Source organism: Desmodus rotundus, chromosome 12 (genome assembly GCF_022682495.2).
Source record: "Desmodus rotundus isolate HL8 chromosome 12, HLdesRot8A.1, whole genome shotgun sequence".
In the NCBI taxonomy this organism is placed as follows: Eukaryota; Metazoa; Chordata; class Mammalia; order Chiroptera; family Phyllostomidae; genus Desmodus; species Desmodus rotundus.
The window spans coordinates 57,325,460-57,397,548 of record NC_071398.1 but is presented as its reverse complement, the minus strand read 5'-3'; the positions used below and the strand labels follow the sequence as shown (position 1 = coordinate 57,397,548).

Sequence of the window (72,089 nt, the reverse complement as noted above, 5' to 3'; positions counted from 1 at the left end):
CGCTCTACCACACCAGGTTGCAGGTGGCGGTGTGAGAAACTAGGCTGAATCTTTGCCCTTGACACTCCCTGAGAGTCTGTTTAACACAAAAGTCTACCGTTAGCTTGTTATCTTTTATCTGAGTTTTGGTGAAATGCAGAAAGCTCCAGGTGACTGAGCATTCTTGTTGGCGTGGTTATCAAGTAATGAGAAATAGAAGCACTTAAAAATATCCTCTCCAAACACCCACCTCTGTAAAGGATCTAGACTTGCTTTTGTTTTTACAAGCTTTTTAAGGGTATTTCCCCGAAAGCTTTTAGATGTGAAAATTCCAACTAAGTATGCAAATATTTCAAGACATATTTAAAATGTCTTTAAAAGGCCCTACACTTGACATTTAAAGGAGTAGTGGCTTTTATTTTGCATAATTGAATATTTACAAGGAAAAAAACATATCACCTCCTCAGGTCGTTCAACAGTGCACACTGATGCAGAAATACACGGCATCATCAAGATACCCATTTGAAAGTTGTTTAAATGCCAATTTTTACAGAAATGTCAGTTCAGGTATTACTTTGTGATCTATGCGATTATTTGTGGTTTTCCATTTGTGTGTAGACCTGGGTCTGACAGATAAAGAGAGCATTTCAAAAGATTTAGATTACTTCCTCTTGGATATAAGCTCGATGCCCTAAAATAAACACAGACAAAGGGCAGTTGGTTCGGAAAACAAATCGCCATGGCTGTTAGCCTGGACTCGCCCAAGGACTGCCCGGCACTGAGTGGCCATAAAAAAGATGATGAGACCCAACGTGGAGGGAAGCTGTAAATTAGAAATGGTTATTGCGGGCGTGCTGTTGAGCTATGTTTCCTCCTTCGGAATTAGGTGGAACTTGGTATTAGGTGATGGAAAAGTGAAAAATAAATTGTGAGAGTAGCTTTCTAATACCTATTACGGGAACTTCTGGAAACTAAAGCAAAAATAGTAGTTTCATCGGAAAATATATTTCATAGTAAGTTTTTTCTTCCTTTAACCATATGAAATACCTAATATACAATTACCTGTTTATTCTAACATATCTCTATGCTGCATAGATTACTCCAGGCTGGGCAGGCAGACCAGCAGAACAAGAAGTGGGTTTGGGCTATCCCCTCTGAAGCCTCGAGATCCAGGAGGGAAGGTACAATCACAGAGTATCACAGCACAGGACAGAAGGGACAGCTACCAGCAAGTTGTAGCTAACAGTCCTTGAAAGGGAGTTGATGTCTTCCATAGCTGCTTCAGGTTCAAAGGCATGTCCTCTGCCTCCTCTCCCTTACTGAACCACAGCCTTGCTTAATCACTGAACTTTGGTAATGCGCTATGTATCTTTTTCGGCTTGTGTATTTACACATAAATAGAATAGTATATTATTAAATGCTAGGATGGTCCTCACATGCAAAACAATCTCTTACCATTTCAGCATTCTTAAATATACATACCTATTTTTTTCCCAGAAGTCTATTTCCATGATAAACCCTCCCTTGTTCCCAAGCCTAAACTCACGTACTGTTGCTGCCTCTAGTTCTAATTGTGTTGCAGGGCTCGGCGTAGGCCTGGCACCTTCTGGGAGCTCTGTGCTGCCTCCTGGAGAGTGGGCTAAGTTCCCGCCTCGCTCACATGAAACCGCGTATTGCTCCACATAATGACACTTGCTGTCTGCCATAGCTGCTTATTTATTTGTCTGTGAACTACCCCTGGATTCTTCTAGGCAGAGACTGATTTCCGTTCATTAAAGAATCCCGAGTGCATAGCACAGTTCTTGACACATAATAAGTTCTCAATAAATAATTGCTGATTGAAAGAACCTTTTAATATTTTCTATAAGGACATGCATGCAATGCACAGAAATGCTTGACTCCTCAAATATTTGCATAAACTATATTATAATGTATATTAAAATAAAGATAATGCCCATGTTCAGAGACTCGAGGGTAACAGAAAGAGATGTACTCGTGATTGTCAATATAATAAAATCGATGATATTGTGAGACGGTTTTACTATAATGCTTTACTCTTTTAAAAAGTTTAGGAAACTTAAAAATTATTTAAAATATTTTAGGTGAGGATTTTAGGAACAGAAACATAATTCTGAAATTACATAATCTATAGGTTATAAACGAATGGTTTTTGCCTGAGTCAGTGAATGTGCACCAGAAAACCAGCCACGTGGCAGCAAGTGAGAAAAATTGGAAACGGAAAGATCTCTGATGTGCAGGTGCCAGGCAGTCGGGGTTTTGCACACACATTTGGTGGGCCGCGTGAGGCGGGAGCCTGGCTTTGCCCCAAAGAAAAGAAACCGTCTCTATAGACAGTTCACCAATGCCTTAGAGCTTGCACTAGTTACGAAAAAACTAGTTTACTTTCTGAAAAAAGTAAAGTCAAGATTTTGACTGAAGGGTATTGGAAAATCAGACGGCTGTCGAATGATTGTCTTTTTCATTTTCCTTCCTACTCCAAGAAATCTTTGGGGTGGCTGTTTGAAGGGTATTTTTCCCCACTGCCTGCTTTAGGCGTTCATAAAAATACTTGACAATACTATGTCCACGTCCGCTATCAGCCAATCAAAGGGCCGAGGTCACTTAGGCCACATTAAACTGAGAACGCAGGCTCTCTGCTGTCACTTGGGCCCTTTTGCAGTGAGTTTGGGCGAGTGCCAGCTGTAAATGTCGCCCGTGCCAGTCCCTGCCAGCCTGCCAGATTCCTGCGCAGCAGGCCGCAGGGCCTCGCACCCTCACGGGAAGCCGTCTTCCCAACGCCACTTTCTTTCATGCCCTAGGAATCCTGTAAGGCGGTGCATCAGACCCATTTTAGGTCACAGTGTAATTAGTGACGCTCTTGGGTTACACAGTCGCTCGAAATAGACCCCCACCCCGACTGTGACATTTGCTGGAGGGGAAGCTCTGGCCAAATGACAGGGGAGCAGTTGGTTGACAGCATATGCAAATGAGGAGGACATCGATGGGTCTAAACGTCCACAGATGCAGGAATCGACAGCTGTGGGAGCGACTGCTCGGCACAGAAATTACTGCGAGCGGCAGCGGAGTCACAGAGAGGCCTGGCCGTGGTCCACAAGGCTGTCTTCTCTTCCAGATAAGAGAAGAGAGCAGGGGGCAGTAATGGGGTGGGGGCAATGGGACAACTGTAATTGAACAACAATAAAAAAACACCAACAAAACATTAAAAAAAGAATCATGACAAATCTAAACAGAAAAGAGGACAAGTTTTCTAGTTTGGAATTAGGCACTGATGATAGGTTATTCATTTTTGAATTTAATGATGTTTTGGTTTTCCCTTCCTTGCTTTCTTTCCCATATCCTTCTGGGGATCAGATACAGCAATGACACCAGAAAACAGAAACACTATAGGATATAATGAGAGGTGAAATGACTTCGATAATCTACAACCAAGATCAGCAATTTTCAACCCGTGTGCTCAGGGATTTTTAACACATGCAGCACCCGACTGTTGAGTCAGGGGCACTGACCTCTTTTTCCTCGAATTGCCGACCAAAAGAATACAAAGATAAAAACAGTCGACACAGCAATAACTGTCTAGTGTGAATGAATCAAAATGATACCTAATTTTTTTGTCAGATCGGCAAAATATACAATACCTGTTTGGGGTCACAGAATTTGGGTGATGAGTTTATCTGTGCTATGAGATGAAAAAGGTTGAAAATCACTGACCTAGAGGAACTGAGGTTTCTGTAAGGTGTTTTCTCAATTGGGAAATGCTCTTTGCAAAACTTAAAGCCCCTTTCATGGAACCAGTTACCCAAATAAATGAAAGTAACCTTTCCTTTGTAATCACATGCAGTCTCGGTTTTGAAAAGCATTAAATGTTCCGTTAAGTAATAAATAGAGTATCTCATCAAATGAATCACAGCTGCAGTCCAGAACTAATGGGATTCTTCTTTACCTGTCCTATTTTTATAAACCGCTTCTTGGGACCCGACCAAAACACCACCGTGGATTACATAACCAGGTTCTCTGTTCTATTTCTTGCTGTTTTCTTCTTATTTTAGGGAGGGAAAACTCCTGGGCTCAGCTTCTATTCTCAGATTGGCCTTCTCTGCTTTCCAGGGCATGCCTGTCTGCTATGTGGAAGGATTTCTTTTCTCAGGCTGAACACACTGCAGCCTATTGCTTCTTCCATCCTTCCACGTATACACAATATCATGGAGCCTTGTGGCTGTTGAAGTCTATCCGTGTCTTACAGTTGGGGCTTTGTGGGACACCTTGTTACTTAGTTTAGTTATCAAGGCGGCCCCTGGTTCTGTGTTTGGTTTGGTTTGGTTTTCCACTTTTCTGCTCAGTTTTCTGTGGGGATTTGGAGAGGCTGTCCCTACTGCCACACAATCCTCTCATTTACACACCTGCGTAATATAGATACGTTTATCCTTCTTCTTGGGCATGGAAAACTTCTTGAGTTCAATGCCATATAACTATTCAGTTGTGCTATTATAAAATTATTGCTCTTTAAGACATAAGACCGACTCCCTCTTTCATTCCTGCAAACGGTGGGAACGCGAGTTTGGCATTTTCGGTCAGAGCCGGGTGCCTAGGTCACTGCAAATCCAGGAGCTTTGCCCTGGGCATTTGGACAGTGGCCTTTTTTCTTTCCTAAATCAGAGGTCCCTCCACGTAGTGTTATATCCCAAAACTCAGTGAAAATGTAAGAACAAGCACCTTAGCCAAACTACAATAATGCCTACTTTAGCCCTTATTACTGAATTTAACCAACTATCTGGAAGAATACACATACCAGAAGTACCCCAAACCTCAAGTTAATCCTTGTATGCACATCATATTCCCTTTGTGACCTCATTCTCTGTCTGTCGTGTGTACTTGTCTCAAATATTTCCAGAGACACCTCTGCGGGTGGACTGAGTTAACCAAAATGATACTTAAGTTTTGTTTACATGTAGACCTTTTCATTATAACGTCGTTGCCTCTGTAAGAAAGCATTATTGCTGGGTCAGGAGAGTGGAGTATTTAGCGTTGGACATTCTGTGTTTTGACTACCTTCACGCTTGAGGTTTATACAGTTCAAACAAATGCACAGTTAGGCTTGATTTTGTTGGTTTTTTCATTCCATCCAAAGGACCTTCCTCTTACTGCTCCACGGTTTCTCCTAAATTTGCTAATTGTACTCTCCTATTTCTCTCAGACTTTAGCCATTTACCCTTTCCCTAAACCGTGTGTTTTTCTCTTCGATCAATACAACCCACTCAGAATATGCCACGCCTAAGTCACAATAGCATCCTGGATTGGAGGAAGCAGGCCTTGCATTACTGGGGCTTGTTTCAGGGCTCCTCAGGCAAGTAGCGAAACTCGGGGAAAAGGAGGTCCGATTCTTCAAAAGAAGGTCGAGGACATTTTAAATAATTCCCCAGTCTTAGGGAAATTTCTGGTCTCTGCAGCTTTACCTAAACTCCATTTATTGTAGAATAAAGTGTTTCAAAATTAGAAACAGTTTCTCCCCTTCCCAAAGGGAAGGTAACAGCAAGCTTTAGGAATTGATTAGAGCACATTATGCTTTGTAAACACCACATCGTGGCCTCATATAATAAAAGGTGGCCCACCAGTGATATGAAAATGTCCTCTGCAACATTTCTAGAAATAAGCTATGGTGTTTCTGTTTGCTCAGTCTACCGTCATTCATGTTCCATGTTTCATTCAAAGCTATGTGAAGCAAAGCAGATTGCCAGGGCTTTTTAGAAATATGCATAAAATGCATATGAACTACTATATTTGTTTTGTATTTCACAAAACAAACCCTATGTCTTCAAAGTCCGAAAAAATGTGTATTTCTTTCTGAAATAAAAAAAAAATAACTTTTGACCCACTTAAGCCTAAGTACGTTTAATGCATGCACTAGCTCTCAATTTCGTTAGAGCTGTAGTTTGCTTATTCCTTTAAGAATCTGATGAAGCTGTAATCAGTTCAGCATCTCTGAAAACCTGCATTTCAGCTGCATCTCTGCAGGAAATTACTTAGGGATTGTTCGAAATTGCCTGAAGACTCTCATCACACTGCTGATTTCCTCTGCCCTGCTATTTATAACCACATGCTTCAAAAAAAGTAACTCTGGAACCCCCGCAGGACTTCCCATTCCCCAACGCGTCTCTGAGGAGCAGTAAAATATTATGCGTCGGATACGAAATCCATTACGAGGCATACTAACAGACTCCTGCAGAGAAACAAAATTCTGCTCCTCCAGGGCACAAGCTCAGGCAAGACAATGGGACAAAATAAGCACATGCAAAATTTCTCTGGGAAAACCTTGTTTCGGGTCTGTAAGGCGGTTGTCCATTGCTGAGAGACAAAGCAAACTTCCCTGCTCGGGATGGGGAGGGTGGTTATTTCTCCCCCGGTGGGGCCGATCAGGCTCAGCTGGGAGGGTTTTCTGCTCCGTTATGAAACAGCATGACCTAGTCTAATGTACATATTTGGTTTCTTTAAATAATGTTTATCAGAGTGGGAAAAAAGCATACAATTTTTTAGAAAGTATAGATTATGTTGTTTACAAACTATTTCGCAATCTAGAGACTAGTGATACTGCCAATGACTAGGTCTAATGCCCTCCGTTTTTAGTTACATGAAAATGTTGAAATAAAATTAACTTGTATGTGTCTCTATTTCTAAAACCATTGAAGTACACTCCCTGAAATAAATATCTATACATATTTTACTTTAAATCAGAATTACTAACAGGGTACTATTACTTTAAAACACTAGAACTGGAACATAATAAATAGAAAAAAAAGGAAACAAAATATAACCAGAGACATTGAAGTTAAGAACAATCTAACAATGGACAGGGGGCAGTGGGGAGGGGACAGTGAGGAGAGGGGATTACAGGAACTACTATAAAGGACACATGGGCAAAATCAAGGGGGAGGGTGGATGTGGGGGAGGGACGGGGATTTGGCTGGGGTGGGGTGGAGGGATGGGGAGAAAAGCCACACAACTGTAATTGAATAACAATAAAAAATTAAAATTAAAAAAAAAATAAAACACTAGAATAATATCTTCTTCTGAAACTTAGGGGTATAGAAATATACTTCAATATACTTTCTAGAAGACAATCAAATTTTGAATGTACAGAAACAAAGTTATTCTAGAAAGAAATTATTCATCAGATCTTGTTGCTTACCTGGCAATACCAAATCATTCAACGTATTATTTTCCAGGATTGATATAAAAATTATTCACAACTCCTGGTTTCCAAGTTCATGGCCATTTTACATCCTACTACGTCATATAATTCATTAACAATTTAACAATGTCATTGTTACAGTATACTGAAATTTGAAAATGAACATTTGCATATGAGAAAGTTATTTATGTCACGTAGGATATATTGAAGAGAACATGATTCAGCATTAACATTTGGGTAACTTATTCAGAGATTTTTGTCCAAATATAATCAAATACCTGAATGTGTCTAAATATTAAGACCAAGCATTCCGGTAATCGAATACATTTCTTGAATTTAATGTCAAAGGTTTTGTTCGTGTTCAAGTAAAGTCTGCATGCAAAATACTTTCCTCAACATTTTTTCCGAAACAATTTCCTACACCGCCATTTTTCCAATGACATCTGAGTGCTTTGTGCACATTTATGTCATCGTTTTGGAGGTAATCGGCCCCTTTTTGTGACGACCGATTATCTGAACTCCTGTACTGTGTCTGAGGAATTCCCACTTTCAAAATCTCAGTGGAGGATAAAGCCACTCTAATAGCTGACGTCCACAGACACTCACTTTCTCCCCCTCATGTGCAACAGTACAGATGTGCAGGACCTAGAATCCCCCTAGGCCAGACTTTGAATCAGAAATCTGTGGTACGAAGAACCTCGGAAAGCAAGCCAGGCCCTGGCAGGAAGAGGGCTGGGCACAGCCGCTGCGCTGCTATGTAGGGTTTAGATAAAACCGGGGGCGGCATTCAGAGTTGAGAACTCTTAGTGGAAAGTCGCAGAATGCGCCACCCAAATGTGCCTGTTTAGTACAAGGTTCTTTTGAGCCGAAGGCAATGATTCCTTTGTGTTTTTGCTATGTTCTACAGGATCTCAACAAAGCATGTGTTATTATATTGCATGTATTTATCTATACGACTTTTTCGTTATTGGACCGTATGACCTTAGAAAGGCGGCATTTTCTGATTTCTCTTTGCATCTTTGGTGGTTGGCATATAGTAGATGCACAGTGAGTTGTTAATGTAACTGTGTTTCCAGCTTGGGCCCATGTGACACTTTCTATAGGATTAAGATATTTCTAGGCCCGTCTCAAGAAGTGGAGCAGGCCGTCCACGAATCTTCTAATATAGAAGAAAATCATTCCTGGCTTAGTCCTTACTGCGAGGCATGAAGGAGTTGAAAAAGGAAAAATGAGATTTATCTAAAAACTAAGCTCCATTCCCTAGAGTCAGTGTTGAATTTGCAGCGAACAATTCAGGTGTCTGGCCGGCCGCAGGTACTGGTGTGCCGGCAAGGAAAGTGAGCTATCAGTCCTCGTGAAATAGTCTCTGTGTGATACATACGCAAGGATATAAAACAGGATGGGGTACACGGATCGTCTCCACGTGACCAGAGAAGAGCGTGTGACAACACATTGTCAGTACTACCAAGGAGAGCAGCTCCGCTCAGTGAAACTTTGATCTCAGTGCAGAGGACCTGGTGCCAGAGGCTCTACCATTATCTGTAGCAACAACAAAACACCTTTACAGGGGTTCCTGGCAGCCAAGGGTATCGGTGACAAGCCTCACTAGAGACATGCAGACTTGGAGCAGGAGGAAGAGGGACAGTAAATGTCACCTTGTGGTAACCTCGAGCTGAATTACAGGGTGCTACTGAGCACACACCTAGCTTTTATTTATGTTTCTGTTCACGTGATGCTTATACTTCTGCTCTGCCAGTTGGCCCGGTGTTAGGCTTTGTCGATGTAGGGTGACGGGTGACACTGAAGGCCATACCAAGAAGGGACTTGACTTCCTGGTCCCAGTGTGCCTTTGCACTTTATTTCTTTGGCACAGCTGCCCATGAATCAGCCATCCTCTGTGAGTGTGTTGTTTGCTCGGTGGGACATTCCTGCCTGCTGTTGGTGGGTCCGGCCTTGGTGAAGTTTCTTGGCTACCGGCTGCTGTCTGTGTGCACCTGTGCCCTTGTCCACGGTGTCTGATTCCCAGCCTCAGGGGAAAACTCCTTCTCCAGGTTCCTACTCTGTCTGCATGCCCTTCTCCTCCTCAGCCGGATTTCTGTGTTTGGAATCTCTGTGTGGACCGTAGAGTTCTCTCTCACCCCTTTTCGTACTTAGCCACATGCACTGGTTCACAAGTCTTCATATCAAATTTTTTCAGTTCAAGTTACTGATGTGACTTCTCTTTCTAGATTGGGCCCTGATGGATGTATACATAGGCTTTTCTTCTCTTTAACTTCAGTGTTTGAAAAGTCTACCTATAAAGGATGAAATATTTATCCATCAAAAGCAATTCTTAATATCATAGACAGTATTAAGTCATCTTACTCCAATAACTAAGTCAAACTTACTCCAACAGAAGTTAACACACAGAAAATGTCAAGCATATAATGGCAAAGGAAGGATATAAATGTGACCGATTCATACAGGCTGTTTTGAAACATGTGAAACTTAGGAGATGCTGGGCGCTGCCCACATTTTACAACAATGTCATGCACGTTTCTGTTTGTTTAAAATTAATTCTCAGTGTCCCAGTAAATCGATCTCCCCCCAAATCTTCTTTTATTCCAATGGTTTTCCATAAGGTACTGATGGGAAATGCCATCCATGGCTGATACTGCTATCGGCTGACACTTGCAAACGGCTGCTGTGGCCTGAGTACTGTTATGGGATGAACTAAGAGTGAGAAGATGAATTTCTGGTGTTTAGGCCATCCAATCTTTAAAGGGCCCTCTGTTGTGGCAGCCCCAGTGGACTAGGACAACTCTTTACTGCATGCTTCCTCTCAGACACATTTCATAACTGTTTTCCAAAATTCTCGAGACATCGTCATCAAGTTCTCATTTGACATAGGAGGAAACTGAAGCTCGCAGAAATACTACAAACCAACTCGTATCAGGCATGGATTTCACTGTCTTGTCCTACTAGGAAGAGAAACGCAGATTTCTAGAGCGAAAAGAACTAGCGGTAGGCAGGTTTGTGGGGAGCAAGTTTGGGATGAGATTGGTTTTCAGGAGCGAGATGCCAATGCATTCCCACATGCCTGAACGTGGATTTTCAGGCTCTTTGGCAGCTTAGCGATGGTTGTGCGTGAAGGAGCGGGATTTGGGATCCAGGGATGAGATGATTTCCCTGCTCCAGATCCCCAGGAGTCGAGGCCCAGTTTGGGGTTTGGGCTGTGTATGTAAAAATGGGAATATTGATAGAAAGAGAAAATGTGAGATGTGCCAATACTATTAACTTAAAAAAACTTTTTAAACTTTGTTTAAATGTTTACTTACTAATTTTTGTAGTATATCCTTGGATTACAACTAACAATTTTTTTTTAAATTCTTTAGTCCTTCTGTTTGGTTGTGACTTGGTTAAATAACATTTGTTAGGTAGAGCCACGGAACTGAGCCACGGTTCAACCAAAGACCACACAAGAACTGACACAGTGGAGTTTATTATGCAGAGGTCCAGGACTGCTGGGGCCCCGTGGGAAGATCAGGGTGGGGGGCAGGCAGAGGGCAGGGCTGGACCTGGGCACATGCCTATATCACGGTCCTCAGGTGAAGTGCTTCGGGGTTCCCAGGTTAAGGCCAGATTTATCAATTCAAACCAAAAGAGTGGCATTTGGTAAGCTCCACAGGGGTCTAATCTAAGGGGCATGCAAGGGCAAAGACTCTGGGGAGGGGGGGTGGCGGTGGAGAGTGTTTATCACAAGGGCTGTTGCGGAGTCATACATATCAGGAGCTTACATTTACTGGTGACTCTGGGGCTGTCTCTAGACACGTGGTCAGAGGAGGGGCCAGGGTCAGTCGGGATCCTGCAGACCACCCGGCCACACAAATGGACACAATACCCTATTAGGGAGTAGTTCAGCTAAACTCTCAACAGGTGTGTACGCGTATTCCAGCAGGTAGTGCAGTGAGCAACAATATTTCTAAAGAATTATGATTGGAATTAAAAAATTACAAATGGAACATTTAAACACAATCCTAACAGAGATTAGTGACAGACTAAGAGAGGACCTAAAACCAGTTTTGTAAGTTCATAATAGGAAAGAAGATGGAAAACAAGTGGTAAGCTAAAAAAATTAAGTTATTTTGTAAATTGAGTCCCAGAATCACACTTTAATAATCACTACAGGTTATAATTTTTTATATTTCAGGAGGGACAATGACAGTCCCCTCAGAGAGACAAGAACTGGCACAATTCAGCAGAGCAGCCAACCTTGTGCCTAAGTTAAAACCACGAAAGCTGGTCCCCGCTCTGTGCGCTTCAAGGTTCTCACAGCAGCAGGCCAGCCACCTGCAAAGTAGTTCCAATCCGAAGTGTGTAGCTGATTCAAAAACCGACATGAAATAACACCACCGAAATAATAACAAAACTTGCATCCCAGGAACATAGTAACAGGTTTTCTTCACATTTATGTCCATTAAAAAAATCCAATTTTAGCATCTACTTCTATCTGGATTATAGAACAGTCTATTAATAATAGAATATGTGTGTGTGTATATATTAGCCAAATATAATTTATACTATATATAATATAATACAACCCTGCCAAATTTACATGACAGAGCGTAAGAGAGAAAGAAAATTATGTGCCTCAAATAGATAGTTTCATATGTGAAATGCAAACAAAAATCTAAGAGTGTTCAACCTCCTCTAAGTCATTCCGCCAATCCTTGCAGTGTTAGTGGTCAAGATCACAGGCATGGATGGTGCAAAACCACACGCCAGTGTGACACACACATCCAGGGGGCCATCGGTAATAGAAACAATCTTTACCATATGAATTAGAACAGCGACTAGATTCAAACATTGAATATGACGCCAAAGAGGTGGAGTTATGCTATTGTAAGGGTACATGTGTTGTGATTACTTACAAAACAGTATATATGAATATGTTGAATTCACTTCCCTTCCTGTTAACAATTAACTTAATGATGTCTTCAAATCGATGGTGCATCAGGGGCAAAGAAATATAGTCATTATTATTTTGTTAGCAAATCTCAACCAATTCTTGGATTGTTTCCCTACAGTTAATTCCTCCAACACAATGGATTTGACTAGATGAAGTCTTTTCCTATATTTCAGTGAAGTCTAGTGCTTTAAGAAGTAGCCCCACGGAAGTATTAGCTCTTGGCCACTTTTGTCTTGTCTAGATCAGCTACATTGAATCCAGCTGACTGGCATTCCATGTACCACAATAGCTACTCCTGTAGCTCTGACCAGCAACGTTTTATCTATACAGCTCACGGACACTCCATCTGGTGTAGTAATAGAGAGTTAACATGGTCTGTTGTTCTCATTTACTACGTTTACATTGTCTTCTAATTCAGAAATTAATGCGAGGGGCCTAAATATGACTGTATTTTTTAACTGATTTTTTTTGAGAGAGAGAGGAAGAAAGAGAAACAGAGACATGTTGTTCTATTCATCTATGCGTTTATTGGTTGACTCTTGGATGTACCCTGACCAGGGATTGAACCCACAACCTTGGAGTGTCAGAACGATGCTCTCACCAGCTGAGCTACCTGACCAGGGCTGTGACTATGGGTAAAACACAGTAGCCTTTGCAATGTGCCAGGCCACCCAAGAGTTTTCCTGATGACATGTTAATGAGCCTGTTATCTCTGCTAACCTCCGGTTTTCTGAAATCATAGACAGAATATTTCACAGTCTGATTATTTATGCCAACGACTGCAAGAAGAAGATTATAGGAATACTGCTCTATGCTGTCTCACCAGTAATTAAGCCTCTCTTAAAAATGAAGAGTGCATTTTTAATAGTTTCTCCGGAGGTTTCACGAACAACATATGTTCTTTTAAGCAAGAGCTCATCTTTCATCAACACCTAAATTCACAGCGAGGCTCAGTGGCTTTTTACAGTTGGAGGCCTGCACATGGTATCATCCGTCATCCTGGCCCAGCAGCGGCAGGGGAACAGAGGCACTTACTGTCACCATGTGATTCAGGACAGAATTCGGAGCTTTTCCGAGGAGCTTCAGCTCGGTTACCAAATCAGAGACACACAGGGGACGGGAGATGCGTCTGCGGGCGTGCAGACACGCAACACGCACCTTCAAACCCACACTGACGGGAAGTCCCAGGCTGCCCGCAAGGCAGCTGGGAGCAGAGGTGAGAGTGTAAGTGATGTCAGGTGTTACTGGCAAAGCTTGTTCCTTCTCCTGTGCGTTAGTCTTCTCTTGCTTAGCACTTTTTTATGCACCTGGGAATCCTGGGCTAATTTCTGCGGTTTACATGCCGAAAGGAACATGGTTTCCCAGACAATTAATTACATTTCCATAGACAAAGGATGTGGCCGTTCTAGTGACTTCATCTCAGACTTTGCAGACTCCAGGACCGAGAGAAATATGTTTTTGTTGATTATAAGCTAATCAGTCTGTGTTGTTTTTTTGTTTGTTTGTTTGTTTTGTTTTAGCAACCCAAACAAGGACACAGATCGGTCATAATCTCTCTTTCAAATATTAAATTAACTCAAATAAAGCATTTGGCAAATGCTAAGGTAACCATTCAATTAAAATAGCCGTGGTCTTGACTGGCAAGGGTTGTGGGGGTGAGGTTCTCCCAGGCTGAGTGAGATAGGTTTTCATTTAAGATTGTTTCAATGTTGGATATATTTTGGAAACTCTATTGGGGAAAATTCTCTTGTGGAAAGAGTAGTCATGTTTTCTAAGTAGGAGAATAGTATTGTTATATTGGATTTTCACTTAAAAACACAGCAGCGCGGGGGGGGGGGGGTGTTATAATAAAAAGATCTGTGACCCCGATTTGCACAGGGATGTGCTCACTTACAGACAATAGCCCACCGAGCACCCTCCTGCCCCTCACATCAGCAGATCCGATTTCTCTCACACACTCTACGCCTGTTTGATGAATATTCCAGAATGCAGTGTCTTACTAAGTGCAGTTTTTTCTTTGCTAGAAAAATATTAACAATTAACCTTTCAGATGCTTCGAATAACCCTGGTGTGGACTCAAAGGTATTCCTCAATTTTCCAGGGCCGGATACTAATGGGCCTTAAATAATCTAACGGGCACAGCCTTGTATTGAACACGTCTACGTCACTTATTGGAGACATTGGTGAATGATTTACTTCCTAAAAAACAACCAAATAAGTGCGGGAGAAGAAAGTACTGCCCGAGAGGTTAGCTGGGATGAGACCGTTTTCTGCTCAGAATCCACAAGACAGACAGACAGACACCCAGCTGCCGGGATAGAGAGAGCGCTGACGGGGGAGGGACATCAGTGCCAGGACCGAAAGAAAGAAACGGACCGCTCGAACCCCGCCTCGGCAACAATACTTAGGCCTCCACCTGAGGACGAAAGTGCCTTTGTAGCAGCTTTGGGACCCAGACAGCAAAGAATGAGCCCCCAGTGCCATCCCAGACCGAGGGGAGCCATTCTGGGAACACAAGCAGCCGACTCCCTATTGTCCCCCAGACTCCAGGCCCGTCTTCACCCCGAGGGCCGACCCTGTCTCAGCCCCGTTCCGCTGGGCCCGCCGTCAGCTCTGCAGGCCAAGGGCAGAGACTCTCCCCTGGAGCTCTCGGGCATCTCAGCGCGTTGCTTTTCTCTGGTCCGCAGTACTTTTCGGCGTGGCCTGTGGTGGGGGGAATCAGCTCTGTGCGGTAGGGTAGCTGCGTTTTCTCTCCGAGCGCCTGTGGCCCCTTCTGCCTCTGCTGGGATCGTTTGTTGTCAGCTCGGAAGATGTGTCAAGGACTCTGACATGAGTCGCAGGGAGATGGGTCTGGATTGTGTCAGCCCACTCTCTCAACTGCAGCTTCTTTTAAAAATTAAAAATGGTTAGTAAAACAATGTATGCCCCGCTCCCCTTCCTTCTCTTCCTTGAAACAGCACTTAGGGTTATTTCCTTTCCGCTCCGCCCACGTCTGTTTAAACTTTAAATACAAGCTTCATTCAGCATCTCAGCGTGGGACTGTCACTTTGTAGAAATATCAAGACTAGAATATTTTTTAGTTTCAGTTGATATTTCTTTGAAAAATTATTTTAAGGGGTTCACGGGGATTTGTTTGTTTCATATCACATAAACAAACCTGTCGGCCTGTTGGGAATTTTTTTGTGTGTGTGGTCAATTTAAAAGATTCATCAAAGCAAAGCTTGGCTTCCCCCCACATGCCACCACGGCAGCCCCCCAACCCCAGACTAAGTGCCTTCTGGAAGGCAGACCCCAACAGCTCAGGCGATGGCTCCACAGACGAGCGAACCAAGGTTCAAAGACTATTTTTAGGTGATTCTTTTAAGTCACTGCTAATTTGCCATGTGTTCAATACTATGAGGTGTATTAATACGCATATATAATTGTTTATTTAAAAACATACAAACAAAAACCTTCGGGGTATTTAATTTCTATGTTCTGGTAAGAGATCTAATTAGTAAATGCACTAAGTGTTTTTATGTGAACGATATTTTCAGCGATTTCTGTTTAGACCAACAAATCACCCTATTCCAGTTCCTTCCCTCTTTCATTAATGCACTGTATTATTTCTCTGTGGCATTATAATTTATTTTACTAAGGCTTCCCTTCGAATGTCATGAATTCTGTTGTTTGTGATCCGAGACAGATTTCATAAAGTGGTGAATATTTCTGTAAGTAGATGAACGTGTGTGTAGTGTAGCCAGCGTGTTCTGTGTGAAAGCAATATTACATCCAAGTCTTGCACAGGCAACTATTTATTACTTTGAAGGCAAAAACTCAAAAAATAAATTTAAAAATGGTATAGCATTATTAAGAGCATGCAGTATATACTTTTCTTGCTGTGAGTATGTGACTACTGGTCCCAATAAATACATTATTGTCCCCAGTCTCACAGCTCATTGGAGAAACTCGGCCACTTTGTAAACAACCATGTTAGCCATTAAGCTTTAAGGTCAAGTTTGATCTGCAGAATTTTAATCAGAAATGGCTCACATCCCAAATACCCCAAATGACAGGTATGTAAAAAACAATATGAATTGGGAGATTTGGAACAGAGGGAAATTTTTCTTTCACTGACTCCTTAAAAAAACAAAAACAAAGAAAAGATTTCTTAAAAGAGATTGTAAGAATCAAATTTACTTTAAACGGTCTACTTAGTTTGTCTACAATAACTTCCATCTGTAATAGCTTATCCTCAGCTTCCTGGAGAAAGACTGAAAACCGAAATGGTTGGCTGATTAGGACTTTTTCCACAAGAAGTAACGAGTGTTTATTATCAGTAAGTACAAAAGCAAAGACAGAGCAAGGAGTGGTTTATTAAAATTATGTTTGATGCCAGCTTATGGAAATTGGTGAAAATAATATAGTTAAATTTGAGTTTTAGACTATTGCAGGCAAATTTCTATGATGTCAGTCATTGCTTACTCTCTGAGGTACTAATTTTGGAAATATTCCATAATGTCACAGAAAGCATTTGTGTGTTAAATTTTGTAGACTCTTCTTTTTCAGTGGATATTCTCCAGCAGCATCTGTGTACGAGTGTGTACGTTTATCCGTGAGCAGAGGCACGCACACACACACAGCATGACCTTACTAGGTGAGATAAGCATGCTGGTCACCTATGATATGCTATTTTATCTATTCTATCATTTTCACTAATAATAATATCCTTTTACTATTTTTCACTAGGAAGAATTAAGAATCACTAAGATCTCACAGCTCCTCGCATTAATTTTGCTGACGTTACCGTTGGAAAAACTTTCCCTTTGAGTACCTAAGCTTGGCCTCTTCAGTTTGATGTGTAAGAGGGCATGCCTTACCTCGCAAGGAACACTCAATAAACAATAAAGAATAAATGCATGAACCGTGTTCAAATTGTTTTAGTAACAATCCATGTGCAGCCCACCCTGTGCCCTTGACTGGGGCTTCTGCATGTTTCCCAAACTCCCCAGGGTTCATGGACACCCAAACTCTTAGGCTACTTCAGCAGGGAGATCTTACAAGTTCATTTTACTATTCAATATCTTTTAAGCCCGTGCCTGCAGCCAGGACAGTCAGAATTGTGTTCGAATGGCAGCTCTGCCTTGTGTTGTCTGTTAACCCCTGAGACTGCTGCCTCATTTATAACTCTGCGTCACTAGGAATTCACGTTCACTCCTAGATGCCATGATATGATGCATGCAAAGCACTCCATTCCAAAAAAGGCAGTACATGTTAAGTGATGTCATCCTGAGGGCCGTCTTGCAATGGACAGCATCTCTTCTGCAAAGATCCGCTCTGTGGCCTGCCGGCTATCCCCTCGCTGTGGCATGGCTTTCTCCTTTCATCAGCCTCACCGGTGAAGGCCACTGCCGTGGTCCCACTGATAGGAAGCATGTGCTCTAATTAAAATAATTTCTCTGTCAAGGGGACGGACGATCATAATTTTAACTTTATCGGGTCAGAAAAACTGTGAATAATGCTAGTTAAAACAGTGATCTGTAAGGACCCATGGACACAGACAAGGAGGGGTGGGGGGAGGATGGAATGTGGGAGGTGGGGGGTGGGTAGGGCAGGGACAGTAATGGGGGGAAAATGGTGACAACTGTAAGTGAACAACAACAAAAATAAAATAAATATCTGTGTACGCACACAGAAAAACAAAGAGAAACAGCCATCTGTGCACACGGAATTTTCTCAAAGCTACATGTGTGTGCCTCTGTTAGATGCATAATGTCAGTAGTCTTTGGTAGACATGCCCAAAGGGGTCATGGCATGTTGGAGTCATTCCGTAATTATTCCCCATGCTTCAAAAACAAAACTCCATGATCTATCCACTTTTCATTAATTTAAAAGATAGTCTATAGTGAAAAAAGAAAAGAAAAAGGAAATTGCTTTAACACTTGCTCGAATATAAATTAGACATGGCGGTACTGCCGCTAACACATCCCGATAGTGTGCTCTCATTTGCGAATTCTGCATCTGGGAGAGGGTGACCTCTGCTTCTGGCTGTGACAGAGGAGTTCATGTCAGATCACCTTTCCATCAACAAAATCGGAAAACGCTGAATGAGAATGCATAATCTTAAAAACTGTCTTCAAAGGCAATAGAGAGCGAGCAGGATGTGTTTGTCATCCGAGTGAGTTCTGAGTTAGGCAAAACAGAACAGGAGCCTGGGCGGAGTTGTTCACGCAAACACTAGCCTCTCTCTTTTTTAAAAATTGTATTGAATGTATTGGGGTGACATTGGTTAATAACATTACATAGGTTTCAGGTGTGTAATTCTATAACACATCACCCCTATATTGTGTTGTGTGTTCACCAAAGTCAAGTTTCCTTCCATCACTATTTATGCCCCTTTTCCCCTCTCCTATCTCCGTCTACCCCCCACCCCGCCAATCACCACACTGTTGTCTGTATCTTTACATACAAACATTGAATTGATATATCACTTCACAAATCCCATGAGAGATAATAATTTAAAATCGATTACCTTTATAGAATACAAACCTGATATGAGTTTAAATGTCCTCCAGGGAATTTTTATGATTTCTACATTCATTGCAAAGGCAAGAAACTTTTCTTCAAAATGCAAAGCCTTCAAAGAATTGCTTGTTTCTCCCAATTTTTGTGTTTGTCAGGCATCTCTCCCACCCCCTTAGTTCTCCACAAGTAACAGGAAATTCTATACATTTGTCTAAATACATGTAAATGTGAAAGATATTTCCATTTCAATTCATTCTGAGATTGTAACAGCACATTTTCCTAGGGAGACTTCATTGTCTGGTCCAAACTCGTACTTCCTCAGAATGGCTTTGCAACCGCTCATCAGCATCCCTTCACGGGAAACGACACAGTGAGAATGTCACAGGCTAGAATGTGGTGTAAAAGGAGCCCAATGTCACTCAGGAGGGAAAGTGAATTTTAAAAACACGTGCGCCAAACCAGTGGAGGCACGCATTTGCAAAGACCGTGTTTTAGCATTTCGCATTCTGCCTCCTCCCACTGCCGTAACCAGCGCTGATTGACAAAGCGCTAATTTGGGGGGATTGGAAAGAAAGCAAGAGCGCCCTGTGAATACTGTTCTTTCTAGCTGTTCTCATGGTAATGACAGAAATAAAGCCCAGCCGCACGGGCGCTCCTGTTTTACATTCGGTTTGCTGGGAAAGGGGCTTAACATTAAAATTATGTAGATTACTAGCACTGATACATAATAAAGCCCCTATCTTTTATTACTTTAGGGTTTGTTTATCCTTAGAAATAATAAGGCCTGCCTCCCTCCCTCCCTTTCTGCCTTTAAAATACAAAGTGTACTGTCAATGCAACAGGGAAATCACTGAGTGGTTTTTAAGGAAATTCAACCCCTAATTCAGTCACATTTTAGGGGAAAAAAATTGAATTGTGCCAATTGGCTTAATGGATTAATTTCTTCAATCTTCCTATGTCTTTTAAGAACGTTTGGTTTCAGGAGTCAGATTTTTGAAGACCACACATGACGAGCCTCTTTTCTGATGGAATCCTTCCAATTTGTTTTTCTACAAGTTAATTCGGCCAATGTCTCCAACAGGAATTCAACTTTTCTATGTTTTGCAGTAAAAACAGATAGGATAGTTTATAAATAAAAGTTTCTTCAGCGAGGATTTGAATGTCTGATGTACTTTAGAAAACAACACGGGCAAAGAATGTGTTGGCTCCCAGGAACCCAGATCACTTAGGTGTGATGTTTTCAGATCACAGCTTCTATTTTGATGACTTTTAACTTAATGACAAGAAGAGAGGAGCCTAAAAGTTCCTTGCATTCATAGACATTAGAGCCCTCATCACATATCGAAAGATCTTTTTTAAAATGCTCAAAACTATTTCGCTATTGAAATCTGTGTGTTACTATGTTATCATGCCCACGGGCTAGATTAAATATACATTTTTTACAGTATTACCCACACGCAGCATGTCATTAGTGAGAGCCAATCAAGTATACCTGGCTATGCACAGTGCAGGTAAAGGTGGGTGTCTGGTCATTCACTGCTGCTCATTTAGCTTTTGGAACAATCTCGCTTACAGAACATATGAGAATAATGAAGATGCCCAGCAGCATTATACATTTCAGTGAAAATTTTTGAAATACAAAAATATAATTTACTTTGGCAAGGAATAAAATACTCAATGTCAGTTTAAAATCTCAATGATCATGATTTATCATTCCATTATTATTTTATGAAATTATAATTAAGTGTAAAGACCTCAATTTCTGCATCTAAAGGAAGAGTAAATGGGCTGAGATAAAGACAGCCTGAGTTTAAGTAGATTCAAATTCAGCCGCTTTCTTTCAAAATGCTTACCGTGTTTATTTATGTAAGCAAGTGATTTAACTTCTATGAACCTCAATTCATTATTTCTGAGGATAATAATGCCTCACACTAATGACCACGATGAATGTTAATGAGCAGATATGCTGCTGTATATAATGTGGTCTTTCCTTTCCCGGTGATTGTTACCACCTTTCTTGTTACAATTTTCCCTATATGTATGGAACTGATTTTTATCTCTTTGACAACCAGTCTGGATTGTGTTAAATTGTCTTGCAGTGATTTTTTTTGGTATCAGATGGAAAAAAAATTCACATTTTTATAATACTATGTTTTCCCATCTAGGAAGATGGCAAAGGTAGCTATTTCTGTATCTAAACTTTATTCTCTGTCATTTAATATTTTTATATTTTTTTCCATAAAGTCTACTTTTAGTTAGGTTTATTCTTATGTATTTAATAAGTTTTGTGCCATTATAAGTGCTACAGCTTTCATTTACATAGTTTCCTTGTTACTCTTGCAAAACCTGCTATTAGTTTTAGCATATGAAGTCCGTATCTTGTAAATTTATTAAATTTCCTTATGGTTTAGCAGAATTAGTCTATGGTTTTCTTAAATTTGTCTATGTAAAACAATACAATGGTTAATTTTTAGTCCCATTTCCTATGTATTGCATTTCTTTCCCCTCCTCATGCACCCTCTAGAACTTCCATTACAATGTAAAATAAAAGTGATGAGTGGGCATCTTTTTCTTGTTCTTGGCATTAAATTGTATGTATTTGTGCTAATATTTCGTGGTCTTTTTAGCAGATACATTTTATCCATTTAGGAAAGCTTCCATTTTTTCTAATTAAAAGTATTTTCATTGATTTTTAATTTTGAGGGGTTGTTAAATGTCATTCAATTCTATTGTTACATCTATTAATATAATTAATATAATATAATGTGATTTTTTACCTGTTACAGTGATAAATTATATGAGTATATTTTTCAATTTCATGCCAAACTTGAGTTCTTGAGATAAACTCTAAGTTGTAATATATCTTGCTTGATTTTTTGCATATACGATGAATATTTATAAATTTTGCCTCCAAGTTAATGGTCAGATTGTCCTCTAATTTTTTATTTCCTTCACAATCACTATAATCTATGATTTTGCTGTCAAATCCTAGTATTAATTAATGTCTTTATACTCTTTGCTTACAGCATATAGAACACATTATATTTATTTCTGATGATACACTTTTGTTTTTCTTAGTTTTGTTTTCAGGGGTTTAAATTCTCCCCAAACTAATACTTTCCACAGTAATCATAATCACTATGTCAGTCTCATACAGTCAGTACCATTTTGTGAATTCTTACATATTTACCAATGTATTTGCCCAATCTTTAGTTTGGGGACGTAAGATTCCTTGGTGGACAGCATTTGAAACAGGACATGTGTCCCAGAAGACTGGATAAGGATGACTAAGGGATGACAAACAAATTTGTTATTCACTACAAACGCTCCCGTTAACAACCGGGCGGAACGCGCTCCTGATTTGTGTGTTGTTAACTTCATCTTCTACCTCAGTTATTTCTCCGTGAGTCTACCTGCCTTTCCTCTTCCAGTGTCAATTGTCCCGAAATTCCCTCTCCTTTTACCTGTTATAAATTATATTAATCTCCTGAAAACAACACTAATGGTTACAATAAGAATTACAGAACCTGAACGGGTTGTAGGACTCAGCTCTTACCGTCATTTGTCGGAAGCAAGGGTGGCCACGAGGCCCCCAGACTGGCGGCCGCATCAAACGCGAGGACAGCTTGTTGCGGACTGTGTCTTCCATCTGTGTCATCCGCCCGAAGTCCAGGTGATCGGCATTGGAAATGCATTGCAATATTGCAACCTGTTGGGCGCTGTAATTATTAATTTTACGGCAAATACATGTTACTCATTCCATGTTCAGACCCTCAGATATGGGTGTCATATTTTAATTCATAAATTATTATTTATGAGGATGAAATAAATACGTATCTAAGGCATGTGCCATGTTTGGCATTCCATATACATTCAATGAATAAGGAGCATTTCTACTTGTACAAGAGATTAGGGAAAAATTAGGGCTCGCAAGCCAGTAATCTGCACCTCCTTTGGAAACATGAAAGGTAGGCAGGATTAACAACAACAGATTATTCTGCTCACCTGTTGGCAAAAGGTTGCGCGGGTCAAAATTTAGAGCTTCGAATTCACTGGCGTTTTAAACTCTAATCACTTGCGTGCGTTGTAAAGTTAAATGAGAAATTATGTAAGTGCATAAAGGGAGGTATTTCTCAGTTTGGGAAAGCTAATAAATTGAAGACTATATTATTCTCAATGAAACTTGGAGTGCAGGCAAAGAATAAGAAAATCCGACCACCACCATGAGAACGCAGTAATTACTGCCGTGAGCCGGCGCTGCAGACGGTTGCTAAAATCACTGTGCAGAAGTTAGTGCGGAAGCAGAATGCAGGCCTCAGAGACCTTGGCCTCCCAGGTCTCGCCCGGGAGGCAAGATGACTAGCTGCGGATAGAGGCTGGAGATTAGGTCCTGGAATAAAGAGGGGACACTGGGGAAGAGACCGGGCCGTGCCTGTGAGTTCTGTGATTTACTTAGTAGTGTAATACCAAAGCCAGTCCGGTTTTGGTCATTGCTCCATGAGTGTTTAACGTCTTCACCTGCTGGACAAGGGGTGTGTGAGCTTTCTGTATTATGTTGTAACGTTGTGTGATTCTACCATTATCTCAGCATTTAGACATTTTTTTGAACTATAATTTATTACCGGTCTGCAGGACCTCGCGCACGGGGAAGAGGGCCAGCTCCACAGCGCTCAGGGGAACTCTGGGGGAAGATGAATCTGCATGTGTATACACGGGCCTACATCCGTGTATATGATGCTGTGATGGTGACTCCCTGAGTGTAGTCATTGCTAAAAACCTTTATATTGTGTGTTTACTTAGGCTGAGTTTTTGTATATAAATTACATCAATGAAAATGCCTGGGCGTGTGGGAACGCTATTTCAATCGATTCAGTATAACAAGCCTAAAATTCCTAGTATGCAGACACACTGAGCCCATATCCCACAGGTTCATTAAATACGGACTGAGAGACAATGTCCCCAAAGGCCCCGTCATCTCACTTTTGGGGCCAGGACAGTGTCTGAGGTCTAGACATGAGCTCCACTCATTTAACCCTAATGCACCGATAACAAAATTCGCTTTCATTCCTGGTATTCTCACTAGGAATCTGGCGTTACCCTTCAACAGATGTGGTGGGATACTTTATTGAAATGTCAGAATAACGATCAGGGATGGATATTATCATTGTTCCCGCCATAGAGACTAGCAAACTACAGTTTATAGCAATTGAGTAAATTGACAAATTCACCCACCTAGTATGTGCGGGAGCCTAGATACAGAACGAGTCTAAGACTGTGCTCCGAACCAGCATTATAGCGGCCAAACTGGGGTTCCCTTTGCTCTGTGGTTTAAAATGTGTAATCATTTTCCCTCTGTTTCTATCAAGCTTATCTGCACAGCAGTCCTATCCTCACACAACATCGTAATTCAAAGCATTTCCTAAAAGAATAAATCCCAGAGTGTTTCTTTTTTTCTACTAAATATCTATTAAATATAAAAACTACGACTGAAGACAGAAGCAACCAATTTAAGTTTAATGCACCTTGTTTGCTAGCAAACTAATCTCTAATCACAAAACCATAACCTGCTTGCAATGCCTGTTATTATCTGATTAGAAAACAACATTTGAGACGAAAGGGGATCTCTCGGGACGAAAGAAAGCAGCGGGACCAAATAGCCACAAGACTTGAGCTGCTTTGTTGCCGTCTTATAATCCTGACCAGCTTCAATAAAGTCTGACTTCACATACAATATTTATATCTCCGTCTTCACATAAGGAAATATATTTAATACCGGGAAACAAAATAAATATTTGAAGAAAATCGTATTTGTGGCTCAACGCACAACTTCAACTTTTGAGGGCTTCCAAACCAAGACTGGTATACAAAATGAACCGAACACATCCAATTTAGGTACGTGCGTGAGAAGACTTCAAACAGCTTCAGTGTAGGCTTTATGAACGCTGCTTTATTTAACATTTATGGGACACTAGAAGTCGTTAAGACTAGTGTAAAGCCCAGGATGTTTTAAAATATTTTATGATAATAATGGACTATCGATGCAATATTGACTTAGTACTTAAAAATAATAGGCTACAAATTAGATTAAATAAATCTTCAAGTGTTGATGTTTTTCACTTACACCTAGGGGTACGGGATGAGTTACAACATTTAGAACCATTTCTAAATGTTATTCCAGGTGTATTTTTACTCAAGCATTATTTTTATTGCTATGCAGATGGGTAATATTCTGAATGCATTGTGTTGTGTTATAGATTCTCATTATTTATTTTGATCAATATGTACTGTTCCACCACATATGTATATGAAAATAATGTTTCTTAGTACAATGCAGTATCTGTAGTACCTTGGCTAAGAGCTGGAATTCTAGCCACTTTTACTCTCAATTATATCTTCATTTTCAATTATATCTTTTCCATTTTCAGCTAAAATTCCATGATTCAGTTCTATCATCACTCACTTGCAAAACCCATACCCTATGACCCCTTTCTCTCCCACACTCATCCAGCAAAATTCCAACTCCGTTACCCCCAATTATTTGCTCATTTCACGCTTCCACCAAAGCAGCTGCTTGTAGCTGGAATGAATCTCTTAACTGATGAACTTGTCTCATGGTGAAAATGCCATCAATCAAATAGTCCCGATGAAATGAGGAGCTAACCTCTCCACTGTACCCTAGGCCCACCCCCCTCTCGTTTTCTCTAGATTGCTGGGTGCACACGTATCTCCACCCTTCTGTGTATCCAAGGCCCCATTTCACTTTTTTCATTTAGCACAATTTTTCAACATCCCTTTTATTAAATACAATGATGTTTTATTAAAAAACATCTCAGTGTCTTTCAAGAACATCTAATCTATATAATGTCCTAGTAAGATAGCTACAATTCATGTCATTTTATACATGAGAAGTTACAACTCTTAAGAGATTAAGTACATTTCTGAAAGGAGGCAAGGACAGCATGGAATTCCAGTTTGGGTCTATTGCAATCAAAACCCATTGTTCTTTCACTCCACCATGTTGCCCAGGTCATACTCTGGGTTAGATCAATCACAGAACAATACGTGGGGCCATCTAGTGACTTCCACCATCTTGGGTGAAAGCTGGATTGAAAGATTCTTAAAAAAATAAAAAAGGAACATGGAAGAAGTGATGGGCCACCATTTCTAATATTAAGTTATAAAAAAGACTGTGGCTTTTGTCTGGGATATTCTCTGTCATTTTCTCTTGCACACATGCTCAGGACAAAGCCAGCTGCATGTTGGAAGGCAGCCCAATGGAGACGCCCACATGAGTAACGATAGAAGAGGGATATTTTGAGACCTGCTCACAGACAAGGGAGTGAGTTCGGAAGCAGGACCCCCCCCCCAAGTTAAGCCTTGAAATGACTCTATTCCTAGCCAGTGTCTTCACTGAGTCCTTTGAGAGGCCCCGAGTCACACTTATCCATCTTCCTGGCCCATTGCAACTGTGAGACAAAACGTATGTTATCTTCAGCATCTAAGCTTGAGATAATTTAATATGAAGCAATTCATAATGTAATACTTGATTCAAAATGTATATTGCAAAAAGAAATAAAGAAAAAAATGGATGGATGGATGAGTGAATGATACCAGGACTTTATTTGAGCACCGTGTCTATGACTAATTCTGAGAAAAAGAAGTAATTCATCAGAGAATCACAGTTAGAAAATAATATTATCTAACCATTATCATTTCATTGTCTACAAATATAACAATGGTAGCTGCACAGAGAATAGGATTAGATTTAAAAAGAAGAAAAGGTTTTAAGCAGAAATGATGATGAATGGGTTTCTCAAGGAAAGGTTTCACACTTGGACCGCCACTCAATCATCTAGGACGGCTGAGCCTACTGCCTGAGGACTAGATTAGATGAGATGCCTCTTGTCCTTTGATATTATGATAATTAGCACTTACTGAGCCCCCATGGGATGCATAGCCCATCCTGGGTGTTACTTGAAAGCTAGTTTAAATATGATCCTTTTTGATTTGATGCCGAAAAGACTCTATACATATTAATTTTTAAAAAATCTTTCCCATGCATTTAATTTGGGAACTCTTGCTTTTCTTTCTGACCTCACAGCACAAATTGTCTGTACAACTCATTTGGCAATCACTCATGTACTGGCTTGTGACATTTTCTGAACTGTGGTTTTAGTGAGAGTCAATTCTTCATGTAAGGAAACCTCTCCTGACTCATTACTTCCCACAGTGTATGTCTGCGTTTTCACCGAGCCAAGCCAGGCAGCCGGAGTTACAGGCAGTGAGTCCTAAAGGCTTTTGACATACTGACCACACAGAATGCCCATCTTGCTCTCACAAGTTCGCCCTGATGTGTACCTGCACGATATACATTTGCAGCCCACGTCTCCTATTTGTATTGTCCCCTAATCTTTCTGTTGTAGCACCTGCAGCATCCTAGGTCACCCCTCATTTCCTAGAAGATTTTGGATCATGGTGGAGGGTCATGATTCTCCATGATTTTAATCCTCACGCTGTTGGGGAAATACAAACAAAAACAAAATATTCTCCCAACCTAGAAAATGTCTTTACAATGGTAAAACAAAAAGAAAATAATTCCATTATTAAATAAGTGTTATACCAGCCCTGGCTGGTGTGGCTCAGTGGATTGAGCACCAAACCAAAACATCACAGGTTCAATTCCCAGGCAGGGCACATGCCTGAGTTGCAGGGGGTGTGTGAGAGGCAACCAATCGATGTATCTCTCACACATTGATGTTTCTCTCCCTCTCTTTCTCCCTCCCCTCCCCTCTCTCTAAAAGTAAATAAATAAAATCTTTTTTAAAAAAAGTATTAAACCAGAATATGATGGGCACCACAGGCAATTTGCTGAGAGCTTGTGAGGACAGAAAGACCTCTCTTCCTTTTCCACAGTGAAGTACATCCAACCCAATAGACACACGCTCTCCAGAGAATAAGTAGCCCTCATATAAGAGGACTTGAAAACCCCATTTCTGCACGTGGTTCATCCTCAATTCACCTGCTAATGGGCTGAGGGTCTGTGTTAGCTAATGGACTCTATCCCTCGGAACAACAAGCCACTCATAGCTTTATGACACATACTTCTACAACTGGGAGGGCCATGGAGTCAGGCCCCTACCTTCCCACAGACCTGTGCACTTCAAAGAGATAGCTCCAGGTCCTTGAAAAAGACATTCCTGGGCCACAGAACTGGCAAGAGGCTTACACAGTGTCTGAAAAGATTGATCTCACTTTTAACAGGAACCTAATCAACAAAATGAACAAGCAAGCAAAATATAACCGAAGACACTGAAATTGAGAACAGGCTGACAGTGACCAGAGGGGAGAGAGAGGGCAGGGGATTACAGGGGAAAAGGGTGAAGGGTTTGCAGGAACAATTATAAAGGACACATGGACAATAACAAGGGTGGGGGGTATGGAAACAGGGGAGGGAGGAGGGGAGGGCTGGGTGATGGGGAGAGGTGGAGGGAAAAGGCAGAAAACTGTACTTGAACAACAATTTAAAAATGTTAAAATTAAAAAAATAGATTTATATACATTTCAAAGAGACAGAGAAAGAATTCACAGTTACCAGTTTTCTGAAGTTCATGCTCTAAGAAAAGAGAGAAGAAGACTTCCTTTATGTTCAATAGGAAGAACTGAGCCTCTTGTTTTCCATCTTTATTTGTCCTTAAGGAAGATCAGCTTTTCAATACCTAGGATTCTCTGAGTCTGTCCAACTACGTCAGCCATCCACTCCTGGAGCTGTAGCTTAAATCTTGTCCTTACCTAACTGTAAACCCTGTATAATCTCAACACGAAGCCTTCCTTCCCCCCAAGTCACCTCTGACTTTCCCACTCACTCCCCCAGAGCAGTTCAACTGCGAAGGTCTTTGCGTCCACAAGGTCCTACAATCTGTTGATCTTATAAGACACATCACTACCCTCCACCTCCATTATACTCCCTCCTCCCTGGTTTTATCCAGTTGTGATTCCACTGCTTTTCATTCAAACCATTCCAATGCATACATCCTTGACTCCTCTATCCCCGCTCTCCCGTGAAGACGGAGGTCAGTACTGGAGAAGTCCAACCTTCTCTTCTCACCTACACCCACAGCGGGTGAATGCAGCAGGAGAGAAACACAGAATCCTACTGGCTGGTCTCACTTTACACTCGTGATTGCTGACCTCTAAAGGACCCTGGTCCTGCCCAGCCCCTCCCCGACCCCTGTCTGATCATTCAGTCTCCTTTTTCCCTGGGCAAGCATTTTATACTCTCTTTTCTCTCCTTTGACCACTATCTCCATCTTCAATTTTTTCCTGTTTCACTAAGGAAATGGAAGTGATCACCAGGAACCCACACTGACTAGCCTGCCTGCATCTGTACAGATGTACTCTGCAGATCCTTGGGTTATTATGTGTACCTTTCCAAGGCCATTTGCCCAATAAATCTCTCTCCTCTTGACTCAATTTTGCTGACTGAGCTTTCCCACCCCCTTCTGTATTTCTGTAAGCATTTAAATTTGCTATAGTAAATGCCTATCTTAAAAATTAGAGCAATAGACAAAAAAAAACCTCTCTTTAAGCCACATTCTCTTGAGTTGCCCTTTTGATTTCCAGAAAGCTCAACTCTTCAAGTTATCCACTCTTGTTGTCTTTTGTTCCTCTCATCTTTTTCTTCATCAAATATATTTCAGGAAGGCTTCTTTCCCCTCACCATTCTAAGTAGTACTTGTCAAAGTTATTAATAGCCTCACTTTGCAAAACCTTCCCATTAGCAGTCTCCAAAGTGATTGCCCCATGGTCATTCCTCTGATTAAGACCCACCAATATCCCGCCATCCCATTCAGATATCCCGCTATCCCATTCAGAACGAAAGCAAAAGACTCGGTGACAACCTCCAAGGCCCTACGGGCTCTACAGTCACATCAGATTGGAAAAAGGACTCCGACGCCTTTCCATCAATATTGATCCAATCAGGCGGGCCCTCGGAGTCTGGGCAAGCACACCGATGTCGAAGTGCTTGGATGTTTCAGAAAGCATGGTTTCTCCCTCTTCATGCCCAGTGTTCAGTTCCTCTAATGGGAACTTCCCCATACATCCACAGCCATATAGTCCTTTCTCTCAAAAGCACGGGTAGGCAAAAGTTTACAATTTAGAAGAATCGTGTCACTAGAGGTCTTTCTATGTGGCTTCTTAGAGGAATTCGTAAACGACAGGACCTTCCGCAGGCATGAGAAGGACTATTCGAGAACCACTACTCCCAAGGACTCAAGCTCCAGGTGGAGAGCCTGCAGGCTTACTTACATTAGATATTGACAGAAAGGATGAACGGGATGGCTGTTCCCCTTCCCTGAAGTGTGTAACAGGCTACGACGTCCGGGCACCAGCAGGAAGCAAAGAGCAAGGGTAGTTAAATGCCCTTGCCTTTGACCTTTCTGAATGAGTGCTTCAGGCAGCCCCGGTCCACAGTGTTCATGCTCACCGCCACTGCTCTCCTAGATGCTGGAAGCTCTCTCCAGTACTGCAGAGCGTGGTCTGAGCGGGCAGAACAGGGTACCTCATTCTCCTCCTTGCTGCACCCCAGTGCCCAGCACAAAATCGGAAAACGGCTCACAGAGCAAAACAAATGGTTTCCCATCCAAGTTTCAAGTCTGTAAACAGCCTCGGCAAGACTCCCTTTTTCTGCCTTGCAGGCTGGAAAACTTAATGGTCAGTTTTGTGGAGTCAGGTCAGGAACAGAAAGACACATAAAGAATCATACAGAGTGGGCCAAAAGTAGGTTTACAGCTGTGAGTGTGCAAAACATTTTATTCTTGTGTTATTTATTAATTATTGTATTATTTTCCATATGAACGACTGTAAACCTACTCTTACCCCACCCTATATATTTGAGAAATGTTTTCAGATAGCAAATAGTTTGAAAATTAATATTGATTTTCTAGAACTGTTCTCTGTGTCCAATGGCTTTGTAAAATTGCTTGAAGTTGAATATTTGTTTGGTTGTTTCCTGTTCAACATGTACCAGAAAAAGGAAATACTCTCAAGAGCCTCTAGGTGAAAATCCAGGACTCTACTTTGTAACTGGAAGTTAATGATTCTGTAACATCTGGGCATTTAGTCATTATTAATTATTAGATTTCTACACCTTCATTGGCACGTCTTTCCACACCAACCCCCCCCCCGCCCCCCCTCCCCCACAAAGGCAGTCAAGTATTAGGATTACTGAACACTGACTTTTTTTTTACCCTCACCCAAGGACTTTTTTTTTTTTTTTTGCTTTTAGAGAGAAAGAGAGAGACAGAGAGAGAAACATTGATCAGTAGCTTCCTGACTGTGGATCCAACCAGCAACCTGGGTACGTGCCCTAAGAGGAAACCGAACCCTCTTTGGGACGACGCTCCAACCAGCTGAGCCACACCAGCCAAACACTGACTTCTTAACAACTGAAAGATACCTCCCAGTGGTCAGTCAGGACAACCTATCATTTATCATGTGTTATTGAAGAAAAATATTAAAGCACTATGCCAAACTATGGTTAGATTTCAGTAATTAAGTTGGGTCCATTAATCTTGGAGGGGAGGGGCTATGTAATGAAATAACTCTTCCTAGTAACAGATCTAAAAAGTAGATATGTCACTAATGAGCACAGTAAATCCTCAATTCATCTTGAGTTCCTCTTCCTTGGATTTGCTCAAGGCGGGGGACAAGAAGCAGGATTCTTTTTCTCTCGGGGCATACCAACATCGCAGCTGGACTAGCCTGTTTTACAGCACCTCTTTCATCTCAGACTTGGAGAGACTTTCCTTTTCTACGTTTAGGTGACGAGAAAGAGATGAGGGTGGTAGTTCAAATTTGCTCATTGTTCTCCTTTTAAACATATTGTCCTCGTCATGATTCCTTTACTTCTTATAACCTAGAATTTCTACATCAAGGCTTAGTGGGGAAGCACTTCTTACTTTTTGTTTGCTTTCTGCCAACAAATGCCCCCCTTTCAAGCGGGGAGGTTTCCAATAACCTAACTGTTTCATGAGGAGGAAGAAGGCCAACATGAATAAGAAACATTGAAAAGATTAGTATTTCTAAAATATTATTTAGCTATATCTGAAAATGAAACTGGAAAAAAGTTACTGAAGTTTTATCCTCAAGAAATATTTGTTGAATTGACTTAAAAAAACGCATGCCATATACATTTCAGAATAAAATCTATTTTAAAAGATTCTTCCCGGTTGATATCACAATGCATTGATGCGATCTCTCTTCTAAATTTATTAAATAAGAGTGAATACAAAGGTCCTTATAACAAGTATGGATTTTGTTCACCAAATAATGAAGTCAGGAAGAAAGACATAAATTGCTGAGTATATATTGCCGCTGCTGAAGGCTACCACTGCCTAATATTTTTCCTTTAAGGAAGATTTAATTCTCCTTATTGAGCACAAGTATTTCATGCACAAGAACTTTGAAAGGGTTTCCCCCAAACCATTTGTTTACAATTCTTCCCTTCTGTGAAAAATACAGATCATAAATAAGCAGAGATTAAAGTATAATGAATTTTCTGCATTAACTATAACACAATGTTTGAGCTACATCAGGGCAAATACATGTTTCTTTTCTGAGATTTTCATTTAAACTTTAAAGTTATTTTCAAAGTCACTAATGTATGCATATGGAAAATGCCAAATGTACATTGTGCATTAAAGCAAATCAATCATTTCCCCTTGAAAGTATTGCCTTAGTTAATGTATTTAATTTCCTGGGCTGCTGTAACAGAATTCCACAAACTGGGTGGCTTAGAATACCAGAAATGTGTGGTCTCCCAGTTCCAGAGGCCGGAGGTTCACACCCGAGGTGCTGGCAGGGCTGGGATTGGCTCTGCACCTCCCGCCTTGGCCTGCCTGTGGCCTCTTCTCTCTGTTCAAGTTTATCCTTTTTAAAAGGACACCAATCATATTAAATTATGGCTTATTCTAAGGACCTCATCCTAACTAATTATATCTACAATGACCCTGTTTTCAAATAAGGTCACATTCTGAGGTGTTGGGAGTTACAATATCAATACATTAATTGGGGAGGGGACATAATTCAACCCATAACATTGACTTAGCGTTTGGCAGGAGGCCTCCGCTGGTCACAGCGGTTGGCAGCAGGCCTTGATTCTCTACCGCATGGGCCTTGTCGCAGAGCTAGTACAGCATCTGCAATGGCAAAATCTCTATTTACATAATAGTGTGCGACCCTCCGAGCACATCACTAGACATCCCCTGCAATGTGTCTAGAATGTACAAAATGTTTTCATGAGATTGGTTTAACATCAGTGGCAATATTGGCCATTAATCTCTTTATATATAGCAAAATGATGAAAAGTAATTGAAATTATTTAAGCATTATGATAAATATTACCTAGATCCAGCTGTGTGCCTAAAATAAGAAAAGTTTTAGAAATATTAAATATGGGGAAAAAGATAAATGATTAAAGTAAAACATCTGGTAATAGAGCAATGCCGCACATTTAAAAAATATATTTTTACCGATCCTACTTTGTCCTAACATAAAAATTTCAAGAGAGAAAAAGCAAACAATACACGGGACGAGTTTTAAAATCAATGATTCTGGGAAAAGAACATATGGGTGTTCTTTGAACTATTTCTTATTTATGCAATATTGAATTACGTGAAATGACTTCCAAATAAAAGCTTTACCAAAATTGAAAGGGGAGTCATCACAGTGCCCTTTAAACCCTGCCCTTTCAGTCACTGAGTGCATTTACGATATTCTAAATCCAAAATATATGTATTTTGAGTTCTAACCCATTTTTTATTTCTCTCCACAGTGTTTTATTTTCACAAAGGTATAATGAAGGCTAATTTGGAGAAGTTAAAAATAATAATCATTTTAGAAGAGCAGACGCCAGGTTTCATATGATTTTTCTCAGAATGGCAACTAATTAAAAAGTTTCAGTATTTTTTTTTCTTGTTAAAAGTTCCCATCATCAGCCCAAGTCGAAGCAGACTCCCATCTGCTGTAGGTTTGATAAAGGTAAGATGCTTCTAGAATTGAACTCAGAACAATTATTTATAAATCCTCTCTCAAAAGGGAAAATTCCAATTTCTAGCATCTCTAAAGATAACTTTACTTATCACAGAGTCAAATGCCTTCTTTACCTCTTAAATTTTTTTTAAAAAGTGCAATTTAAAGGTCTAATTAGAAAGATACCATGGAGTATGCATTTACACCTCTATTTCCTTTTTATTATGCATTTTGAAAAGATAAGTTTTGAATTGATAGCCTCCCCCAAGAATTAGATATTTGCAATCAGGAAGAAGCTGTTACTCATGAACACAAAGCAATGAAATCAACATTTAAATTATAATTTATAATGCGTAAAAGCAATTTTAAAATGTAAAAGATTAATATTCATCTATCTACTCTCATTTGAAATCAAACAAAAAGCAATCATTTATCCCAAAAAATACTTTAAAAAGACATTTGCCAAAAAATATATAATAGTATGTTTGCAAACACTTTGAAAGCATATATTTACATCCTGGGTTGCAAAAAAAAAGGAAAATCTATCACTTAAAAATGTAATGTTGAGCTGAAAGTCAATAATTTTTTTTGCTTACAATAGTGTAAAACAGTGAAAATGGCAAATATGCAATATTAAACATCATATAATTGATCTTCTAATGTTACCTGATCATTTTCTTATATTAATGTCATTGATATTATCTCCTTACCCTCTCGGACAAATTGAACTTTCTAAGACAATTAATGCAGCGTTCACTTCACTGCACAGTAATGTGAAGACGTGAGTACTTTGAGCTCCCAGCATTCCCACCGGCAGAGGGCTTTACATCATAATACCCTCACGCCGCCTTTTTGATCTCCTGACAGGCTAGCCCTACAGGTTTCCTAAACTCTGCGGTGACATTACAATGAGACTTTGTGTCCAAAATTGGATCAGAATCACAGCATATTTGTATTTGAAGAAAAATGGATCACGACCACTGCCTAAAACCATTGAAATTTTATTCTTTTTAATATTTTATTACAAGATACCCAGGGGAAGAGCTAAGCTTTATTTTGAAAATCATGAAGCTATGCAATGAACTTTACACTTCCTGTTTTTATGTATCTTTATGTCTTTTGTTTTTTTCTACCTTATAGTATTTGCTAATAATTTATATGCTAATCTGTTCCACACTAAAAGAAAATGTTTAATAGTTATCAGTTAATACTATTTAGACTTAATTCTTAATAGTACATCAGATTTATGTATGAGTAAAAATGTATATGTTTTTACAGACCTTATCTTGTCTAATCAAAGTAACTCTCAAAGTGCTATCTCATTATAACATAGGGTTTTACTTAACTGAAAACAGTACTCCACAAGCCAAGTATTTTCTCTCCAAAAACTCAGATGTTTACTTCATTAAGTATGAATGTGACAATAGCCAGGGGGGAGTGGGGAGGGGACAGTGAGGAGAGGGGATTGCAGGAACTACTATAAAGGACACATGGACAAAATCAAAGGGGAGGGTGGAGGTGGGGGAGGGAGGGGGATTTGGCTGGGGTGGGGTGGAGGGATGGGGAGAAAAGTCATACAACTGTAATTGAATAACAATAAAATTAAAAAAAAAAAACTATGAATGTGTTTGCATTTTCTTTCTCTTTTTCTGTTTTCCACGGCAAGGAGTAGGATGAGGAGCCGGAGGAGGGTGTGAGACTCTTCAGGCCACGGGACTGCCTGGATTCACCATATGTTTAGAGGTTGGAAAAATCCTTCAAAAGTTTTATCATTATAATAACTGTTATAAGATCTTATTAATTATTGTTATATCCTAAGTTTTACAATTATTAAATAAATCCCATTTATTTATTTTTTAGCTTTTTGGTTTACAATAGAAACCTTATCATAACCCTTTTTTAACTGCTTAGAAATAGGTGCTGTACTATACAATACCAGAAGCATATGGGGAAAAATGTGAAAACCCTTAAATGGGCCCAAAAGGTCATGGATGTCTCGTCTGGGCTGCCCTTCCCGGTTATCACAGCCTTTCACTGTTTTTGAGACAGTTTACAACTCAGTGAGTATAGACTTTGTAACAAGCCCTCCAATTCTTCCCATAGAAATTAATTTTATCAGTAAAACTTAATTGTTACCCTAGTGATAAGTCCATTTTGCATTTTGCTTCATTTTCCTTTCCATCTGTTGTAATGTCTTACTGATTTCCTTATTAATTCATATGTGAAATAAAATATTTGATATGTATTTATTTGTAAAAGTATATTGCATATAATTTCTGAAAACCATCCACCAAGATGCCCAGTGAATTCACTGGGTAGAAACCAGTAAATACCCTGTCAGAGACGTGTTTCTCAGCAGCACTTTCAGTGAGGAGTATGTCTTCCTGGTTCCCAAGGGTGAAATCCAAGAGACAAAAGAACTTGAGCTGTGATACATCTCTAGTTCGTATTGCCTCGTTTTCTTTCCTTTCCTTTCCTCCTGTCTGTTGACACTGTGATGTCCAGGAGGTTTTTGTGTGCTCACCCATCTGATGTTATGTTGGTGGCCACACTGATCGGGAAGTTGGTTATGCGGTCTGACCACTTGATGATCAACCATTGCTGTAACGGTCTCATCATCACAGAGATTTATGAGCTATCGGGAGAGAGCCAGTGGAGAAGTTGGTTGGTTAGTCTTTCATTTGTTGGTGTGTGTGGTTAACGTGAGGTCGAACCACTAAGAAGTTCACACCAACCAGGAAGAAAAACAGCTCTTTGGTATCCGAACTGTGTTCTTGGTCTCTAATCCCAGAGCTGAAGCTGTAAGCTCCATGCTTCAATAGGTCTCGGTGTCTGTGAATCGAGAAGGCCTTTGTCTCTTGTATGGGAGTGTGAAGCAATTTTCCACCTCTACATAAGATGCGTAATTTAGATTAACCAAGTATCTGAAATTGAATTATTGATTGGTTTTAGCTATCTAACCCTGAAATATTTATTAAATGCTGTGCTTTTAAAAAGGAAATGAAATATTATAAAGACATCAGATTCTCACTGAGCCCTGCAGATTCTGAAACTCTCTCTCTCTCTCTCTCTCTCTCTCTCTATATATATATATATATGTATGTATGTATATGCACATATATATGAAACTCTTATGTTATATTTATTTTCAAAGACTTAAAAAGAATCTGTTCTCCCTTTTGCCAAGAATATAACCAGACAAATTATGCCCTTGAGGCCTTCCCGGGACTTCCTTGTTTGAGAATCATTTGCATTAAATCAGGTATTACCAGCCACTTTGGAGGACCTAAGGCTACATTATTTATGGGTCCCACGTCCACGAAGCCCTGCTGGAAGGATGAGGCTGGCGTGCAGCCCATGTGGTCCCTGGGCCCCGGAAGTCAAGCAGGGTATTCACGGCAAGCCTGGGACCTTGGCAAAGTCAGATACCGAGGAATGCACTCAATTTTATAGACACCGCATGTAAGATACCGCAGAGCATTTCTCCAACTTGGTTTGCTAGCCTCGGAATACCGAATAATAGAGGTTTTCTTAAAGTTCAACATAGATTCCTTATAAAAACTTCTAGACAAAGTGAATTTTGTGGATGTTCATCTGTCACCAGAGAAGATGGAAACATTTAAAAAGCATGGTTAAAGTGCAATACCAACCCAAAGTCATTTCATGTTTCTATCAACCATGAATAAAGTTAACATTCTGAGATTATTATTTTTAATATCTGAAATAGTAATTCTCTATAAGTGACAGACATTTCTGGTCTGGATTGAAAATAATGTATTTGATGGAATAGTCACCTAGATGAATAGTGCCCAAATATGATAGACTAACTTTAGAAAAAAATGTATATTATTTTTCAAACAACATAGTTAGAATCAAATAAGGGATGAATTTTATTTTCACCAACCTAAGGGGATTTCAGGACATTCAAAAATATAAAAAGCCCAGAAAATACTTTGTTCAGAACAACAATACTTAAAATCTTATCTTTTGCTCCCAAATAAATTTTATAAGCCTCCATACCTTTAGAATATATTTAAATAGGATCTCAGAAAATTCAGTATTCTTCACTGCTTAAGTATTTGGATTTCTAATCTTTGACCCCCAGCTAAGAAACTTTCTACAGACTACCTATAAAACAAACACTGACTTTTTTGAAGGATCCTGAAGCTAACATTCTTTATTTTACAGAATGATAAACATTGTTTGTTTTTTGTTTTTCTGAAGGAAAGAGAAAAAATACAACTTTAAAAAATACAAATAGCAGATTTCTGAATTCTCCATATAATCTTATGTGTGTTGAGAGTTGCCAAAAAAAAAAAAAAAGTCCAGGATGAGTGTTTGAAATCTTGTTCGTTTCAACCAGGAAGATCTATTTTGAACTTGAAGCTCACCACACCCTTCAGCACAGACCCGTCTGTGACTCACAGAGTGGCCGGGCTCATTAAGGACACAAGGCACAGACGCCCAGAATGAAGTGCTGGGCTCATTAGACCCCACAGAGCTGCCTACCAGCAAATTACTGAAACTCCAGCAAACTTGCTGTCTACAAATGTAAGTGGAACGAAGAGTGGTCACTAGGCATGAAAGCATCAGAACAAAGCCGTAGTTTAACAGATGGTGAACTTCTAGAAGGTAACTGTCAAGAGGAAAGACAGTGAGCTACTTAATTTTTCTCCCTGCCAAAGTGAAAATGAAAAGAATTGTTAGGATGACATAAAGAAATATGTGTGAACAGGAGGGAATGAGATCTCTTCAATGGCCTCTGTGTGTGTGTGTGCGTGTGAGAGAGAGAGAGAGAGAGGGAAGAAAAAAATGGAAAAACTCTTGAACACTATGGAGCAAACCTCCATGAAAATACATGTGGCTTGGTGTGACACTCATTTCATTTCATTTTTTAGTCTTTTGAAGGCAAAAGACACTGAGGTCAGATTTTTCAACCACTCTGTGAAGGAGAGTGAGGACAATCAGAATGGGGAGATGTAGGTGCTTTATGTGTCCTTTATGTATCTGTTCATATTTACTCATTCATTCATTTGCTCAGGTATAATTCATGGGAAATAAAATGTACCATTCTTAGGTATTCAGTTGCATGACTTTTGGCAACAGTAGACATCCATGTAATGAACAAAAATCAAGATAACATCTCCCTGGCTGGTGTGGCTCAGTGGATTGAGTGCCTGCCTGTGAACCAAAGGGTTACTAGTTCGATTCCCAGTCAGGGCACATGCCTGGGTTGTGGGCCAGGTTCCCAGTAGGGGGCACATGAGAGGGAACCACACACTGATGTTTCTCTCCCTCTCTTTCTCTCTCCCTTCCCCTTTCTCTAAAATAAGGAAATAAAATTTCTTTAAAAAGTATTAAAAAAAGATAACATCTCAATCACCCAAGAAGGTTTGCCTATGTCCCCTTCAGTCCACTTTCCACACCACATAGGCAAATTTTCTGACTTCTCTGGCCAATATGACTGCTTTTTCACTCATGAATTATATTAGTAGTTTGATTGTTTGTATTGCCCAATAGCATTCCATGATATGGATATGTCACAATTTTCCTAATATTCTTCTGCTGATGGGCATTTGAGTAATTAACAAATTGGGAATATTATGAACAAAGTTGCTCTAATCTGTCCCATACAAATCTTTATGTAGATGAAAGCTTTACTTCTTCTATCATTATGCACTTTACTTGTTTTTCTTGTTGTATTGTATTGGCCTGGATGTCCGAGACACCGAGGAACAGAAGTGTGACAGTGTGCATGGTAGCCTCCTTTCTGATGGCTGTGAAAGAGCACGCAATGCCTCGCTAGTCAAGTCTCTTTCGGTATTTCACTGTTAAGCATCTTTAGGCTTTGTGTAGTGCCTTTTACCAGAATAAAAAAATTCCAGTCGATATGCACTTTAATGATATTTTTAATGGAACTTTGCTAAACTTTATCAAAGTTGTACTTGTTTTATGGAAATATTCACATTTTTTCTCCTTTTTTCCTATTACTTTGATCAATTATCATGATTTACTTATTTGTTAGTGTCAAATAATACTTGTATCCCTGGAACAAATGTTGCTGGATTCTCTTTGATAAGGTTTATTTAGGGATTTTTTGAAAAAGCTGTGTTCATGGAAAGTTATGGCCCATTAATTTCCTTCCTCGTAATATCTTTGTCTGACTTTAGTACCAGGTTTATGATGTTCTTATTAAATGAATGGAGAACCATTGCCTCTCTCTCTGCTTTCTGAAACAACTTGCTTAGTTTAAGAAGAAGTATCTCTTCTCTGTGTGTTTACACCATTTTATTGGTTGAGTTACTATTGTGGGTTGAATGACGTCCCTAGAAAATTAATATGTTGACATCCTACCTTGCAGTGTCTCAGATGTAATTAGTTAATCAAGGATTAAGTGTCACAGAGTGGGGTGGGTCTTTAATTTAATATGACGGTTATTTCGATAAGAAGGAGACATTTGGGAAAAGACACACACACACACACACACACACCAGCAATGCCACCTGATGAGTAAAGCAGAGATTGAGGTGATGCTTCTGGCAGCCAAGGACATTAAACATTGCCAGCAAATGACCAGAAACTAGGTGAGGAGTATGAAATACCAACAGCCCTTTGAAGAAACCAACCCTGATGTCACCTTGATCTTGAACTTTTTGTCTCTAGAAAGATGACACAATGAATTTCTGTTGTTGAAGCCACCAAATTTATGGTACTTTTTTATGGCAGACCCAGCAAACCAAGACATCAGGCTATCATCGCCTTGTACAATCCTCTGCAACATTCACATGGTCCCAACCTTGCTGGTCCAACAACACACAAAGCATGTTTCTGCCTCAGAGTGTTTGCATTTGCTAAGGCTCTAGCCACACCTTTCTTCCCACAGACACGTAAAGGCTCACACCCTCACCACCCCAGGGCTTGACTCAGTGTCCCATTCTCAGCCGAGACTTACCTGACCATCTAAGTGCAACCTCCATCTCTAACATGCTTATCATGAACATATACTGCTTTGACATCCTAGGCTAACCCAGTACCATATGTTTCATTCCACTTCCAGAACATTCTAGGAAATTCAAAAGAATGCATACAAATTGAAAGAGGTTCACCAGTGTATGCATGTGTCAACATTTATCAGATTTTATACTTTAACCATATGCATTTTATTGTATGTTTACTACATCTAAAATATGTTTAATAATGTAACAGGATGGTCAAAAATGGAGAAGGAAATACTGGGCTCAGTTGCTCATCGATGGTTTGTGAGATACTGTGGCTTCTAAAAAATATTTAGGTGGAAATCATAGGAAAGTTTCAAAAAGAAATTAGAAGATGATGTTAAATCGCTTAAATATTTTAAAATATAGTGAATTATAAACTCTCCAAACCTAACTACCTCTCATTTTATATTCAATACCCATAACACATTTTATGTGAATGTTTTATCTGCTCAGAAATATAGAGAAGAAATTATTTTCATGTTAGGCATATCTTCCTATTAAAATATAACATTTTTGAAAACTAAAGGAAAAGGGGAATGGGGTGAATTTAGAGTTTTTATTTTATTTTTCAGAGAGGCCATTCATAATCATCTTCTATGGGTTAGAAGTGCGCTGGCGCCAACAGGGTTTCTGCGACAGTGTCTGAGACGCAAATATGGTCCTGTTTACGGGTCACTTCCCTTCAAAAATGAATCCGAAAGGACTGGGCTGCAAACTGCTGAGAAAAAGGTTACACAAAAGAAGGCACCATACAGGACAGTAATTTCTACAAATGCAGAAAACCTAGTACCTCTAAAGTTGTTTATATACTCTGCGTTATAGCTTTATTAAGAAATTTAGGGCAAATAATTAACTTGCTAAAATTTATTAAGCAATATAACCTTCCTTGTTGGTTCTCGCTTTTAAGGTCCCGGTATTATTTTTAGGGAGAACTAAAAGTTAAAAAATAGGTTTACATTTATGATTTTTTTTTAGTTTATATTTTGAGATGTAATATCCTATTTCCCATTGCCAGGAGGACCTTCCCTATGCGTTATTACCAAAGAACAGGTGTATCCCTTTGGAAATTTTAGGCCCCAACAGCTATATATAAAGTTGGAATAATGGGATTTGGCATTTGAGAGCTCCTTAATCTTCTTTCATCAATATAGTTACAATAATTAAAAATGTCAAGTTAAAGTGATTGCAAGCGGCAGACATCTGTCACTTATAATCACAAAAATTTAGCTATAATCACTAAATGTAGGCATCATTTCCACGCCTACTATAGAAAGCATAATTATTTGCAAAGCTTAGCAAAGGGTGTATCATTTTATAGTAATTATATGTAGATAATAAAACATGACATTCATTTACAAAGAGAATTCAAGATGCTCATTAATACAGCTGAAATTAGGTGGTACTTAATTCATGGTGGCCAAAAATATGCTTTGGCACATGAATAATTTGGGGAACTGGACGATAAAATGCTATGGGCCCTAGAGGTAGGAATCTTCCCTTTGCTCCTGGTCTCCAGTCATATGAATAAGAAAACAAAACAAAACGTTGACTTATAAAAATTCATGAATCCCAGTGAAGCCTTTTGAGCATGTTTTAACATAATTTTATAATTTTTTCCAGTTACTTCATTTTTCTACTGCTCTGATTCATAATATCTTCCTGAAATTACATTCTAACGTGGCATGGCTAGTGTGAAAATTGTGATGTATCATTATATATTAAAGTTTTCCTACCCAGCAAATTTTTGAAGTTTTAAAATAATTCTAACAATTTGTCCATAACTAGTTTTTTTGGCTTCTATTACATTATATGAGAATAACAAGTTTTATTCCTTCACTTCCAATTTTAAAGCTTGCATTATTGTCTACTTCTATTGTGCTAATTTAGACATTCTGCACTAGTTTAATTTGAAAAAAAATGTTTGTGGTCATGCTTGTTTTTATTTACTTACCTGTAATATACAGAAGATGCTTCTAATAATTCCCAGTCAAGAGGCAGATGTGTATTAAACTGTCTAGACCCTCATTGTTCCAAAGTGCATTTTTCTCTACTGTTAGCTTATTAGGATATTTATTCTTATTTTAGACACAGTAAACTGAATTTTGCCAAAAACCTGAGTGAATTTGAAAGCAGATCTGCCCCTAGTCAAGTCTCACATGAAATCACAGCTCTGATTGACAGCTCACCTGCCCTATTAGGAGACCCTAAGCAGAGGACCCCGCTGACCTGGGCTTGAACCGCTGACCTGCGAAAACTGTGAGGTAAGAAATTCTTGTCCAGCTCCTTGCTAGTCTGTCATATTGGGAGGTGGCAAAGATAGAGCACCCTGCGCACGCTGTGGCCATGGTGACTTGGACGCAATTCTCAGAAATCCCGTGGGAAAAGAACGTGGGGTACCTGCCCTTGAACTCCTCCTCTGCGCAGGCACTGAGGAAGCCCCCAGAGACTCCAGGCAACAAACGGATGGAATGATTCAGAGAACCCACCGGAGACTAGAAACAGCCCAGCACCAAAGGCCTCTCCGTCAAGGCTATGAACTTCATAGAAAATTTATCTGAACCTAGAAAAAATAAAGAAAGTGTAGGGATAAAGCATAAAAAACCATTTACCTAACTATACTGGAAAAAGTTATCATGCCTTTTAGGGTACAGAGTTACATTCCCCCTACCCAGTCATGGGTTTCATAAGAAAATTGATTTCAGACATATAAAAATGAAGACATTTCTACACATAGGACTTGTAATTCCAACTGAAATTGGGCATTCTAAGACTTAACTCATCAAGTTTGATAGCATAAACTTTGTCAATATTTTTTATCATTTAATTCAATTTCAAGAACAATTTTTGTGAAATTATGAAATCATCTATTATTTTTTGTCTCTTTTATTAACTATGTGTTCATTAGCATTACTGTCCATATTATTATTATTATTATTATTTATTTTAAATCTTTGAATCCTCACTCTGTGTCCGTCTCTTAATAATATTCCCCAGAACCAATTCAGTTTGACAATATCTCATTTTTTCCCTCTGATTCAGAAACAGAAATCCTGGCACTAATTACCTGCTCACTTTTTAATAATAAGTATATGTTTCATAAGGCCCTCGGTTTCATACAGCCCTAGGTGAGTAGGAATCTAGCCTCCACCTGATATTTTTTCCTACAGTTAATAGTTTGTTATTTTCTAAGAAAAACATTGAGGCCATAAAGCATATGCTTTCCTCATTAGAGATACATAATGTGACTTTTTTCTTTGAGATGGCAACCGTTCTCTCTATTAATAAACCCTGCAGCAATTTTATATTCAAGATTTATTGCTTGATTTTCATCGAGTTGTCAGAAGAGAATTTCATAATTAACACTTCCTGCCTCCCCTGGCTTCATGGGCCTAGAAAGACAGCTCTCTGCCTGCATTGCCATCTTTTAATGGAGGTGCGGGAATGTTTTCTTTTCGTCTCCACAATTGAGGCTTTGTTGCTTTTGTATCTTTGTTCCAATCTTATCTTTCATTGAAAGAATAAGCTTTAAAAGTAAAAAAAAAATACTGTTATTTTTTTCTGTGTTAATGTATATTGCAGATAGGTTTTGAAAGATTCCTTACATTTCATCTAAAGAGTAAAAGAGAATAAATTATGCTGAAAGGGTAATAATTTAATCAAAGATTCTTACCGAACTAAGCCCTGTTAACATTAAGACTCGGGCCGGTTACACAGGTCTTTGCCCGCTCCCTTTATGTACATGCTGAAGTTTTCTTTTCAGACTCAAGCACTATAATCTGGAAAACTACTTTTCAATCATACCTTTCTGAGTAGTTTTACTTGCTTTGTATTTATCGTCATTTAAAATACAATATTTTCTATTTGTAAGAGTCACTGGAAGCCTATTAATTCTCTTTTGTGGCTTCATTTCAGCTATGCCTTTGCTTGACTAAAACGTTAGAGAAGCAAAGAGGACCGATTCTGCCTACAGACATGTGGCCTAACATCGGCAGCCCATGGGAAGTCACCTAGGGAGCGTTAAAAATAATACTCGTTCCCTTTTCATTAGTGTGAGGTATGACTTGAACACTGGAATTCTTACAAGTCCCTAGGTCATCTAGTGTGTTGCCATGATTGAGACCCGCTGGCTTACACTAACACAATTTTCACCTGCAATCTCCCAACACCAGCCAGGGGATTCAAAACACTTCAACAATAGGAAGTTTTGTTTAGTTCCCTGTAATTCTTGGCATTTCAGAATGACCTTGTATCTTTTCTTAGAGAGAGGAAAATAAAAAATAGTTTAGTGGCTCTAAGCTACGGTCATAAACTCTTTACGTAAAGGTTAGATAGTAAGTATTTGACGCCATGCAAGCCATCTGGTCTGTGCCAGTTACTAAACTCTGCCCTGGTAGCGAGAGGGAAGCCATAGACGATATATGGCTAAATGGGCCCCAGTGAAATCTCATTTTCAAAAGTATGCAGTTGGCCAGACTTGTCCTGTAGGCTAGAGTTTGTCAACCCATGTTATAAATTGTTATTAATTTTTTGTAAAAAAACCAAATTTGACAGATAAATTGAGGATTTTTAAATTGCCTACCTCTATACTAGTCTCTTATAAGGTACACTAAGTTTTTCATTTCTGGAAACAAACTATTATAACTTACAACTAATGCCTTCATATTCCTTTGAGTTGGGTATTCCTTTGCTTCTAGTGGCTTAAAAAAAAATTCAAACATTCAAGTTGTCAACCAAGGGAAATAAAATTATATTTCTATCATCTCTATCCATCCTATGTATCGTAATTCAATTAGGCATAATAAAATAAGACCCTTTTATTCCTAAATTCCCCAGGTTTAGAAAACAAAGGGCATATGAAAACAAAGTTTGATTTGCGTCTTTTTGAAAACTTCCTTGTCTCTACTTAACCCGTTGAATACTTCCTCTGCCTTTCTGAATATATGAACTATAGATATAAGCACTTTTTCAATACCCTTACCTGCTAATTCTCCCTGTTGCAAGCTATTCTCCGAATCCAAGAGGGGAAAAGAGATACAATTTACTCGTTCCCCACCCACCCTCTAAAACCTGAACAATATACTACGAACTGTATCTGGGATTCCGTGTGTCATTTATGTACTGGACTTCCCGTAGAAGAAAAGTGAAGACGATGAAAGAAAACTCACGAAGAAAAGTATTAAAGGTATGTTAACGCTTAGGAAGATTGAAGTAAAAATGCTCCTTAACGTAAGTGATAAATAAGGCAGCATATTAAGCAGTACCTCAGATTTCCTAGATTAGTTTTTATAACGCACTGGCCACACACCAAGAGGCCGTCGCTTGAGTCACGATTATTTTTCTCATGAAACTGAAGGTGTAGGTCCCATTTCCAAATGAACTGAAATGGAAGAGGCCTCCTGGATACATAATTCACCTTATGAAAACTGACTCAGGTACTAAAAAGTAAATAACTGACCAAATTATTAATTTATTCATTCACATATTCATCCAGCTGACATTAGTCATTTATTTCCTGTGCCCCAAATAAAAATTTTATGGGAGCAAATGAGACTGAGCGCAGGCAGGGGTGCAAGGTAAGGCATAATTGACAATGTGACCTATTGACTATGATTTCAAGAGCGACAAAGACACATCCAGGGGAAAAGTCAAGGGCACAATGGGTAGGGAAGGTAGAAAGGCTGATAGGAAATAAAGTTGGAAAAGCACTGTGTGCACAGATCTTGAGAGGCCCTTTTTTTTTTTTTTCTTTTGTCAAGCTAAAGATGTTGGATCTTATCCTCTAAGTTATGGGCAGATGTTTAAGCAGAGCTATGACATGATCAACTTTGTTCTTTATGACTATATAACTTTGATGACTCTGTAAGTCAATTTATTTGGTTGGGGACAAATATCAATCAAGCTGGCTGTTTGGCATGATGCAGACAACATAACTGGTTGATTGACTGAGTACCTCGCATTTTCAGCCAGTTGTTTTGACATGTGTATTCATAACCTCAGAATAGAAATGGTATTTTTAGCATGCCTGATTTAGTCCATAATTCTTTATGGCAGTTGTCTTTAAGAGTTAATTCCATCACAGAATTACAAGTACAAATATCACATATATATATATATATATAAAATTTTGATGAAGACAAGATTGTGCACCGCACGGTTAGGAGATAATATTAACTGAAAACATGGCACAGTTAAAACTTTTAGAGAATATAATCACATACTGAGTTAAGTAGTGGAAGCTGAGGCTGATGGAGCAGGAATTTAAGGCTATATTTTATGTCAGCATACCACGGATAGAATCAGGAACTTCCTGCCAAGTAGTAAATAGGTAATTTATTTGTTTTTATCCATAAAATGCTACACACTTTAAACTGATCCATGTTTTCCTGCATTATTTATGACAAGGAGTCAATTTGAGCAGGATATTATGTTGAACATCAGGAGTAAGAAGAAGTACTGCAAAAGAGATTTACATCAAACGCCAGAGAGATGAGTTGGACACTCGTTTCTGGGGGTGCTCTAAGGGGGAGGGAATGCTGATAGGGGTAAAAGAAGTCAAGTTCTCGACACTGGAGTGGAAGGAAACAAAGAATATGAGGGTTTACTGACTCCACGGTGTCCAGCACGATTGGAATAGTGGCCAGTAGGGAGATATGAGAAGGGCTTGTGGGAAAAATAGATTAGATTAGATGCCTTCACACTTCTCCCCGGGCCCTTTGCTTTTCTTATTCACGCACACGGTCATGAGCAAAACGTTGAACCTGCCACTTCTCCAGTAAGGTGTCGATGAACAAACAGGGCATTAAGATAGAAATTATTCTAGTGAACAGTTTTTGTACTATTTTAACCAACGTCAGCCTCTAAAAACGGGGAGGGAAGCTTTCCCAGGTCATGTGAGGAAGTCACTGAGCAAACAAAATACAGGACTATGAAGGAAATAAGTAAGGCATGTGGATGCCAGAGAAGCAGACAGTGAATGGTCAGTGCAAGCACACACAGGAGTCCTAGTAATGCTAATGTACTTAAGACATGGCGAACCAAAGAGACCTCAAGCATGCGGTATGCACTCCACTTCCTCTTGTCGCTGGTCTTAGTCCCCTAATGCTCTACAGTGCCTCCTCTAAAGACTCCAAAAGTAGCGTGGCATGATTGTCCCAGTTTATGTCTGCTAGCTGGCATAATAATGGCATTCTGTTTCTTTCTAAAAATGTCTCAGTTTGCATGATAAATGACATGATCATGCATTTATGTGGTATAACACCTCCTCTAGCATGTTTTTCTCGGCCATCCTCTGGTCTTTAATTTTCTTTAGGGCACTGAACATCCTCTTGTCTTGGAGAGTTAGCATTGAGGTCCCCCACTTTCAGTTAAATATGGGATTCAAGTAATGGTTCTTTTGGGGGTGGGGAGAGCAGGTTGGCTGGGGAAGAGGGCGTGCACAGGTTTCGAGCGTATCCTTGGCAGCAGCATGCAGAATCACCAGAATCCATCTGTGGGTTTCACAGTGCTAATTGACAGGTGCTGTAAGTCATAAAATGTTCAGGGCACACACAAATGATAAGAGCACCAGATGGGACCTGCTCAGCAAGAAACCTCACAAGCTTTCCCCTTCTGTCTCTCTAGAAAATTACCAAAAATATTTATTGTGAAGCGGTATTTGTTATAATGATGGGAAGTACCCGAATTGGGTAGGAATAGACACCCATACACGATAAAAAACATAGCCCATTGAAACATCCCAGAATTTTTAAGCTGTGGATCTGGCCTTAGGATGACATACCATCTAAGACACAGAAGACGTGTTAAACTTGACCTACTGACTCTGTCCATCAGCAGATGAGCGTATATCTCTCTTATGCTATATCTGCTTTGGTTCCCCGTCTGCCCCCAGTCATTTCACTAGTTAGTTTGAGCAATAAACACTATTTTCATTGTTTTGATGATATTCTTTATAGTTTTAAATTGTGTACTGCCATTTTCACATAACTCAAAATAGCATCTAACATTTATACTTTTAACCTCCATTTGTAATATGTTCTTTAGTAAAAATCCTCATTTACACTCCCCATCTTTTCTTACATGTTGCCTACTTTTTCCATTGGAGACCTCAACATATTCCTATTGGTATTTTAAATGTCCTGCCTGACAGTTACAAAGTCACTCTCATATCTGAGTTCAGTTCTGATGCTTCCTTCGGGTCTGCACTTTCTTCTTGCTTTTAAAGCATGACTCGAAATATTTTTGAGTGAAAGGTGGATGTGATGCATCAGGAAATGGAAGCGGAGGTCTTCCCTGGGAGGTTTATGTAAGTTTAGCAGGACTTGGGCTGTGTTTAAAGTTTGCTGCAGCTGTAGGAACTGGGGCTTCATTTTCTTCTAGGGTCCTTGCCTTTCTCTCCCCTGTTGTCTTTTGGTTTTCCTAGGAACTCCTTCTCAAATACAAGCTGAGTCTTGCAGTTAGTTCTGTTGTAATTCATTATTATACCAGAGTCCTTTTAATGGGGAGTGTGTGTTTTGGGTAGCGGGGAGGAAGCAGTCTATGATCACTTTTTTATTAAGTTTAAACTTTATTGTATTTTTTCTCATTACCATTTATTGCCCTGGTACCCACGCCCCCCCCCCCCCCCCCCGCCCTCCCAGCAATCACCACACTGTGGTCCATATCTTTCTGCTGTTCTGTGTCCTTGGGATGTTACCTGCAGACAGTTTCTTTGCCTTTGACCTTTCCTACCTTAGGAGGGGCAGGAAGCCTTGAGGGTCCAGTCTCAGGGAAATGCTCTTCCTCTGGAAAATCTCTTCCCTGGGGAAGCTGGCCTTTGTTCAGAGTGTTCAGGATGTTTTCTAAAAATGGTTCAGTTTCCGCATCGCTGAAAAAGACAGGAAGTGACTTTTGTCCTGGCTCTTCACGGTGAGAATCTTGTGAGGTTCCTGGAGGTAAAACCCACAAAGTGAGACCCTCCCCAAAACCCTGGCCTTGTGGGCTTGTCACTTTCCACACAGCGTCCACACACAGCCTCCACCGATCGGCCGACATCACCAGAGAGATGTCCTTGCCAGGCTCTGGGTCCAGCAGCTCCCACTTCCTGGTCAGTCATTGCAACTTGCCTGCTTTTCCAGGTTTCAGGGAGACTGGTGTGTCTATTTTATGGTGGGTTAAAGAAAAGTCACAGATTGTCAGTTTGGTCAACTTTTTTCTTTTTGTTAGGATGACAGTGATGATTTTAAGCTCTGGATATCTCAGAGTCAAGGTTCATTTCCTCTAGGTTGTCTTCGAAAAGTCATTAGGATTTGCGTTTCTCACACGGCATTGGCACTTGGGGCTGTGGGAAGGCACTTGTGCAAGGCTTGCTCCAGGCCCTGGTGCTGGGTGTGGCCCAGGAAGGCGGGGAACTCCGAGCACTGTCTTCTCTTAAGTTTAGACAATAGCAGATCCAGTTCCGAGACCACCAGGCTGCTAGAACCTTCTCTGTCTTGTTTCCCTCAGTCATTAGTGTATTTTTCAGACTATATGACCCACCGGACCATAAGATGTGCCTAGGTTTTAGAGGAGGAAAACAGGAAAAACATTTTTGAAGCAAAAAATGTGGTCCTGCTTCTGCCTCCTTTGACCCCGCTCCATCATTGCCCACCCCCCCCCCCCCCCCCCGCCACAGCGAGCCAGGTAAGCTACATTCGCACTATAAAGATGCACCCCCATTTTCCTCCCAAATTTGGGGGGGTGCATCTTATAGTCAGAAATATATGGTACTTATTGTTTGCGGTTAAATCCACCCGGGAAGCTGAGGTCCACAGAAGGTAAACAGAACCTACATTGTTCATTTTTAAATATTCTGTTAGCAAATGTATGTTAGTTTCAAACATTAAACTTTGATTAATGTGATTCACAAATAAAACATGCACTGATTATTTTAATATATGTTGCCTTTGAAAAGCCAGTTTTTCAGGAATATAATATTACACTGGGTCTGGCAGGAGTAAGGCTGCTGGAATGTGGTTGGTGGGGTAATAATATGGGCGTAATAATTTATAGTTTTAATTTGAACACTTCACCTAAAATGTCATATGGTGTGCTTGAGTGTGATATTGTTATGTTACAGAATTACATGCTTTTAATTTTATAATAAAAGATTTTGTAATAGAAGAGGGGTGTTATTTGTGCCAGACCCTGCATATTTTATAATTATCTACTTATGCATACCTACGTATATAATCATGTTTTATATTTGAAGAAACACTTGATGTTAACTTAGTTATATAAAGAATAAAAGTATGAAAAAAATCTTTAAAGTATTTCTAATTTTGTTTATCTTTTGTTTTTTGCTATTAAACCTATACTGAAGTAATTTTCCCAAGCTTATAATAGCACAGTTGCTACGCTAAATGATTTACTGTCACAAATTTCAACAGAAAAATGGAAATTTCTCTTACCACTAGTAAAACCTCTCCTCCCATATACAAAGACGTCACTGATTAATTCCCTTAACATGGTATATTCTGTCCTCTCAAAAAGTCGTTAAAGTGGAATCAACCTCATAAACAATCCAAAAGGTAAGGGAAGTTGTGTTTAAATACAAATAGTTTTGAAAGTGAGTGATCACAGTAAACAATGCTGCTATGTAAAACTGGTGAAGTTACGTTACTGCTTTGCATTTACTATTAGGTAAGCCTCCAGGGCCCGGAAGTAGGTGATAGGTCATGGCAATTCATTAACCACAATGCATGGACTCTAGATAAGCCTTGGAAGGGAAAACATCCCTCAAATAGTAAACCAAGACATCAATTTAAACTTGACCCCACCACTGTTTTAATTTTCCTTGTAAGTGAACTTTGTATCATTAGAGAGATGAGAGAAGGTAGAAGGATTGTTCACAGTTTGTGTTTGTTCTTCATAAAATTCAGTAAGCCTTCAGTTGTCATCTTCTTCCGGGCGGGGTTTTCTTTTTTCTACTTCATTTAAACCTTTTATCCCAGGTTACAAATTTTTGAAATGGAGTCACGTACGTTCTCGTAGTATTATTCAATACCCTCTTCGCTCAGGCAACAGTTACGTTATCAATTGCCTCCTATGCCCCAGGCAGTCCTGTAGGCAATGGGGGGTCAAATTAAATAACATCAATTCATTGGACTTTATTAAATATATAGAATAGAAATTAACTTTACGTGTTCACTGGACACATATTTAACTACTATGTAACATCCAAAAAGCTCGGCATATTTCAGAAACAGGAACTTACATGGGAGGTTCTCTCAGTGGCACAATACAGTAGTACTAGGTATTAATGAAAACACTGAACAAACCCTACCACCGCTCCACAACCGACAGTAAAATCAAGTGGAAATTTAAAAAAATATATCACAAAGGTCTACTGAGCCAATGAAAAAATAAAAACGATCAGAACAAACCACTATGAAGTAACAGAATGGAGAAGGCTGTGTTTAACAACTTGTAGGCTGAGTTATTTTGTGTACCAACATAAACGTGTTGTTCTATTCTTTGAAAAAAGAATAAGAAGAAGAAATAAAAGAGCACCAGAAAGAATAAAGGATAACAGACTATTCAGGTCAGGTATTTAGGAAAAGAGCAGACAAAAGGCAGCAGGCAGCGAGTGCAGGGCAAGGCTGCTAAGTCACTGTTCTGGAAAAAAGAAATTGAAGAAATGGTAGGGCTGCTGTAACTCAGTTACCCGACAGCAGAACAATACACTTCAGAAAGTCCTTGGGTTTCCAGTAAAAATCTGAAGGAAGGAAGGACATAAAGAAATTTAAATATAACTATAACAATGTACTTAAATGCCTAAGTATTTGTGTACAGTGTATGTGGTGTGTTTTGAAGAAATATTTCCTAATTTTTGGTAGAATTATGTTTCTTTTATTTCTGAAAAAAGGACTTTAAAATCTGGTAGCAATAGGCTTAGCATATTGTTGTCTTTCCACTAAAAATATAATGTATAGAAATGTATAAATGCAGTCATTAACTTTTATGTGTTTATGGCATTTTATATTAAATATACCACAATTAATAGAGCCTAAATATTAAACAAAAGACATAATATCTGTCAATAGTAAACTTGGCATTTGAAATAATGCTCAATAGCCAAAATTTTTGTTAAATTTTACACAGAAAATAATTTATTATCATGAACTCCAGTTTCATGTTTTGAAACTGGAAATACATTAAAATGGTTCCCAGCAATGTTTGAGAGAATATTTTGTTAATGAAAATCTATCACTGTTATTCTTTGTTTATATCCAAAAACAGGGAATGAAAATATCTGCCAGGATTACGTGGTGAGTTTTAAATGGTGAGGTCAACACATTATTTAGTGAAATCTGACACCTAGTAGAACTTAAGTTCTCTGCAACCAACCCCTGTGCTTTCCAACTAACACATTTACTTCGATATAAAGTTCATAACTCAGATTCAACATGTCAATTATAGAAGTAATCCCACCCAAATGTTTTTTTTTGATTGAAGAAAGTTATATGGATGTCAGTAGATGCTCAATATTTTATTTATGTCCATTCATTCAATAAAGCCTTGATGTCTGACTACCAAATATTTATTTAAATGTGTGAAACTAAATTGTTATACAAAAAAATAAAGTCTAGAGAATAGCTCAGGCCTACAATTTACCTTTGAAATAAGGAATGTACTTTCTTTCAGTATGACTTTATTAATTAATGTTTCTGCATCAAAATCACATTTGGAGCCACTTAATCATTTGCCAAAGTTGTATTATTTCAAGTTGTTCAACCACTCATTTCATTAAAGGTCTTTTAAAATAAATTAGTAACATTAATCTAAGATCCAAGTGTTTGTTTCAACACTAAGAATTTATTTGCATACCCCCCGAATATGGTGATCATCATAGTATCACTTAAGTATTATAGTTACCCCATGAGATTTAAACTTTAAAGTGTAAAGTGTAAAGATTATTTGGAAAGTCACTGATTATTAATGCGTACCAGTAAGCACACACAGGTGCACATGATTCTGTTTAGTTCCTTTAAATATGTTTAACCTGACACAGGAGTAATGGTTAAAACCACAGACACTGAATTTGGAGTGCAAACCAACATTCTCTGGGGAAATACTTGGGAGAACTTTGCGAACAGGTTGGGAGGTGGTGGTAGGAAGCCAAATTTAGACCTCAACTTATTTTAAATGATTGTAATGGGTAATCACAGAACTGACTTTGTTATGTTGTTAAAATCAAGTACTGAAAATATATTTTTTCAACCTATGAAATTATCCAAAGCATTTTAATCACCTGTTTCACCATGTGACAAAACATAACCTATATTTAGTTTGTTTTATATCCACGTAAAATAAACCTTGTAAAATATCTTGCTCGCCTAAAAGCATAGATAAATGCCATCATACTGCTTTTTAAAATAATAGGGTATTAAAATAAGAGACACTGGCATAGCTAATGAATATACACCTTAGAAATAGGTAACTATAAATAGCCCAGGTCATTTTGTTTATCACTCAGAGGAATAAACCCCATTAAATATGAGAAGTGCACTAAAATTATAAAAGCTTCACAAGGAAAACTTCCTCCAGCTTTGTTATTCTCTAAGCAATTGCAAGATGCTTTCGGAGCCCATTGCACCATTTATACTGTGTGGGTCATAAAAACACCTTGCAGTCCAGCATCTTAACTTGACTTTATTTCAGTACCTTAAGGAACAGCTTGCCTCTTACATAATCCCTAGTGCTGTTCATCTTTTTTTCCTTAAGAATAATAAAACAAGCTAAAGAAGTTATAAAATACATGCCATGTTATCTATAAAAAAAGCAACTCATAAAATGCTCAAGTACTTAAAATGACAAAAAATGAGTGTTGTGAATCTTCTAACCTCAAATTAATGTTAAAAAAGATTGCTTGTCCTCAAGTTGAACATGGCTTTGAAAGGTGAGAAACCATCATCGCTCCATTTGTCTTTATGAGTATAGAATACATTTCATGGATGTATGAAGTAGTTCCTCAAAGTCTAAAGTACCCCTGAACTTTACCGTATGATGGGCAAAAAAGGGGGCGTGCTGACTTGGTAGTCACGTTCTTCTATTTGATATTCAAAGCTACCTCATCCCAAGACATTGCAGTTCAGTTACTTTAATGGGTTTATGGATTGTCTCTACATTGTCATAAATTTTGACAACTACAGCTTCTGTTTTATTGGTAAAATATTATGATTTTTAGCTACATTTACAGATTACATCACTTCCCTACCAAGTATATACTTCTGCCCTATAGATTTCATAATTTAGAAAGAATAATGCTTTTAACTGTTGTGTTTGCATTACACACAAATTTGCATTCTAGGATCACAGCACAGAAATTTATCTCCAAGTTGACCACAACTAGTCCACGTCCTCTGCTATGGTGCACGATCTTTTCCTACAGACTGTGGGCCTTCTGTTCCTCCTTTGATGTGACCTCATGAGCACTTTGGCTGCCATCCGTTTTCCCGGGGACCACCCTGCATCACCGCATCGCAGCCTCTGGGCCCTTGCCTCTTGAAGGTCCTCATTTTCTTTTCCTTTCCCTATCATCGGCCAAATTCTGTATATCTGCGATGGAATCCTCGTGAATTTCTCTGTGCATTTTTCTTGCTGCTCTGCAAGTGGTCTTTGTACAAGGACTAAATCAAAGGAGCCTGTTTCGCATAATCATCTGCTAAATCACTTCCCCTAACTTCTGTACAATTTCTTGTCTAGCCTGACCCGGTAGCTTTATCAAAACTCTATCCTTGGGTGACCACCTAAGTTCATTCAGCTTCTGGAAGAGATTCACTCAACAGAAGAATATGGAATAGTTACTATTCACGAAATTACTGTGTCCTTCTTAAATATAAATCCATCAAAAATACTTGTAAAGTGGAATTTGGTACTGAAGTGTCCAAAAGATTTAAGACACGGACGCTCCCTAAACTGCAGAGCCATGGTCAGGAGGTTCTTCTTGATGGGCAGGAGCGGTGAAGTTGCTGGATTGAATGTGTTCCGTAAATAGATGGCAATGGGAACAGGAGAAAATAACACATTTTTATAATGATTTAATTACCCACTTGAAAATCAGTGTGTGTTTTTATTTAGCAATAGAGATTGGACTGCATGTGTTAACCTCAGACTTAAAGGAAATACGAGTATAAGTGCCAAAGATAGTTTAACTAATTTTAGGAAAAAGTTTGTGCAATGTGATTTTTAATTTCCTGAGGAGGGAAAAAAGAACCTAGAAAAAAGGTAACCATTTATTCTGGGGGCCAGAGAAGGAGCAGGGGGAACAGAAAGAGTCCCGTTGGCTGAGGAAATGGAGCTGAGTAGAGAAAGGCATAGACAGCAAAGGCCTCGGTGCGGACAGTTTCGGAGTCCTGGGGAAATGCTGCTTCAGAGTAAGCGCTGTGTTTGGAGGCCTTACCGCTTCAGCTTTAAGAGCTGACTCAGGTTTGAGTACTACTCCACTGAATGTCTGGGTTTCCTCTCAATCTGCTGAGTTTCGCTTGCCCAGAGTTCCCCATCATGGCCAATGTTAGGATAACTTCCCATCCGGAGTGTTTTCCCAAAACAAGTTTAGGATTCTAGTGAGACTTCATGCGGAAAGTGTGAGGTCTTCCAGGAGGAAATGGTAGTGTTGAAACAGACAGAACTATGGCACACAGAAAAAAGGCATCGAAGGCCCTGAGCTGGTCAAAAGGATGTGTTTATAAAGGTGTGTGTCTCGGGATCCTTGGCCATTCAGAGAATAAGAAGCTCCAGATCAGTGGCTGGACCACCCTTGACCTTTGACCTTGAAAATACAAAGTGAGCTTCATTAATTAATTAACTAGGCAGCAAGTGTTCTCATGAAGGTTCACAGCAAAGTCTGACCAATGTCTTCTCACTATTGTTCACCAGTCTAGTAAGACATCCGACCATTAGTCTGCAGGCCAGCTTAGGCTGGATTGGAGGGTTCTGGGGCCTCCGGTTCCACTCCAACTGGATCCAAGGACATCGAAGATTAACACAAAACCCCCTTTAGAAGAGTTATTATACAAATCAAAAGGAACAACAGAAAAATAATCAGCTTAAAGGCAAATATATGTACAAAGAGTCCGCCTATATTGCCCACTGCCTCCTCTCGGGCAAGCAGGAAGTAGTGGATCTTAGAGAGACTCCCCACACTCACTCTTGGGAAGTTTCGTTCATGTCTATCAATGGCCCCCCTGGGATGCTGCTGCAGAGCTGACTGTCACCCACTGTCCCCGTTTGATGCAGGGACCACCCATAGCTCCTACATTACTTCTCTGTTTCAACACCTTCTCCTTTTTAACCTTCTGACATTGCCCAGTGCGTGGTCCTTCCTCAGCCGCCAGTGGCCCAGTCTGGCTGCTCCATGAAAACACGAATTACTGAAGAACAGAAGACTAGTCAGTGTTCGGATCCTTAAGGTTACCCGGCCCATTTTCTACAATTATTGCTTGTCGTCCAAAGTCTGCAGAGGGAGACTTAAATGTTTTCTTTCCTTATTGGTCCAAATTTCAACTTCATTGCAGGATATTTTTATATTATTCAAGTGGCTAGGGGTAATGACTCCTAATTTCATTAAGAAATTGTATTCTTTTTATTTTTTATCATGTTTTTGCTGGTTTCAGAGAAAAAAAATGAGAGGAAAGAACATTGGCTTCACCATCTTAATGAAAATTTCCTATTTTCTTATTTACTGGCTATAAGAAATAAAGTTTGTTTGCCCTTTGCTCAAATTGTGGTATAAAGTTGCAGTCTATTTTGTGAATTTGTGCTAGCTGAAAATGACTCAAAAACATATTTTTTCTCTTAAGTGTTGGTTTTTCACTTAATTTATAAAATAATATTTTTGTAAGATGTTGGGCATGGATATGGTACATTAAAAACATTAAAAAACTCAAGATACAATATCTACTTTCATTGCCCTTTGAGGCTTCCTATAATTTAATGCCATCTTATATTACAAAAATGCTTCAAGAACATTATCAGGAAGTTTTAACATGGTGTAAATTGTGTTATTTCACAGGAAGGTCAGTCGTAAATGTTCAGAATAAAACTAAATGTGAATTAAATGAAGATTAAGTATCTACCACAACAAAGTTGCTAAGGGGAATAAAAATATGCTACATGTCACTTTAAGACACTTAGACTAGTTCAATTATTTTATACAACGCAGTGGAGCCCATGCATAAGAATGAGAGGCACAGCCGTTTGTATTGTCAAAATGCAGCATCAAATGCAGCCATGCTCTGCAAATATAAGTGATAACATACCACTCAACACATACCAAAGAGAAGCTGAACCGGAGAGAATGTATGGAAGTCGAAAACCCCACACAAAATAATTAGGGGTAACCTTATTATTTTATAAAAGGAAATGTTTGCCCTCATCGAGAAGAATCTTGATAGCTATTTAGCTGGTTGCAAGGTAATTCATTACAAAACAATAAGAAAAACAGATTCTGCAGGCCATCTGTAAAGGGGATGGTGGAGAAGGGTTCAGAAGAGGGAAGCGAAATTGTAGTAAGTATACAGCTATAACACACAATCACCCAGATCAGAGGTCGATAAGTGAGATGTAATCAAGGACGCACATGGAAAGGATGTCCTGGGCAAGGGAGAGTATTCGATGTTGGGACAAAGAGCATCCTAAACCACTTAAAGACTGCTGGGTAATACCAGTCAGAAAACTAGTCGCCCTGTTTTGATGGAACATAATCAAGAATATTGAACCTAGTGAAATCAATAATAGTTGTAGTTTGGTACAACTAAGATAAATATTTCAATAGAAATATACATTTTTTCCAAATCAAAGTTTAAAATGATAATATCCAATGGAAATAAAATACTAAATGGAAATCTATTATAGCATATAAGATGCCGAAGCTAGAATTTCTCTTGAAGGAGAGATTTAAGAAAACTCATTACATATGCTACTCCTCTTTACTGTGTATAAATATATTCTATAATATTTCTAAATTAGTTATTATATTTTATTTACATGTTGACATGAGGTGTAAACAAACTGAATTAACTTAATTTCCGTATCATCAGTAAATGAAAGAAATTAGTAAAAGCTCTAAACAATATAAATCTAGATATTAACCAGTAGCATTCCCTTCCAGTCCAGGCCTCCAGGGAGAAGACAACGTGGATGGTGGTGAGCCAAAACTGAGCAAGAATGAGCAAAAGAGACGCCTGAAAGCTGAAAAGAAAACAGCGGAGAAGGCGGCCACGCAGTAGGGGCTCCGTGAGAAACAACTAAGCCAGGCCCACGCTGCTGCCACCGACCACACCATCGAAGACAATGCGCGTCCCGAGGACGAGGGCCTGGACCCAAACCAGCACTACAAGATCCGCAGCCAAGCAATCCAGCAACTGACGGCCAGTGGGGAAGACCCATACCCACACAAGTTCCCCGTAGACATCTCGCTGACTCACTTTATCCAAGAATACAGTCACCTGCAGCCTGGGGACCACCTGAGTAACATCACCTTAAAGGTGGCAGGTAGGATCCATGACAAAAGAGCTTCTAGGGGGAAGCTCATCTTCTATGACCTCCGAGGAGAGGGATTCAAGTTGCAAGTCATGGCCAATTCCAGGAATTATAAATCAGAAGAAGAATTTATTCGTATCAATAACAAACTATGCCAAGGAGACATCACTGGAGTTCAGGGAAACCCTGAGAAAACCAAGATGGGAGAGCTGAGCATCGTTCCCTATGAGATCACGTTGCTATCTCCTTGCTTGCATATGCTGCCCCGTCTGCACTTTGGCCTCAAGTCAAAGTATCTCTGATATCATCAGTGATACTTGGACTTGATCCTGAATGACTTTGTGAGGCAGAAATTTATCATCCGCTCTAAGATCCTCACATATGTAAGAAACTTCTTGGATGAGTTGGGATTCCTAGAGGTTGAAACTCCCATGATGAACATCATCCCAGCGGGAGCCATGGCCAAGCCTTTTATCACCTACCACAGGGAGCTGGACATGAACTTACACATGAGGATTGCTCCAGAACTCTACCATAAGATGCTGATGGTTGGTGGCATTGGCCGGGTGTATGAAATTGGACGCCAGCTGTGGTATGAAGGAATCGAAACGACTCACAATTCTGAGTTCACCACTTGTGAGTTCTATGTGGCCTACGCAGACTATCATGACCTCAAGGGAATCACGGAGAAGTTGATTTCTGGGATGGTGAAGAGCACTGCAGGCAGTTACAAGGTCACCTACCATCCAAATGGCCCCGAGGGCCAAGCCTATGAGGTTGACTTCACCCCACCCTTCCGAAAAATCAGCATGTTAGAAGAGCTCCAGAAAGCCCTGGTCGTGAAGCTGCTGGTAACCAACCTCTTCGAAAGTGAAGAAACTCGCAAAATTCTTGATGATATCTGCGTGGCAAAAGCTATTGACTGCCCTCCACCTCGGACCACAGCCAGGCTCCTGGACAAGCTTGTCGGGGAGTTCCTGGAAGCGACGTGCGTCAATCCCACCTTCATCTGTGATCACCTGCAGATAATGAGCTCTCTGGCAAAGTGGCACCGCTCCCACGAGGGTCTGACCGAGCGCTTTGAGCTTTTTGTCATGAAGAAGGAAATATGCAGTGCCTACATGGAGCTGAATGACCCCATGAGGCAGTGGCAGCTTTTCAAAGAACAGTCCAAGGCCAAGGCCACTGGGGATGACGAGTCCATGGACATAGATGAAAACTTCTGCACTTCCCTGGAATACGGGCTGCCCCCCCCCACTCGGCTGGGGCACGGCATTGACCGCGTCACCATGCTGCTCACAGACGCCAATAACATCAGGGAAGTGCTGCTGTTTCCTGCCATGAAACCTGAAGACAAGAAGGAAAGTGTAGCCACTGCTGAGACACTGGAAGGCACAAGAGCAGGTGCTTCTGTCCAGAAAATGAGGATTGCAAGTCGCATAACTCGGGAATCTTTGCACTTGTGCAAACGATGGAGGATGTGCTTGCATGGCTCGACTATCGCCGTTCAGTCCCAGAGAGAGAGAAAAGGAATTAGGCATTCCTCCTTCACTCCCTGTTACCAACTAAACTGTTTGTCTCTAAAAAAAAAAAAAAAAAAGTAGCACTCTGTGATAGAGGTGAAAGGGTGTTGAGTTTACAACAAGTGTTAATTCATGGCTATGCCCTAAACAAGTGAGAAAAATATCTCACTATATCTGTACTATATTTCATAGCTTACAGAGAAATGCTTCCCCTACTATCAAAATAATAGAATTAATAAAAGTTATTAATACAGATTTAGAAAATACTAAATGAAATGCATGACCCTGTTTGGTTTGAAAACTATATTAACCCTTGCTTGATTACCGATTTTACGTGGACCGTGAAATAGATAAAACAATCAAGTTTGTGCAAAGTAATATTTAGTTAAAAACAAGTCCTGTCTCTAACAGTTAAGAACCTCCATTCAAAAAAAAAAAAAAAAAAAAAAAAAAAAAAAAAAAAGAACCTCCATTCATGTGGAACCACCACTGTCTAGTGGTGCGTAACCTCTCTGATTTGTGGTTCCTTCTCAGGACAGTAGGAAACTGCATTAGAGCTCCGTAATGAAGTCTGCACACTCTTAACTCATGTTAATTGTGCACAGAATGTATCAAGCACTTAATATATTTAAAATAGAAATATATAAATTATACAGACTCTAGGTTTCTTAAAATATGCGTACATATTACTCATACTATTTTTGATGACTGAACTGTTGAGATAGTATAGACGCATTTATTAAAATAAAAGTAACATATATTTTTAAGTTATTCATATAGCTTTAGCTTCATAAAACTCACATAACTTTCAAGGAGGAAATGCATGATTTTATAGCCATACTTAATTATCTCTAATAAAGTAATATTATAAAATGAGAATACTTTAATCCCCTTTAAACCTTCAGTTATAACCTTGGATCGACATTATTCTATTTAAATAGTAAACTCTAACACTGTCTCCTAGTTTATCACATGCATGAAAACCTTTACCACCGTAAAACATTACCATGGCTTGATTTTTACTTTCTTGGCAAAACCTTTTTTTTTTGGAAAAATAAAGGAGGGAAAACTTAAGTAAAGGAGGTGACATCCCCTTTATTATCCCTCAGTCACACACAGTTAATCGCTTAACTGTCACATCTTAAACTTTTTTTTCAATCTCTCACGTCCTACACTGTTCTGGTCAGATTATTGTTACTCAATAAACATTGATTAACTCATTATGCCATTTATATTTCTGAAAAATTACAAGTGGGAATAAGAAAATTAAGAACAGAGAGATACAGGTACATTTGGACAGCTAAGAACTGAGGAATAGAGTTTGTAGCTCTTACTCAAACACTCAGCGAAGAACCTGAGAGAGAGATTTGTGTCTATGAAAAGGGTGAGAGACTCAGATATTTGGCTTAAATAACAGTCTATTTCCACACGAGAGAAAATGGTGCTGAGACAGAGGACGGCGGGGAGCAGGAGACCTTGGTCACAGTCTGCAAGGCGGACGTGTAAAGGAAAGCAGATGTCAGGAAGAATACTAACACAGGGGGCTCGTGCCTTGCAGATCTGACCCAGAAAATGTTGGCAGGAGTCAAAGCCTGAGTCATGCTGACTTGTCATGCTGTGAAGTCAGGCTCTTAATGTCGCTTGAAGGGATGACAGGTAGGTGCTGAAGATCAGTCCAGGTATCTAGGATCTACAGGGACAGCTGGAACAGCATGAAGTCACGCAGCATGAGAAAAAGTTTAAGAGGTGATCAGGAAACCAGGCCGAGTGTCTGGGACATGAGGGGGATGTCCTGAGTGTGGCATTCAAGTGGCAGACGACAGAGAGCAGGAGACTAAAGGCCCTTCGTGGCAAATCCATTCATGACCTTGAGGAGGGCAGTTCACGTGTTGTGAAGGCTGCCTGTGCAGATGGCAACCTTCCCGTGAAGCCCTTGGTCTTTAAAAACTGGGAGGTCTTGAACTATTAAAAGGATACCCAAATAATCTTCCTGTTCAGGAGGAACGTAACTGGGGAAAATGCAGGGACGAAGTTGGTGGCAAGCATAAAATACATTAAACATGTATTTATGGTAGCAGCTTATTTTACCACTTTTATTTATGACCAAACTTCATATGGCTAGGAGAGCTGTACAATTACATAGCTTATATTAAATAGTTATTGATTTTTAGTGTCTTCAGAGAACTATTTTCATATTTCAAGATGATAATTAAAAAGTGGTCAGAAAAATTAATTTTAGAATGAGAGACCAATGGAAAAGTGAAATTCGATGACCTGAGAAAATTAGAAAGATACACAATTGTGTGATTATGTTATGTAATAAAAATGTCTAATTAAAGGGTTTAAGATCAATATTGAACCAAATGTGTTCAGGAACATGTTCCAACGTTTCCAATTAAATACCTCAGCTAACTTTTGACCTTAAAGCAGCAGCTACATTAAAAATGTATTCATTTTAAGATTATAAAATAGCATATTGATTTTATACAAAGAGTTACATAATTAATCCCAACTAATTGCAATTGATGACATCAAATTGGCCATTCCGAGTTCACCTACAATTTTAAGGGTTACTTTACTACTTTATAGTTGTAATTTTATATTATCCCAGTCTCTTTAAATACTCTCATGAATGCCTTACATAGTAGATTGTCAATGTCAAATATTAAAGTCATTGTGTTTCATTAATTTCTAAAAATGTTAAACACCCTAACATACACCCTAGAATATTTACTTCTAGATAATATATACCCAAGAGAATGAAATCAGAGGCTCACACAAAAATCTTGCAGCATTACTCATTATAACTAAAAAAACCATAAGTAAGCCAAATGCCTGTCAGCTGATGAGTGGATAAACACATTGGCTATATCTATGCTATGGGCTAGTGTTTAGCCATAAAAATAATGATACCATGATATACGACATAGCATGGAGAACCCTTGAGAGTATATGGTGAGAAGTCAGACACAAAAGGCCACATATTGTATGATTCTATTTAAACAAAATGTACAGAATAGGCACATGTACAGAAAGTGAAATATTTACATTTGCCAGGACTGGGGAAAAAGGGAGGAATGACTTTTAACAAGTACGACAGCGGTTTTGGGGGTGATGAAAATATTTGACATTGTGATGTTTATATAATTTCAAAAACTGCTAAAATTCACTGAATTCTACACTCTAAAGGGGTAAATTTTATGGTGTGTTCGTTGTATCTGAGTTTCACATTTTAATTTTTTAGGCCCAATTGCATTTGACTAACAGGTATTCGTCGAAATTATAAATTCTAAAAGGAGACAACATAACTGAACCCTCGGTGCACTCTAGGGCAATGCTAAGCATGAAAACAAAATTTTCTAGACAGGCAAGGAAATAGATTTCAAATCATGCAATAAGATATGTGAGCAAACAGGATCAAGCGTACAACACAGGCCAGACACGCCATCCCCGTGTGAAGTCTACCCCAGGACTGCAAGGTGTCTGTAACGTTTGAAAGCTTCTTAGTGGAATTTATTTCAATGGTGACATGCTGAATATTATAACCTCAACTTCGTGAAAAAAAGAATAGAAGTTTACTAACACCTATTCAAGATAGTATTAACCAACTTCACCCATGAGATAAAAAATAAATTTAGACAGTAATTCCCTTAGGGAAGGGGTGAAGAGCGTTCTAAAGTACAATAGTTTGTAACTATCTGACTTAAAAGATATTTTAATAAGAGAATGGTCGCTTGAGATTATTGAGTTTACAATTCCTTAATTCCAAGAGCATCAGTACATGTCCCTGAGATTGAATGGTGGGCAGAGAAGGTGAGGAAGAAAAAGAAGATTATAGTGCAAATATATGGTGTGCACATTTTCCTCTCCCCTAGTCCAAGCTGGCTCCACATCTCTGTATCTCCTTTCTTCCCAAAGGGTCGTTTTTCACAGAGATTCTTGTTCTTCAGTCAACAAATATCCTGGTTGGCTCTGACCCACACACTGTCACCTTCGTCTGCCCAAACCCACTGGTTTTTCCAGAGTGAGATGTCTCCTTTCGTAGGCATTAGCTCCTGGCTCATTAAGAATTTCCGCAAAATGCAGTTCTCTTCATGTTCCGGAGTTTTGTAATTGTGCATTTCAAATACCAGCACCCTCGCACTATTGCTTAGCTACTACATTAGAAGACAGTTGTGGTGATTCTAGTCATATAATTAATTACATCCCGTTTAAAAGTATGAAAATATGTCCATGTTAACAACCCAAGAACCTTTAACTTCATGTGGGCTGTTTTGAAATTCTATGTCCCTGTTCCTCCGGTAGCCACATAATGTGTTTGCTTGCTTTGCTTTGGCCATGTGACATCCCAAATATTTTCAAAAGTCTGATCAATAAGTAATTTCACAGTGTCTCGTTCTGAGTTTCTTTTTCCCCTCAGACTACTTTTAATTTTATATTCAATAAAAATGGCTCGCATAATAAAGTGTGTTGTTTTACTTGCTGTACCTAAATGGGATCATTATTAACACCCCCTTAGAGTACTTGCCATCAATATGTGTTACGTTGTATTCATTTACATCATCTTGAAGACTACTACCAAGTCCCCATTGCTACTAGTCCGTGTCCAGTGATGTTTCTGAAGACCTACACCAGAACCAACGAAAAAGAAAACTGAGAAAACGTCTGTTTTCAAGGGCATGACTAAGAGCTTCATTTGGCATAGAGATGTGATCTGCAACTTTATTCCAGAATTTGTAGCACTTGGCGTTATTCCGTCTTTATTAGTCATGGGTTAGTATATATTCGGTTCTTAAATAACATGAAAAAAACAAAGGATTTTGAGCTAAATATTCTTTTTTGTGTCAGAGTTCCCCTTTATCATTGTGGGCTCTTACAAATATTGATCTTCAGTCACAGATACTTCTGAAACATAATACTTTTAAAAACAGTATTTTTGAAAAAGTAAGTTACAATTTTCAGTATACAGCAAAGGAAAAAATATGAAGAGTCGCACTTTGGTGGTCGTAATTGTAGTTCAAGGAAAGAAAAGATATTTCAGTTAGTTTTGTGCCGTCTTAAATTCTGACCAACTTGGATTTTCTGCTATTTCAAATGCGGTGCATTTTTAAAACATAAACAAAATTATTCAGCATTAGCTACAGTAATGGACTGTTTGCCTGTCTGCGCTATATGTTGTTGAAATACTGAAAATAAATGTGGCCCTCAGAATGGGCAGCCCACCATCATTATTTTCAGTGATGCTCCTGGGAAGTAGGCAGCCTGGAATAAAAAACCACACACTCACATCACACAGCGCTGATAAGAATTCAGTACAGGGTACTTGGTAGTCTTTTTTTTTTTTTTATTGTTATTCAATTACAGTTGTATGCCTTTTCTCCCCATCCCTCCACCACCCCAGGTGAACCCACCTCCCTCCCCCCTCTCCACCCTCCCCCTTGGTTTTGTCCATGTGTCCTTTATAGTAGTCTTAACTAGAGCTAAATTTCTCTTATTTCTGGCTCCAGGAAAAGCTCTGTGAAAGAGTGATTAAACAGAGCAAGAAGCAAAGGAAGACCCGAACTCCTCCGTGGTAATTGGCAGGTAATAAACTTGGGTTCCTCTGGATGTGGTTTTACCCTTTCATGCATAGATGGACATGGCGTGGTTTTCAGGTAATCATTTTATCCAATAAACAAGCAGGTATCCAGTGAAAGCCTAAGAAGACAGTTTCTGCAAGGGTACTAAGTACAGTGCAATGAGGGACTCGAAGGATACAGGGCCTTTGCCAGAAAGCATGTTTGAAACTTTATTCTCAAGTGTATCTTCATAAAAAAACACACTATATCAATGTCTTCCTCACACACATTTGAACAGAAATATCATTGCACTTTCCTCTTTCATAGTAATCAATGACAAAAACATTTTTTAACACTTTATTTCTCTCCTGCGTTAGTACCATGACTACTAATCTTCAATGTAAGGTGCAAGTACAAGGGCATATATATAGCTACAATTTCACAGATTTGGAAAACAGTGTGTGTATATGCGTGTGTGTGTGTGAGAGTGTGCGAGCCTGCACACAAATTAAGAGAGAGAAGGGGAAGCCAGAAAGGTAAACCAAAAGCAGGCGTGACAAAATGCTGACTGGGGAGAAATCTGGTTGAAGGTTATGCAGAATTCTTTGCACTATTCTAGCAACTTTTCTGTAAGCTTGAAGTGACAACAAAAGAAAAAGTTAAAACAAGAAAACAAAGGCGTACTTCCTAAAATTTCAAGACCCTGTTGAGCTGCCACACAGGAAGATAAAAGCAGACACATGTATTTTCATGACATTTAAAAAATATGACAAATTCAAGTTCTATAATAGGAGAATTTGTAAACTCTTTTAGATAATAGCTTTCTTTCCAGAACACAGTGGTAATAGGTATATGAATATCAGAATCTGCCACGTTGCACAAAACATTTCCTAGTAGCTACTTCTTAGATCCAGGAAGCAAACCTTTGGGAGCAGAATGCTGTTCTCTGATGCTCTAATCTACCAAATGCACCAGCAATAAGCAGCGCTGTAAATCTCTGACTTTGCAATGAAAACTAGAAAATGAATTCCTACGCTTTTCTCCTGAAGAACAAAATATATTCCTTTGTCTAGTATCACCTTGTAAAACAAGCTTAGTATCCTAATTAAATTCACATAACAGCAAGGGTGGGAAATATATAACAAGGAAGTCCCCATCAGTTTGCATCCCCACAATATTATTGCCAATATATTCAGGTGTAGTTTATGGAGAAGCAACTGGACAATGTGACCCATACACTTTCTTGCTTGATTATATTTCAGCTGGATTGATTTTTTTAATCCACATTCTAGAAAAGCAGGGAATTTGTTTTGTTCTTTGCTATTATATATACTTGGATTTGTCATGTAGTAGAGTAGTTATGATTGTGCTGATAACAAAAATCCAATAAATTAGAAATGGATCCTCAGTGTCTGCATACATTTACAAAGACCCCAGTAAAACCATAGAATCATTTATCAGTATCAACTACCCCATCATACAAACAGGAGTTTCTATGTCATTCACAATTTCATTTATTCATTCAACAAACACCTATTTACCATCTCTTATGGGCCAGAGATTCTTGTAGGCACCAGGAATTTAGTAATAAACAAAACAGAAAAATACAAAATCCCTGCCTTTTATTGAACTTACATTTAGATAGATGAAAATAGGAGTAAATAAGTGATTAAATACAATATAGTCCATATAAGATGATTAGTGTGACGGATTAAAAAAAAACGAAGTGTAAGGGGAAAGCATATGTAACAGAAGTAAAGGTTGCTGTTTTAAATGAGTGGCTAGGAAAGTCCTGGGTGACACAGTGACATTTCACTGTCACTGAAGAAGTATTTGAAGTATATGAAGTATAAGAAATATATGAAGGTATTTGGAGAGAGCTTTCTGGTGCGAAGAGCTTAGCACACATAGGAATCCGAACAGGCAACACGGAAGAAGGTGTAGGCAGAGGAGAGAGAGAGAAGGGAAGGAGTTGCTGACGTCCCAGAGGCACAGGGAGGACTAGATCATACAGCGATTTCAAGAGCTTTGGTTTTACCGCAGAATGAATAGAAAAGCCATTGGAAGGTTTTGAGCAAAGAAGTGACCTTATCCCCTGGCTGCTAAGTTGAACCTAGTTCGCGGCAGACACAGGTGGAAGGGAGAAGACCATTTGAAATGCTCTGGTTGCCATGGAGGAGCAAGAGAGTCACAGATTGGATCAACCAAATGCCTGCCAACAATTGTAGATGAGGTTGGCAACGCTCACGCCATCCCAGTTTCTCCACGTAGGAAACTGAGTTACATTTGATGACCTCTAAGTTGTTTCAAGTCTTAGTAGCCCATTAGCCCCTGAGAGCTGTAAGTCACAGCCAATCAGAGTGGTTCAGTAAGACAAGCACTGGACTAGCCTGTACCTGAAGAGGTCTACTCTTCCTCCGCCTCCCCCACCTCCTCTTATCATTTGTGCTTGTCTCCGCAGAGAAGCAGTGGGTAGGGCGGTCTACTGGTCACCGCCATTACAGAAGACAGATGGCCCGCCCAATTAAGATAATCTGAAGGGGATTCATAAATGATGTACGAAATGTAGTATATTGTAAAACATAATTACACTTTGCAATGAAGTAGTCCCCACTGAGGGCTTGCTTTTGTATTCACTTACTGGCACAGATCTACCTGCAGGTTTAGAATTATCTGCAGGGCAGGGAGTGATCCCATGTTGGAGGGTCACCATATATTTCTGATTTAATTGGTCTCCAGCATGAGGCTGACATCAGGATTTTGGAGAGTGACTCGAACGTGCAATCCAGCAGTTAAAACTACTGTGTTAGTGTATGTCATTTTAGAGATATTTAAAATATAAGATTAACTGCAGCTTCCTTTTTGTATTTTTTTATTGTTGACACTATTACAGATGTCCCCCATTCCCCCCCTTTGTTCCTTTCCGCTCAGTCCCCGCTCCCCCCCCCCCACCACACTGTCATCTGTGGCCATGGACTATGCATATACGCACATGTATTCTTTGGCTAATTTCTTCCAGTAGCTTCCTTTTTTCTTATAATGTTTTTTTCTTATTGTCATTCACATACAGTTGTCTCCATGTCCCCACACTATGTCCCCCCGCCCCACCCATCTCCTCCTCCCACCCTCGAACCTACTCCATTTGGCTTTGTCCATGTGTCCTGTCCTTTATACATGTTCCCTGATGGCTCTTCCCCTATTTTCCCCCATTCCCCTCTCCCCCCTCCCCTCTGGTTACTGTCAGTCTCCCCTTTATTTCTATATCTCTGGTTCTATTTTGCTTATTTGTTTTGTTGATTAGGTTCCACTTATAGGTGAGATCATATGGTATTTGTCTTCCTCCCCCACCCCCTGGCTTATTTCACTTAGCATAATGGTCTCCAGTTCTATCCATGCCATCATGAAGGGTAAGAGTTCCTTCTTTCTTTCTGCTGTGTCGTATTCCATTGCATAAATATACCATAATTTTTATATCCACTCATTTACTGATGGGCACTTAGGCTGTTTCCAGCACTTGGCTATTGTAAATTGTACTGCTGTGAACATTCGAGTGCATAGGTTCTTCTGAATTGGTGTTTCAGGGTCCTTAGGGTATAATCCTATCAGTGGAATTACTGAGTCAAAAGGCAGTTCCATTTTTAGTTTTCTGAGGAAATTCCATACTGTTTTCCACAGTGGGTGCACCAGTCTGCATTCCCACCAACAGCGCACTAGGGTTCCCTTTTCTCCTCATCCTCGCCAGCACTTGTTGTTTGTTGATTTTTGCATGATGGCCATTCTGCCCAGCACCTCTCCTTATTAACAAATTTTATACTTACACCATATCGGAGCAACAAGGCTATCTATTTTCTTGGATGTTACTACTTCACACATAAGTCCATACAATTTCCTTAAAATAATACGAACAAGGAATTAAGTGGAGTGATTTTAAATGTATTGTTTTTCTATATGGAAACTCTCATCTTCAGCTACAGTTGAAACATTATAAAATAGATGCTGAAATCTACGGCGGGAATCACTTTTAGAATCTCCGTGAATGCAACAAGAACAATACAGACTGAGCTGTGTTGTTTTCGCTCTTTAAATACTGAATACAGGGTTGTAGACGGGGTGCAATTTCATTCCTTTAAAATATCTCCCTTTTAATACATAGACGACAAAAATGACATCATGTAGGCGCTTCACAAAATGAGCGGAAGAGCATGAATCTGTATACACTTTCTTTCAAGTTTTTATTTCACTCCATCATCTACTTCTCCCATTGGTTAAGAAGAAGAGATGCCTGGTGACGCTTCCCAGGCCTGAACTAACCATTTCTGGTTGAAATAGCTGACCGCAGCTTGAGACACCTGGCCTGAGGAAAGTTCATGCTACAGATTCTAATGACCCTTCTGTATTAATTTTGTGAAATTACAAAGAAATGTTTCATAGTTAATCAACTTTCTTTCTGAGTACCTCTTGCACCTTGCCTCACATTGATTCGCGTGAGAACTAATTAGCTAAATCCCCACGATGGGCCTTGTATTGGGGACACTTATGCTATGTGCAGGCAACTGTTTCCTTTCACCGTGACCATCATCGCTGTAAGACTAACTTTTCCACTGTTCAAAGACCCTTGCCGAATTTTCCTCTCCTTGTTTATTCTTACTATGTTGAGATGAATTATTTATTCAACAAAATTTTGGGAGCATCGTATGTGCTAGACTGGTCTCAGAGTTCTTTGCCCTAAGCCAGGCTGGCCGTAAAAATGTCTCTCAAAAAAAAAAAAAGTTGACTGAAGTTCATCTCTCGTTCAATGGATTTCCAGAGGGTGGAGAACGGCCCGTCCCTGAGGAAGAGGGTCTATTAGGGTCTTGCTTCTCGGGGACATGTGATTTCTTGTTTCAGGCGTTGGACTGGGCGTCTGCTGTTCTACTTGGTGAACAGTCTCAGGAAACATTTTTGAGGAGAAGGCTTTCCTGTGACTCTGTCTACTTTGTTTTGAAAAGGATAGTCATTCCCTATTCCCTACTCTGCCAAGGAGTGAAATGATGGAAAAATTTACACTCCTCACTCTTCCTTATCTTTGCATGTAGAACCTAAGAGATTTGAAAACAATCTCTAATGATATTCACAAAGGTCAGCTGTGACAATAAACCAAGATAATAAATTCAAACATGTGGATGGCCCGAATCGTCTACCTGGCCATGTACACAGCACGTAAAATATTGAAATCCCTGGAGGCATTACGTGGACAAGGGGATCGCGTCATCATTAAGGATGGAAGTAACAGCAGCGGTGGTGGTAATAATTCCTTCTGTGCCACAGAGTTCTGTCTCTTAGTTAACAGCATATAATTTATTTTAATCCTTCAAATATCTTGGGGACATAAAGAAGCAATGTAACATAGACACTGAAGCTTAGGAAGGCTTAATAATTTGCTCCAATTCTTGTAACTTCTCTCAAGACTAAAAGGCTGGCTGTACTGACATAAACAATAGATTACAGCCTGCGTAATAGATTGTGGAACACTTTGTACTAAATGAGATTTTTATGATGGCAGAATGGAGACCAACACCTGATGAGTCACTTCATTGCATGTGTCACACGATGAGCAAATCAAGCCTAATCTTTAGAACTGGCTGAAAGAAATAACTCATTAAATTACAGTATTACTTTTGTTTCAAGGAAAATAAAATGCTAGATTGGTGTTTTTAATGTGTCTTCTTCGTACGCCGGTTAGTCTACGTGGCCACGGAGTACGATTTGCAATCAGCTTGATGGTTTCTCCCACAATCTCTTTTAGAGACTGCAAATGTGTTCTCGACTTTTTATGACTCAATTATTTCAATAGTCAATTCCTGATGA

The 72,089-nt window shown here is 39.5% G+C and overlaps 1 pseudogene; it reads left to right on the top strand.

The window, feature by feature from the left end:
• The first annotated feature begins 13,112 nt into the window (after positions 1 to 13,112).
• On the top strand, positions 13,113 to 62,190 carry LOC112313952 (lysine--tRNA ligase pseudogene; annotated as a pseudogene).
• The last annotated feature ends 9,899 nt before the right edge of the window (positions 62,191 to 72,089 follow it).